Source organism: Canis lupus, chromosome X (genome assembly GCF_048164855.1).
Source record: "Canis lupus baileyi chromosome X, mCanLup2.hap1, whole genome shotgun sequence".
NCBI classification, from domain to species: Eukaryota; Metazoa; Chordata; class Mammalia; order Carnivora; family Canidae; genus Canis; species Canis lupus.
The window spans coordinates 67,004,509-67,073,879 of NC_132876.1; the positions used below are offsets into that span (position 1 = coordinate 67,004,509).

The 69,371-nt window shown below is 38.1% G+C and overlaps 1 long non-coding RNA gene and 1 pseudogene across 1 annotated transcript; one reads left to right on the top strand and one right to left on the bottom strand.

Annotated features, from left to right (window-relative positions):
- The first annotated feature begins 1,083 nt into the window (after positions 1-1,083).
- On the top strand, positions 1,084-24,824 carry LOC140627957 (uncharacterized). The gene is made up of 7 exons (XR_012026435.1): positions 1,084-2,758; positions 4,197-4,292; positions 15,212-15,426; positions 15,689-15,949; positions 16,316-16,445; positions 17,721-19,498; positions 24,460-24,824. It is a non-coding gene; the product is annotated as an uncharacterized lncRNA (long non-coding RNA).
- A 13,444-nt stretch (positions 24,825-38,268) lies between these two features.
- On the bottom strand, positions 38,269-40,888 carry LOC140628489 (centromere protein N-like; annotated as a pseudogene).
- Positions 40,889-69,371: the final 28,483 nt, after the last annotated feature.

The window sequence follows — 69,371 nt, forward strand, 5'->3', positions numbered from 1 at the left end:
CATAATTGAAATTATCTGTTGTCCTACAGCCTCACCTACCCTTTGCAGTACAGCAGAGTGTGTTGATCAACTAAGGTCCTCTTTTGACGTTAATATGTGCCATTGGATTTTTTCCTGTTTTGTGCACTCAATAAGGACCCTACCTACTTCTTAGCGTGTTCAGCAGGTAGTGTCCACTACTTAAGACTCTTTCACTTGAAAAGTTCATGTGTAAATGTAGTTTGCTAAGAATGCCTTATGCTAGAACCCCTGTACCGTCTGAGTTGGAGTAAGGAGATGCTATTTACCTAATGCCCTTTCTTTTGGACTTTAATGTGTATAATTGCAATTGTCCATCTTTTCTAATGGACTAGGATTGCATCCACTCAAACAACTTTTGCACCAGGGGCATGTTAACCATAAATGAGCTCTTCTCAAGATTATTTATATACATACTTGTATTTGTTTGTGGATCTGTGCAGTGTGAAAGGATGTTCTATGCCCCTACCACTGCCTTTGGATTGTTGCTGAGGAGTGCTGTCATGACCTCAGCTCTTGGACAGTTGATATGCACCACTAGCAATGATGGGACCTATGTACCCCCTTTGTATATTTTAAGGGTACTAGGGCCCCTCTCTTTTGGGCTGTCAGTGGGCGATTATCTATGTTCCCTTCTGTTAGATTTAGGATAATGTTCCCTTAAACTCCCTTTGCATTACTACAGGGGTTGCTGACCACACAAAACTTCCCCTGGGATTGTTAATGGGCACAATGCCATTAGCAATGGGTTTTTCCTTCCTGGCCTTATTAGGCAAACACTCCCATCTGCATGGCATAATAGAGTATAAACATTGTAATATGCCGAAAACTTGTCTGTCAAATAGTAACTCATATTACCTCTCCTTTTGTATTGCTCCTATGTATAAAATTCCAAATAAGTCCTGGTCTTCCCTTTATCTTCCCTTTTCCCCACGCTCACGCTTGGACACTTCTTATGGACTATTCTCACAGTTTCAAGTGTTCATGTATTCAGCCATGAAATAAGATTGTCCCCCCCGCCTCCAAACCCCTGCCCCTTTTGCATTATTGCTGGGGAATGTTTACTGGGTAAGGCCCTTCTCTTGGACTTAAAACATTAACAATCCCTGCTGTCATTGCCTTACCCACTTTATATTGCTGTAATGCCTCAGTTGCACCTTCCTTGGTCCCAGCCATCAGACATGGACCCCTCCATTTTTTTGCATTACTTCTGAGTAGTGCTGACTACCCAAAGTCCCTTCTGTGTTATTAACACAGTGCTGATTATCACATTTTTCATCTCATCAGCCCAAGATTTTCCTACCACTTTGATGTTATGTGCAGCATTGACTACCAAAAGCAGACCTGAATTAGGTGGATGGGCCTTCACTCCTTTTTCTGCATTTGTTAATGATCCTGATTCCAGTTGTCACATTCTGGGACAGGAACTGTCCCTGCCCACCTCTGTTACTACTTTACTGAGCAAAATGCTCAAGGCAAAGTCAGGCCTAGAAAGGTGGATTGCCACTCTTTATTTTGGATTTCCAATATAAGTATCAGTTGAAAATTGTCTACCCAGGAAGAAAGGTTAGCACCTTCTGTGCATTCTTCCTTCCAGAGCAGATTGCCTGGCCAAGAATCTCTCTTCTCTTGTATATTGCTATTTTACAGTGCCTGTTGCTAGGTACAATAAAATGCTGTTTGCAAGATGGAATTTTTATTTATTTATTTATTTATTTATTTATTTATTTATTTATTTATTTATTTTTGCAAGATGGAATTGTAAACCTGGTCATTTAATTTTCGAAGTCCAAAAACCCATTTATACCGTGTACCTGATGACCAGTGTCTCTCATTTTACTGAGGGTGGTGGGTCTGTGGATACACATTGTGAATATTCCCAAGAGTTCTAGAATAGAACTCTTAAGACATATATCTTTAGGCTCTACCACCATTTAAAAATCATTATTTGGGCTTTACCACCATTCACTTTTAGAAAAACTACCTAAACTTTCTAATCCTTAAATTTCTTCATCTGGAGCATCAACCTCCCCACCCTACTTATTTAAAGAAGATTGCCGTAAAAGAATGAAATGAGAGAACATATGCTGAGGCACTTTTGAAAACCATAGTTCACCTTGATTAATGTATTACATAAATAAAATGTATCCTGTTTAATTCTGCTAATTTAAAGTAGCTGTAGCGGGATCCCTGGGTGGCGCAGCGGTTTGGCGCCTGCCTTTGGCCCAGGGCGCGATCCTGGAGATCCGGGATCAGATCCTGCGTCAGGCTCCCGGTGCATGGAGCCTGCTTCTCCCTCTGCCTGTGTCTCTGCCTCTCTCTCTCTCACTGTGTGCCTATCATGAATAAATAAAAATTTAAAAAAAAATTAAAGTAGCCGTAGCACTACACTGAAGCAAGGACTTAGAAATGATGGGACCAATTTCCCTGTTATGTATTAAAGGAAAAATAAGCCAAGATCTAATCATTCTTCTGGACATACATTTCAACAGTGAGATAGCTTCCTGGTAAAATGAATAATATCCTAGCCTCTAGTGTGCAGGGTGTGGCAGAGAAGTGTCTAATATGGAACTGCTGAAGCAAATAACTAGTTATCACAACAGCAGTTCTTTGTAATCACTGAAAAAGAATACTATTCCTCTGACAAGGATGTCAAAAGATCCGCCCAGCTCAGGGTTGCAGTATGCACTACTAGCTCCTTGGACAGCTGTGAGAAGAGTCTCTGGCTCTTTAGAATACTGTAAGTACTACTTTGTAGCTATTAAGTAATCTTTCCCCTGTTCTATTTTCTTTCTCTTAAATGCTAGTGTAGAAAAGTCAGAGGGTCCTCCTGTAAGTTTCCTTCCTTGTTCCTACCTCATCTGCAATTATATATATTTATATGTATATAAAATATATCCCCATATGAGTTAACAGATATTGTATACCCTGCCCTATGCTAGGTCACACTGAAGTGAGGGGTAGAAACGATGTGGTCCTATATAACCTCATTCTTGCGCTGGTGTATTGCTGAGGAGCTAATATAAGCACACTTGAAATACCTTTAGGAAATGATAATCAAGTGCTACAGTGTGTGAATTGTAAGTTATAGAGTTTTAAAAAGGGAGCTCACTAAGGTTTGAAGTTAGTTGGATAAACTTAAAGAGTGAGGTGGGTTTACTTTATTGCAGCAATATATGTAGTCCAGTTGGTTTATTTTAATGTAATTTGTAATTATAATTATTGTATTCTCTTTTGGAAGTATGAAAAGTGAAGAGATAAAGCCTGTCTGTCATATTTGGCTATATGACAAGGCTGGGAAATTGTTCATTGTTAAATCTCATTACAAGCTTGAATTTTTCAAGGTTCAGGGATTGGGGGTATAATTTTGATATGTTGGCTTTTTGTATCTTTTTATTCTATCTCTGCTACAAAACAGTAGTAATGCCTGTTTAGTTTGAGATATTTATGGAACCTGTTTGGCAAGAAGGCAATAGAGAAGTGTAAGTTTTATAAGAAACCCATGACATTGCCTACTTATGGAGTTAATTATACCCTTTCCTCTTCACCTTTGTCAATGGATACCTTGGTAAGCTTAAAAGTTTAGCCTCCCTGATGTAAAATAGAGTCCAGCTGAAAAAAATATTAACATGAAACTTGAGACACTTTTTTTGGTGTACATCCATGCATCCTGGCAAGAATAAGAACCATATTAAGTGGGGCATGTCTTACTGCTCATTTTAATTCATATCCATATTTCCTCATGGCTCCTTTTCCACCAGTATCTAAAGACATCTCCTTGGTCTTACTGATTGGGGGCAGTATACAAATGGCCATGAGCCTTGGAAATGTGGTCTATGCCATTGTTTCTCAAACTGAAGTAATTTGTCAGGATAAAATGCCTCTTAAAGGAACATTTTTTGAGATACTAGAGAATATATGTTTTGAGGAACACTGACTTAAAGTTATTTGAAATGTAAACATGTTTTCCAGTTTTAAGGTATCATTATTAAAGATATACAATATTTTATATAATTTATATAGGATTTAGGAATCCATGAGGATATATCCACAAACCCCAGGGTTCTTATCGCCCCAAATTGAGAAACACTGGTTTATGCCTATGAGATCTTTTATTGTTACTAATCAAATTATTCTGTATTAATATACAACTATATTTTTTGGAATTTATTTTAAAGGGATGAATTCTGAGCTGGTTCTGTACCCCCATTCAAGAGGAAGGATGGATCAATTTTAAGTGGATTGAAGCCTGCAACAGACAGCATCATCCAAAGGTGAATCTTGGAGTTGTATTTCAATTCATTGCTTGAGATAAAGTCTAGCATTTGTAAATGGGATGCTCTGGAAATGTGGACATCTTCAAAATTGAAATAATCCTTGTGTTAACTCAACAAACTTTATTGGGTCACAAACTGGAATAAATAACGAAACCAAAGACATGATTCCTGTTAAGGAGGATGCCAAAATGAACAGATCATTATGGTGTTGGGCAATTTGATGTATACTATAAAAATGTTGGGAAATTCTATGGGGCACAGAGGAAGAGTGGAGGAAACACAGTTACTGAATAAAGTGATGGCTAGGGGATTCCCTTGGTCAGTTTGCTGATAGAGTACATAAGCTGAGGGCTTACAAACACTAAGCCAGTAGTATTTCTTGCTTTTTGCAAATGCATTTTAATGAAGCACATATTTTCTTAAATAGTGATCACTTTTTAAGATTTATTTATTTATTTATTCCAGAGAAAGCAAGAACATGGGGGCGGGGGCAGAAGGCAAAAAAAGAAGAGATAAACGCAAGCATATTCCACTATGAGCACAGAGCCTGACCTGGGTTTTTTCTTTTTTTTTTTTTTAATAATAAATTTATTTTTTATTGGTGTTCAATTTGCCAACATACAGAATAACACCCAGTGCTCATCCCGTCAAGTGCCCCCCTCAGTGCCTGTCACCCATTCACCCCCTCCCCCCGCCCTCCTCCCCTTCCACCACCCCTAGTTCGTTTCCCAGAGTTAGGAGTCTTTATGTTCTGTCTCCCTTTCTGATATTTCCTACCCATTTCTTCTCCCTTCCCTTCTATTCCCTCTCACTATTATGTATATTCCCCAAATGAATGAGAACATATAATGTTTGGCCTTCTCCGATTAACTTATTTCACTCAGCATAATACCCTCCACTTCCATCCACGTTGAAGCAAATGGTGGGTATTTGTCATTTCTAATGGCTGAGTAATATTCCATTGTATACATAAACCACATCTTTATCCATTCACCTTTCGATGGACACCGAGGCTCCTTCCACAGTTTGGCTATTGTGGACATTGCTGCTATAAACATCGGGATGCAGGTGTCCCGGCATTGCATTGCTTCTGCATCTTTGGGTAAATCCCAAGTAGTGCAATTGCTGGGTCGTAGGGCAGGTCTATTTTTAACTCTTTGAGGAACCTCCACACCATTCCATTGCACCATTTCACATTCCCACCAACAGTGTAAGAGGGTTCCCTTTTCTCTGCATCCTCTCCAACATTTGTGGTTTCCTGCCTTGTTAATTTGCCCCATTCTCACTGGTGTGAGGTGGTATCTCATTGTGGTTTTGATTTGTATTTCCCTGATGGCAAGTGATGCGGAGCATTTTCTCATGTGCATGTTGGCCATGTCTATGTCTTCCTCTGTGAGATTTCTCTTCATGTCTTTTGCCCATTTCATGATTGGATTGTTTGTTTCTTTGCTGTTGAGTTTCATAAGTTCTTTATAGATCTTGGAAACTAGTCCTTTATCTGATAGGTCATTTGCAAATATCTTCTCCCATTCTGTAGGTTGTCTTTTAGTTTTGTTGACTATATCCTTTGCTGTGCAAAAGCTTCTTATCTTGATGAAGTCCCAATAGTTCATTTTTGCTTTTGTTTCTTTTGCCTTCATGGATGTATCTTGCAAGAAGTTACTGTGGCCGAGTTCAAAAAGGGTGTTGCCTGTGTTCTCCTCTAGGATTTTGATGGAATCTTGTCTCACATTTAGATCTTTCATCCATTTTGAGTTTATCTTTGTGAATGGTGAAAGAGAGTGGTCTAGTTTCATTCTTCTGCAGGTGGATGTCCAGTTTTCCCAGCACCATTTATTGAAGAGGCTGTCTTTCTTCCAGTGGATAGTCTTTCCTCCTTTATCGAATATTAGTTGACCGTAAAGTTGAGGGTCCACTTCTGGATTCTCTATTCTGTTCCATTGATCTATGTGTCTGTTTTTGTGCCAGTACCACTGTCTTGATGACCACAGCTTTGTAGTACAACCTGAAATCTGGCATTGTGATGCCCCCAGCTATGGTTTTCTTTTAAAATTCCCCTGGCTATTTGGGGTCTTTTCTGATTCCACACAAATCTTAAAATAATTTGTTCTAACTCTCTGAAGAAAGTCCATGGTATTTTGATAGGGATTGCATTAAACGTGTACATTGCCCTGGGTAACATTGACATTTTCACAATATTAATTCTGCCAATCCATGAGCATGGAATGTTTTTCCATCTCTTTATGTCTTCCTCAATTTCTTTCAGAAGTGTTCTATAGTTTTTAGGGTAATCTATATCCTTTACCTCTTTGGTTAGGTTTATTCCTAGGTATCTTATGCTTTTGGGTGCAATTGTAAATGGGATTGACTCCTTAATTTCTCTTTCTTCAGTCTCATTGTTAGTGTATAGAAATGCCATTTCTGGTCATTGATTTTGTATCCTGCCACGCTGCCAAATTGCTGTATGAGTTCTAGCAATCTTGGGGTGGAGGCTTTTTGGTTTTCTATGTAGAGTATCATGTCATCGGCGAAGAGGGAGAGTTTGACTTCTTTGTCAATTTGAATGCCTTTAATGTCTTTTTGTTCTGACCTGGGTTTGATCCCACCACCATGAAATCACGACCTGAGATGAAACGAAGAGTTGGATGTTTAAGTGACTGTGCCACCCAGGTGCCCCTAGAGTGAGTCACTATTTTTTTTTTTTTCATGGATTTGGGGTCAGAAGGAATGAGATACTGGCAAACTTCCAAGTAAGTTCTGAACTGAGAATAAGAACACCTAGTATTTGATTCTGACTTCATCCTTGATCAATTCACCATACATTGAAACTTCAGTGTCTAGGGATGGCTAATGAATTAAGACAGAGACTTGATTATCTCGATCCCTGAAAATGATATTTTGTCATTTGGAAAATTGAAGGCATTTAAGGTTTTTTTTTTTTTTTTTGGCATTTCTCTAAGTGGTTTTTATGTTTTCATTTCTGACTTTCTTCATTATAGAACCTTAATATACAGGATTGGAGGAAGTTTTCTGACCCTGGTTTTGTGCATTTTTTCCCATATCCCCCTTTAGTTTTTCTATGTATCTTTCTGTAACTTATCTACACATTTCTCTAGCCACCTCCCTAAATTGTAGAAGATAATAAAACCTAGGGTTGCTATGGCTGAACATTCATAATTTCTTTTCAGGATATCTGGGCCCTGGTTAGCAAGTGTATACCTGCACAGGAGTTTTTGACTTAAGTAAAGAATTTTATTTTATTTTTTTAAAAATATTTTATTTATTAATTCATGAGAGACCCACAGAGAGAGAGGCAGAGACATAGGCAGAGGGAGAAGCAGGCTCCATGCAGGCAGCCTGACATGGGACTGGATCCCGGGTCTCCAGGATCACACCCAGGGCTGAAGGCAGCGCTAAACCGCTGAGCCACCTGGGCTGCCCTAAGTAAAGAATTTTAAAAGTTGATCTGCTAAAATATTCTTATTTGTGAAAGTGTCCTGGGAGAATTGTTTTGCCAGCTTAAAGAGAAGAAAACTTATACCTCAACTGAGTGTGCTGTTCCCCAATTCTTATATGTTTGGATTGCAAAGACTTGATGTGTATGGTTGAACAGAGCTAATGCCTTCTGCCCCAAGTCTTACAAATTGGCTTGGATGAAAACTTGATTTATTCAATACCATAGTTTTGAGACATACTCTAGACAAATAGCACTTAACACTGGTGTCCCTAGAAATCAAACTCAAGTTGGATCTCAAGTATATGTTTGAGACTTAGCTGATCCACTGAATTTAACAAGTCAAACTTCAATGGCCATGCATCGTTATATATCATTGTATTTATGGCTTTGACTTGGCTGCTTTTATTGGTGATTTAGGCTTTACTTCATTGCTCTCTTCCTTGACCTTTCCAAATTAGAACACTGAGATGTGGAATGTTAGGCTCCTTGTATACTCTGTACAAATGAGTTTGATAAAGAACTTTCTTTTACTATTGATTCTTATATTGGAAATCAACTTTTGATTTCTTCATGTTAGGGTGAGAGATTGAAGCAAAATTTAAATTTTACCAGTGCTAGATTTCTTAGATGATGGGTAGACTTAAAAATTATTTTTTTGACCAACTTGAATGCTATTCTAGTTTCCCCAGAAATAATAGAAGCTATGCAGCAGACCCAAGTGATACCTTTTTATTGCATAAAATATATAATTGAATGCTTGTAACTTTCAAAATAGGGATATGGCTGGGAGATCAGTGTATATTACTGGGTTTTATTATAAAGTGTCTATATTACCTAATCCATAACTCTGAAAACTTTTAGCATACTATATTTTTACATTACTGGATCTCATAAAATATCTAGATTACTTTAATCCATAGCTGTGATAACTTCTGCATACTGTATTTTGTTAGTATGCTTGCCATTTTATAGTGTAATTGGTATGCTGTTACTCATAATCTATATATCATTAGAGTTTTCCAGCCCTACATGTCTCCTTTGACTGAAAACTGGCTATAAATCACTGCCTCCGTTTTATAATGGATTGAGTAGGTCCTTCCATATGGTCGGTGGATGAACAGGAATAAGAGTTTAAGTTGCTAATTTGAATAACTTTTTGATATTATGAATTCTTAATATTTGGGCCTCATGTTTCAACTTTAAAACGGACTACAATTAAATCTCTAAACAGAAAAGAAAAATCAAGTCTTTAGGTCAGATTTGCCAACAATGATGATACCTACTGTAGCAGAATCTGGAAAACAGAATTACCAGTTCTCAGATTCTATTTTGCTTGCTTTAAAAAAAAGCACCTCAATATGTAAGTCTTCAGAATCTATTGGCAGATTTAAAAGAAAAAACTTTCTTATTTTAGAGGCTTACAGAATGGTTTTGAAGATAGTACAGAGAGTTCCTGTATACCCCGCACCCATTTTACCTTATTGTTAACATTTTATAGTACTATGATACATTTGTCACAATTAGTGAACAAATATTGATACATTGTTGTTAACTAAAGTCCATACTCAACATTTTCTCAGTTTTTCTCTAATGCTCTTTTTATGTTCCAGGATCACATCCAAAATACCACCTTGCATCTAATAGTCATATTTTCCTTAGGCTCCTCTTAGTTATGACAGTTTCTCAGACTTTCCTTATTCTTAATGGCATTGACCATTTTGAGGACTAATGGTCAAATATTCTGTAGAATGTCCCTATATTGGAATTTGTCTGATGTTCTTCTCATGATTAGACTGGGCTTGAGTTTTTGGGAACAAGACCATAGCAGTACACTGCCATTCTTCTTTTCTCAAGTACATACTATCAATGTGACATATCACTGTTGATGTTGACTATTATCATTTGGCTAAGGTACTGTTTGCCAAGTTTCTCCACTAAACATATAAAATTATTTTTTCCTTTCCCATACTGTATTTGAAGGGAAGCCACTATGTACTTAAAGAATGGGAAGTTGTGTTCCACCTCTTTGATGGTTAGGGTCTACATAAGTTATTTGGAATTCTTCTGCACAGGAAATGTGCCTTTTCTTCCTTAATTTATGTACTTATTTGATAATTCATTTATAGCAATATGGACTCATGAATATTTATTTTATATTTTAGATAATAATTCATTATTACTTATTTTTGTTCAGAGTGTTCTAGCTTTGGCCTTTGGGAGTTCTTTCAGTTGACTCATTGAACACAACCCCATCCTTATTGAGCATTTTCTTACTTTCTGACATTACCAAGATGGTCTAGGCTCATTTGTATGTCTCTTATCCCAGTTTCTTCAAGGAGTCCTGATTCTTTTTATTGGAGAACAGTATTAGAAATCAAGATGTGAGTGTTATGTGTGCTCATTGCTCCTGGGTGTCATGGCTTCAAAACCTTCTGAGTTGATGAGACTGAGGAAATATACACATGGATATTAACTCATATGCATGTATTTATTAATATTTATATATGTAATCTTCATTTTAAGATAACCATGGGTTTATACAGTTGTTTCCAACTCTAACCCATTGCCCCATGAATTGTTATAGTCTCCTCTCTTTGCTTATCTGTTACTTCCCACTCCCAGCAGCCTGGCTTTGTTGGGAGATTTTTTTATGTTCATGTAGGGTAGATGAGAACATTGACAGTTGCCTCTATGGGTTGATTTAGGGAGATTTTAGCTATAGATTGATTAAAAGCTCCTGAAACTAAAAATGACTGTTTTATGCTAACTGGTTGTCCTAGTTTTGAAACATAGAATAGGTTCCAGAAACAAACCTTTCTTAAAAACTAGGATCTATCCCAAAATCACATTTTGCCCCTCATTTTCAGAATAAATTGCTTTGATACACTTAGGTAATCTGTTCCTTGGTTATGCATTTATTTTCTCAGTTTTTTCTGATAGTTAGAGTACCTTGAGAACACTGAGGTGGGAGGGAGGAGAAAGATGTGTTCTTATGTGAGGTAGGGAAAAATCCATTTAGTGAGCTCCAGCTACTTTTCCAAAGTACTAATATAAGATTCAAGGAGTAGATTTATTTCTTGGCAACATGTAATTCAAATGCAATTTTCAACAGTTTAATTTTATTTGATTTTATTCAAGCTAATGGGTATGCTGATTTTAAAGTGTTCTGATTAATGTCACAGGTATTGCATATAGAGTAGTAGCAAAATAATATAAATCTGTATTGGGCATAATTTTAATATTTATGTCAAATATTTGAGACACTGTTTCTGAAATCTGTATAACAAGTTTGACAGTAGGGAGCTGCTGCCTCACATTTTTTCTTTCTTCCTTCCAAAATTTATTATGAACATCTTCAGAAAAGTTGAAAAATTTGTTTAGTGAACACCAACATGTTCACCCCTTAGATCCTACGATTACTATTTTGCTGTAATTTGATTAAACTTTTAAATAAAAGATTTTATTTATTCATGAGAGATACACAGAGAGAGATAGAGTCAGAGACAGAAGCAGGTTCCACATAGGAAGCCTGATGTGGGACTTGATTCCTGGACTCCGGGATCATGCCCTGAGCCAAAGGCAGACACTCAACCACTGAGCCACCCAGGCATCCCATCTCTCTTGTGCTTTTTTAACGCCCTTAACCAAATTACCTTTTTAAGCTGCTGTAAGCTCTTGTGTACTGCATACCAATGCTATATTTTTTCATATGGCACAAAACCCATTTATATATTGTTTTCCTCTGTTCTTTTCTTTAAGCTCCAGGCAACAAAAGTAGTACTGCTGGCCACCAATCTGGCACTGAAATTCTTCTTTTTAATGTAGTCATCTAGATGATCTACACTGTTTTATGGTGAAATATAAATATGGTAAAAAATTTTATAGAAACCTCCTATACCCCTGACTAGCCTTGCCCATATCTCAGGGGCAAAAGACCTGAACTGAGAGACAATCTGGGTTTAGGTACTGGCCACCTACTTACTTGTTGTATAAATAACATTGATGGAATCTCATCTTCAGAGCTCCCCAGTTTCTTTATGTAGAGAATGAAATGTCTGATTACATGATCATAATACCCTTTTTAGCTGTGATGGTTCTGTGGCTTGGCAGTTTTGGAGTACTTGAATCAGCGGGCCAGCTATGCCACTTGGTTTTTAAGTCTAATGTATGTTGACATTTTGTTCAGCTATGAGATGAGTGATCAGCAGTCCCAAAATTCTTGTCAATGAATAAGGAACTCTAATACATGGTTCTGTATCCGTTCCAAATGTAACCATTTTTATCTGGCCTTAGATTCCCTCTTAGGGAAAAGGAATCTTCTTGAATATTTCATCACTATAATAACAAAACTAGAAGGCTTTGATCTAAAGCAACCATACTCTGTAAATATGGTTCAGAGTGGCTCAGAAGATCTGAGGAGACTGTGGAATAGTCATTTCCTTTTAGGTATCTTAATTAGGGTGTGTATAAATGAATTTGTACTTCAATCCATTAATTTAAAAATTCTTTCGGTACATTTACTTGTACATAGAACGTCCATTTACCATCATTAATGGGGTTTCAGGAAAGAGCAGACTAAATACATATAAATATGTATGAACTGCCATGTTTAACTGGAAGCCCGAATTTGGGAATAAAGTATCTAATTTTAAACTCGATAAGGATGGGAAGCATGTTGCCAAGAGATTTTGAAGCCCATTGAGCTCATATTGAGAACATCATAGAACACTGGTTTGGCGTCACTGTACATCTTCTCTAGAGAGTAGAGTTGAATAAGTGATCTTTCACATACTGTTGTTAGAACTTCTTTGATATTTATATAAAGGTCTTTATAATGGGAATTCCTGATCAGGAATCTGGAAGCCATACCTGGTACTTTACACACCATAACAAAGTGCCTTCAGGATTGTGTACTTGGTTTAGACCTGGCTCAGTGAGCTCCTATCCTATGGTAAAGGCGACTAGCCAATTAATAAAAATGGTCAAGGCGATTGTACTGTGAGGTAATAGTGGCAATTGGTCTGCTACCTTGCATCTTGGTTTCCACAAGAGGATGAACTTTAGGTTGTAAATTTGGTCAGCCCTTAAGATGGATATTGCTTTGACCCATATTTGCATTTCATTTTTCTGCACATGCCTAATCCTTCTGTGATACTGCTAGTACTTGATCTTATAAGACCTTAGGGAGACCAAACAGGCTAAAGAGGAGAGATAGGTTATGCCAATATGTAATGCTTTAGGTTAATGCTTCCAATTTCTTTTGTTGAAGATTTCTCAGCAGTTCTAGTGTCCTCCTGAGCTTTATCTTCTCAAGGAAATTCCGAGCATGTGAAACCTGAGGATTCCAAGTAGCTGTAGCAGTTTCACATTCAGCAGATCTTTCTTTTTGAGAATTTGGATAAGCTTCCAAATAATTTTTAAGATGATGGCTTTCAGACCACCTGGAAAAAAAAGATAGTTTGGGAAGCTCATCATTGTGGGAATTCCGTCTTTAGCTTTATGGACTTAAACTTCCTGTTTAAATCTACCATTTAAAACAGCATGGACCAGTTTTTATCAAGTCCTACAGTGGTTTCATTTTTTTGCATATCCATATATATTTTAACTTTATAGATGAGTTTGGCCTATTATTTCATTTATTCTTCAGAGCTAGGCTCCAGTGAAGTCTGTAAGGGCAAGCACACTTGATCCCCATTTCATAAACAAAGAACGAGAGATGCAAAACAATATATTACTTCCTTTCACATCTCATAGCTACTTAGAAAAGACTGAACAAATCTATGCCTTCTGATTAGCAGGCATTGAAATTATTTCCACTTTTCTCTGGCAGACTGGTAGTTAAGTGTTGAAGATTTGTTGATGCATAGTACCAACTCAATATATGTCATAGCCCTGTTTTGGCAGGCCCAATTCTATTGTCTTTGTCTTTGTCTTTGTCATTTCCTTGTTTTAAAAAGTTGAGGATTAGGGCGCCTGGGTGGCTTAGTCGGTTACGCCTCTGACTCTTAATTTTGGCTCAGATCATGATCTCAGGGTGATGAGAATGATCAAGTCCTACATTGGGCTCTGCACTGGGCATGGAGTCCGCTTAAAATTATCTCTCCCCTCTCACACTACTCCTCCCTGCTCTCCTACCTCTCCCCATTCATTCTTTCTCTCAAGAAATAAAAAAGTTAAGGGTTTTTAATTTGAAGAACCATAAAATTGTTGAGAGGTAGAATAACAGAGACCCAAGAGTCTGTGTAAGCTATTTACTGGTTTCCTAGCTTTCTGTATATTGTTTTTCCTTTTGCATATATTTGCTTAGCTGTTTTACTTTTTTATTTTTAAAGATTTATTTATTTATTCATGAAAGACACAGAGAGAGAGGCAGAGACACAGGCAGAGGGAGAAGCAGGCTCCATGCAGGGAGCCCAACATGGGACTGGATCCCGGGTCTCCAGGATCACACCCTGGGCTGAAGGCGGTGCTAAACCGCTGAGCCACCCAGGCTGCCCTTTACTGGTGTTTTTTTTTTTTTTTTTTTTTTTTAAGATTTTATTTATTTATTCATAGAGACACAGAGAGAGAGAGAGGGAGGCAGAGACACAGGCAGAGGGAGAAGCAGGCTCCATGCAGAGAGCCGGACGTGGGACTCGATCCAGGGTCTCCAGGATCACGCCCTGGGCTGCAGGCGGCACTAAACCGCTGCGCTAACGGGGCTGCCCCCCCCCCCTTTTTTTTTTTTTAAGATACTGGTGTTTTATATGTCTTTAACCATTCTTGATTTCTCTGAAATCCTGGGACTGTGGTGCCCCATTTATATAAGCTGTTCAAGAAATGTACTATGTAGATTGAGTAGAAAACAGTTTTGTTTACCTTGGCAATATTCTAGCATCTTCTTGCTTGCCATACAAGTTACAAGGGAGAAATGCTATAAAACTAGATGGAGAGGCACTCTCATTGAGGTAGATTGCTCAGTTCTTAAAATAGTGCTTATAAAAGAAACCTGAGGCAATGTGAAGAAGAATTCTTAACTCATGGGGTCAGATCACATGGGAGCTTTTGACTTGATGGCTCACTTGGTTGAGAAACTTCTATTTTCAACTCCTAGATTTCTTAAACCTCACTATATTTTATGATAAGAATACCAGGGTATTAATAATGCACCTTCGACAAATGCTCATCAGTGGAGACTGGAGAATAAAGCACAGTATGGGAATTCTGCTGATTTATTCAGCTCTAAATTGCTCTTTGAGATGAGGGGAAGTTCAAGGAACGGAGCTGGAATGAATAGAAGAATTTGCATGTTGCTAGGCTCATAGCTAGGATAATAGAGCACAATGCAGTTCTAAATCTTCACCCCTCAATCCATCTGAAGAAAAAGTCAAACACAGTTTAACTACTAGTTGCTAATTGGGAGAGACTTTCCTGGTGTTCTGCATTTCAGTAACTTATTTTTCTTTGATCTCTTCTCCAGATGTTCCTCAGAAGAATAGGCTTGTTGCTCTACAGTGTTAGTGACCCGTTCCCTTTGACGATCCCTAGGTGGAGATGGGGCATGAGGATCCTCCAGGGGAAAAGCTCACTACCACTAGGCAACAACCCTAGGCCAGGAGGTTCTACTACCAAGTTTTTTCCTTGGGCCCAGGGAGGAAGATGAAGTCTCAAAACAACCACCACACATTAGAGGTGGTAAGTTGTCTCTAAAGGCATGGTGAATAGCTATTAATTTTGATCTTGTATTACATTGCACTTAGCTTTCCACTGAGTTTGCTTCTGTCATTATCAACTGTGTCTGCTATGGTAAAAATAGCTTCCTTACTAACCTGGGAAGTGACTGGGTGTGAAATGGGTGAAAATAATATTAAGAGAGTAGCAGGCTGTATGAGTTAGGATGTTTACCGTGGGACTAGTGTGTGGTAGAGACTTACAGCTAAATTGTTCTTTCTTTTAGGAGAGCATGGGCAGTAACTGCCATGTCTGTGACATTGATCATGGTCAGATCGTCATTTTGGATCCTTGACCCCAAAGTCTTTCTTGAGGCCCCGTTGGAGAATTTTGACAATCGTTTACATACTTCAAGATACCTTAGGATGTCTTTGGGATAAAACATGAAACAAGCTGTTAGAGAAGATAAATAGGAGTTATATCATTTCTGCTGTACTTGATGATTGATGGAGCCTGACCAGAAATGGCATAAAGTTTCTATTGTCAGGTAAGACTTTGCATACTCTAGGGTAGTGATAAGAGAAGCTGATTAGGGGAATGTAGGCTGGAAGATGGAAATGACCATTCAGTAAGTAGTAAAACCTTGATTAAATAGATTTTGTACATACTATTCAACTAAGAGAATAAGACTATGATTTGATGGTGTTTCTAGTGTTATTAGGCAACACATTTTTCTGTCTTTGCCATAGTTTTCTATTCTGTTGAATAAAAGCTTCAACTTTATATGTTTCTAAGCATTGTACAGGCATTTTCTATAGCTCATTAATTTGAATCTTCTCATAACTCTTGCATAGTAATACTCAGTTAATAGTTGTATATGGCACTTATATGGTTTCCTTCTCATTTTTTATAGCTCCTGATTGTTCCCTTTTTATCTACCAAATCATTGTCTCCCAAAAGCAGTGCAGAGGGCAAGAAAGTGGAACATATCAAAGGAAGATCAACATGCCTGGCATGCTAGCATTTTAGAACATCAGAATGAAGTAAGTTGTTGGTGTTGTAATCCTGTGAGTATTATTAGAGCTCATAGCTGTTTGTTCTAGGTTTGTATGGGATGAGAGATGATAGTCTAACAGGGAGTTGGTATCCAATATGAGATCTAAGGATAACCATTAAACCTATATTACCAAATGGGTTCACTGAAGCAGCTCAAAGGTACTGCAGTCTGCATACCAGTTGCGTTCAAGTAATTGAGTCTCACCATGTCTCTTCTTTCTCTTCACTGCATAAATACTTTGCCATTCTTAGAAGCCTAAACCATAGAAACCTAAAACAAAAAAGTGTTTTTTGTTTTTGTTTTTGTTTTTGTTTTTTTGCTGAAAGTGTGGCTCTTTCTCACCTTCTCTTGTGAAAGAATCTATCTGCAGTTAAGATTTACTGTTAAAGGAAGCCCAGTCTTTGAAGCTGCCATCATACTTGTGAAGCATGTGAAAATGAAGTTAGTTTTTTAGGGGATGGGGAAAAGTGAAGATATAAAGGGAGAGGATTGACTGGGTGCTCTAAGGGTCCTTTTATAATTAGATATCTGTGGCATCTTGTTTGGTTCTTTTGGAAATCCTTGTAAAGAGTTGAAGCAGAATATTAAAAGGTACACTTTCTTTCTTGATTTTATTTATTTATTCATGAGAGAGACAGGCAAAGACACAGGCAGAAGGAGAAGCAGGCTCTATGCAGGGAGCCTGATGTGGGACTCAATCCCGGTACTCCGGGATCACGCCCTGAGCCCAAGGCAGACCCTCAACCACTGAGCCACCCAGGTGTCCCAACACATTCTGTATTTAAATCTTCTGCCATTCATTAGGTGTATGGCCTTTGTCAATCTAGAGTTTTTGGTTAGACTTATATGTGAATGTTAAATGAAATCATGTATGTATATACAGTGTTTAGTAGTCTCTGGCCCATGGTAAGTAAAAGATAATCCAAGAAATTTCATAAATTAATTTGACACAATACAGGTGACCACTTAAATCATCTAGTGGCAGACAGAGTTGCATGTTTTGGTTCTATTTAAGAAATTTGTAAGGTAAAGGTTTATATGTAGAAAACATCTATGCTGTTGTTGGTTATTATAATGATTATTACTGTTAGTAATATAAGTAGTATTAGTACTAATAATAGCTTATTTTAATTATTAATGCACTTTTTGTTGTCTTCTTTTTGTGATGCTTCTCATATGCCTCTGTGTCCCTTACTGTATTTTGTCTTTACTTCTTTCTTTCTCTGAATGTCTGCCTTGGCTTACCTCTTTCACTCAAAAGTGTGTATTTCTTTGCTTGTCTATTTCTTTTTTAAATCTCTTTGGTTGTCCTTCTATCTAAAGTGTGTCTTAGCCATTCCTTGATTATTTTGTTAGTTTCGTCTATGTGTATCTTTGTCTCCTTTTGTTTTTTGTTCCTAAGAGTGGTCTGTGCCTTGTCTTAGATGTCTCTCTCTAGTTTTTTCATTTTGTTTCTGATTCTCTTTGCTCTCCTAGATCTGGCTCTTCTTTCACTATTCTTCCCTTCGTGTCTCTGTGTCACATGCTGTGTCCTTTTTGTTTATTTCTTGTTCTGCCTATACCTCTCTTCTCTTACTGTTGTGAACTCTGATTGTCTTCCCTTCCTCTTCATGTTGGTTTGACATTTCACCTTTTCCTCATTCTGGGCTTCCCTTTCTGCTTTTTCTACTCATTATCCCACATTTCTCTTTTATATGTATTTTTTTCTGCCTCTCTTGGGGGCAGTTTTCTCTCTTTTCTCCTGATCAGTGTTTCTTTGTTCTTTGTGACTTTCCATTTCAGCATTCATCTCTGTTCTCTTCTTTCTTCTCTGCTTTCCCCCTTCTGCTTACCTTTGAGTATTTCAGCCTTTTTATGTGTCTGTGTTTACCCCCTTTGGCTTTATGGAGTCCTCTTGAGTCCTTGCATATTTTGTGCATTTCTATGGTCACGTGTGTGTGTTTGTGACAGAGGGGTTTCCTAACCCCTTCCCAATAGGAACTGAGTGCCAGCTATCAAAATAAGCATTGCAGAGCTGTTCATTATGCCAGGACACCCTATGAGATGATCTAAGAACTATGATGGACAGAAAGTGGAAGGCCCATAATGGATAGAAGGCCCAACGTAAAATAAAGATGGTCTGAGACTTGTGGCCTGAAGACAAGCATGGAAAACCTGTGTTTCAAGATAGATGGAATCCTCAGGCTTGAGACCATCATGGCTCTGGCTATGATTGAAAATGGTGGCCCTTGTTGGATAGAAGACCTGTCTGAGTTGGATGGAAAGTTCAAATCTTGAGTTAAATAGGAGTTCAAAGACCCAGAGTGGGAGACTGAAGGCTTAAGCATGGGGACTAATGAAATGTCTGAGACCTAAGACACAAGGTCTAAGTGAGATAAAAACCTAAGATCCAAGGATGGAAGGCCCCAGAGGACTCCTGCCTTTCTAGATGGACAGAAGGCTGAAGAGAAAGATATATCAAGACTAATCAGGTGGGCAGCTAGAAGCCCATGACACAGAATCCGGGAAGGAAAGAAGCCCCAAGACCAGAGGAAATCCTAAGATGAGAACACAAAACACCAGCTTTTTTCTGTTCCTGTCCTCCCTACTGATGGACATTTTCAGTTCTCCCTTTCCAGTTCTTACATTTTCACATAAACCCACTTGTTGTGAGAAGCCCTTTTTGATGTTGCTATTGCCTTCAGGAGCCATATCTTGAGATTGGCAATATTATGCTTGGGCCAGTCTTAAGCCAATTTTTATCACAGTTTTGAGCCATTTATTAAGTGTTTATTTTTTAAATTTCCATTTCTCTTCATCTCTACTTCTGGAGAGAGACATATAGGTAACATTGTATTTCAGTTCTCCCTTTTCCTTAGAAGCTCTAGGCTGATAAGCAAAGGCAAGCGTCAGGCTGTTGGGGGAAAAAAAGTGCCAGGCTATCTAGAGAAAATGTGAAGAGATGTTCCAGGCCAATGAGAAGAATTAGACAAGGAGTACCCAGATATGCCAGCCTGTTGAGAAGCACCAGCCTGCAACACCTTTCTTCTTTGCTCTTGGGTGAGCGGGATTCTTGGGGTTTGGGATTCCTAGTGATGGTTATAAAATTGGGCCTGGGACAGAGTAAGGCCCCAAGGAGACAGTTTGAACTCCCTGCTTATAGTAGTGGCCTAATAATTTGGGAGATTGTGCCAACACTGCTTCTGGGTTTAATACCCACCTCTAGGCTTAAAGGTGAGAGAATTTGGGAAGATTGAGCATGTTTAATCCTTTACTTGATTTTTTTTTCCTACCTTACCATGAGAAGATAATTATAAGTAATTGAGAATATATGTGAAAGCATTGTAACACACAGAAAACACAAGGCATTCTTAGTAATACTATATTGGCAGCCATGCACAGCTAACATTTAAAGTGCACTGTCAGTTGTGAAGCATTATATAAATCAGGAGTCATCATACCCTTTCCATAAAGGGTCAAATGGTAAATATTTTAAGTTTGTGGTCCAAATGGTCTCAGACATCTTTTTTTTTGTTTTACAACCCTTTAAAAAGGAAGAACTATTCTTAGCTTGTGAACCAAGTAGATTTGGTCTGGCAGCCATGGTTTTATCACCTGTGATGTAAATACCAGGGACAATGTGCTGAATAATATTTTTTCTGGGTGTCTGTCCCTATGCTAGGCACTAAGGATACAATAATTATTGATGATCACACCTTGGTGACCTGAAGAAAAATATGTGAACGTGCTTTGTAAATTATAAAGCACTTAAAGGTTTATGAGTTTGATTTGATCAACAAATACTGATTACATAGTAACTCTATTCTACTGTACTAGACACTATAGATTCAAAGATTAAAAGAAGACTGAATAAAGTACTTTGTCAAGTCTGTAATACTATGCAGAATTGTTTGATTAGGAATTGTTTGATAAACGAATAACTCCTGTATTTGTGGCCATTGTGTTTCTGCTGCTCTGGTAATTTTAAGTAAAAATACAGTATTCCAGGTAGCAGAGAAACAAACACATGGAAACTGCTTTGAAACCATAAGATACACTACAAACACAAGGGATTAAGCTATTGTGAGCACTTAAAATGTGCCAGATACATGCTAGGTGCTACAGATTGTCAAAGGGAGAAAGTGTTATTATGGAATTAAAAATTTCAGATCATGAAGGGCATATTAAAGTGTTTTAAACTAAAGCACTATATAAATACCAGTGGGTTATATGTTTATTAATCGATGAATATTATCTTTTACGGGCCAGGTACTGTTTGAGTACTGTGAAATCCAAGATAATGCTCCCATGTAATAAGAGGTAGGTTTATGTCCTAGACTAGTTAGATGTAAAGAATTAGATATTGTTTATTTTAATCAATCAAGGCTTTACTGGGCATATCTAAATTATCACCAGTGTATTTTCCTAGGTGACAAGAAATTAGAATGATTGAGAATGCCCTTGCACTTTCTTTCTTTTTTTTTTTAAGATTTTATTTATTTATTCATGAGAGACCCAGAAAGAGAGAAACAGAGACACAGGCAGAGGGAGAAGCAGGCTCCATGCAGGGAGCCTTATGTGGGACTCAATCCCAGGATTCCAGGATCACGCCCTGGGCTGAAGGCCGACACTAAACCGCTGAGCCACCCAGGTGTCCCCACCCTTGCACTTTCTGGAGTGCTATATAAGTGTAAGATATTAGCTGTTTTCTGTGTGAATAAAACCTTTCTGTGAGATAGGCATTTTCTCTACAAAATTCTCATTTTGTGCTTGACATCCACTATGATGAAGGTAGTATGAATAGTTATACAAACTGAGGGTTTAGGTACTTGTTGAATTAATGAATATCCTCAGTTGCTTAATAGGTGAACTCATTATTACAGGCACTATAGAGATACACAGACTTAATATTTCATTGTGCTTACAGTTGAAAATAAAACAATATATGTTAGTATTTTGGGAAGTCTACAGCACCGTGTAAGTTTAACTATTTTCTAATTCGGTGCTGAGTAGTAGTATAAATTATATCACAGTCATCATTATACTATGAAAAAAGTTGAAAATTTTTTAAGGAAGAATTGTTAACTATTGAACACTCTGAATATAATATATAAAGGATTAAATATCTGATAAATGTAAAACTGGATAATAATTGTCTATTATGTGCCAATCTCCTTGCTAGGCATTGGGAATGTGAAGATAAACCATCTTTATTGTTTCCTGGGTAGCAGCAGATAATGTATAAAATAAATTTAAAAGTTCTTAAACTGCCATACATATAAGAAATACCTGATGAATTATTTATTATTTATTGATTATTTACCTTCTTTTATCCCCAGAGATAGCGGCTAGGGATGTAAAAACTCATTATCAGAGATCTGTGTAAATTTATAAAGCCTCGTGTTCTATAAGGAAATAACTTGGCTTAATGAGTGATTACTGGTTACTTTCTTTAAAAGAGCTTATTTAATAAAAACATGGGAAAAATGCCATTGTGCCAGGCAGAATGCTAAATGCTGAGCTCTGTGGAAAGATAAAATCTCAGAAATGTACTTGCTCCCAGGCCTGGCTGAAGAGATGGGAAATATTTTTAAGAAGCAGGGTGTTACAATCCTCTATCAGTCTTTAAAATGTTCAATGCTGAAGGTGGAGGTGAATTATTTCCACCTTGGCCTGGCTTGAGTCATTAAAGGAGTAAAAATAAATCACTAAGGTTTGCTTTTAGATTCATTTGATATATACATCATTTTTTATGTGGAATACATCATTCTAGATCCTAAGAGAATTGAAATGGGCCAAGTTAAGAGCGCATTAGAATAAAGATTATAGATGAAGATAAGAAAATATCATTGAGTTTTGAGTAAATATTTTAATGCTTATGTTCTGGAAGGTATTATGCTAGATAAATTCGTTGAATGGGTCTGGTCCAGAAAACCCATGGACTTGTCTTGGAGATTAAAAAAATAGAAAAATAAGGCACATGGTTCTTTTAAAATTAAATGAAGACATTACTCCTAGTTCTAGAGAGTCCCAATGTCACATGCTCATTGACCTAGTTTGAAGCCAGCAGACTGATAAAAGGGCACCTAGGGCTTACCCTTGAATTAATTAATTTACTATTCTGTTTTTATTATAAATGAATGACTTAAGATGAGAATTGAGATAAAACAACTAGTTTTAAAACATTTGCATATTGGCCTGGCTTAGAGTCAGAAAGCACCTTGAGCAATAGATTTTTTTCTAGATTTTCCATATTTTGTAAAAATTTATTGACTGAATAAAGTACTGTTCTGAAATGGTGCAATTGAAGAAATGTAAAGGTCCTTGACCAAAATGTAATTTAATCTCATTAGCTTTTGGTGGAAACATAAGAATAAATTTAATAAGAGAATGCAGTTCTTTCATTAGTTGAAAAAACTTTTTTTTTTTAAAAAACTTTATTGAGCAGCTGTGACATTAAGACACTAAGAATAAATGATCACCTTCTCTTTGGCATGTTTTGTAGAGTAGGAATAAGAGAGGACTTTCTATTCATACAAACATCAAAGAAGGTGATGTTAAATTGGAATGGATCTGGTATGAAAGGCACTTAATTTATTTTGGAGATTCAGTAAAACAAAACAAAACAAAACAAAAAAAATGGAATGAAATTCTTCCTTAAATGGAAGTGTCTCTTTCAAGGCATTCTCTTAATTGCTAGACAGAAAACAAAAAAGATCATGACTGAAAGAAAGTTGATTTTTTTTTATTAGCTTAGAGACTAGAATATGAGAGGTTACTGTTCATTTCTTCATTTCTTCATTCTACAGGGTTGAGTGCCTGTTATGTATAAGGTGTTTTGCTATATTCCCAGTTTGCCCCAGAGACAAGAAAAAAATGAATGCTTTCCTAGAGAACATTTAAACTTTCCTTTTGGTTTGTTTTGTGGTAGGGACATGGCTCAGTGCTTAGTACCTTAATAATGTTGTGGTTTTTAATTCCTTTTCCATGTTTCTTTTAGTACTCTGGCCACTACAATAAGCAGGGTTTTCAATTGAGCTAGCTTTTTAAGTATCAGGAACTTTCCTTATAGTAGACACTTTATTTTTACCGACCCATCCCTCAGGAAAAATGGCTGTTTTTGTATTAAATGTTGCCATTAAAATGGCTTTTTTTGTATTAAATATTAAAGCCACTGCTGGGCAGGAGGAGGGATGACAACTAATTCCCAATCCCCAGTCTCACTGGTAACAGCCTTGAGAAAGCACTCATACTCAGGCCACAATTGGTTTTGAAATGCATTTACCAGTTTTATCTGCTTTTAATTCTTTACATTTTACATACTGACAAATAAACACTGCCTAAATAGATCTCTTTGAAGAACGATCCTCAGATGGTACATAACATAATGGGAGAGACATGATTTCTCTTTTGCAACAGCTTTGCAACTTAACCTTTAGAAATCTCACCATCAAAACATGTTTCAGGAAAGGATTTCTTAGAGTGGAATTATGTCAGTGAATAAAAATAGCTTAACAATTTTACCATGTTTAATTTTTAAGAATAGAAATTGGAAATAATTGGCAAAAATTTGAGGTAAACAACAACAAAAAATTCTCAATCTAGGCCTAACTGGGTTTTGACCTTTTCTATTTTTAAATCACTCATAGAGGGTGGGATTAGGAGGAAGAGTGAAAGAAAAGGTCAAACCAGTCTCTAAGGGCAGCCTGCTTGTGCTTTGGATTGGTTTTAAGAGCATTACTACTTCCAAATCTAACTAGGGGATTGCCTTTTTTCAGTTTAATGCAATTCCAATAACTAGTCATTGTTGAGATGAAGACACAGTACTTTCTCCCCACTCATTTCTATAAGTTTTTGAGAAACATTTTTGGGCTAAATGGTTATCAACTAAATACTAATGTTTGGCTTTTAATATGTGGTATTAGCTGGATTCTGTAACACTTGTATTTTCAGGTTGGGGTTGGGGAATGCATTATTGGAAATTGGAAAGGAGAAAGTAACTAAAAGCCTTCCTTTCACAGTTTCTGGCATCCTAAGACTACCCCTACTGATAAGGATAAGAACATGCTGTCATCTGATTTTTATGGCATAAATGAAATTGAACAAAACAGTTTTTTAAAGGAAATTGCTTCGTCTTTACCTTTGTACCTAAAAGGGAATCTATGCCAATACTTCGATAAGTGGGAAGACTTATGACTGGACTTATGACTTGGACTTATGAACTGATGTGAAATGCAGAACCTTTGAGCTTTAAGTGTTTTGAAGATTGAAAAATCTTGCTCAGCATCAGTGACCACAAAAACAATCTAAAGCCATCTACATGTCACAACTGAAACAAATTGGGGAATGTGTTTTCTAATGTCAAATAAAATGTAATGTTTTGAAATTTTTGTATTTTGATGTGACAAGTTCTACCTCCGTGTTCCTAGATACACTAGTAATCTCATTTTTTTCCTACCTTAATCACCCAGCTTGGATAAATGGTTTGAGGTCTCATTTGTTTATTACTTCAGTTGCTTTGGCCAGGGATACTGAGATGTACAACCTAATAGAAAGATGTGAGAAGCAAAAAACTATTTAGGTACCAGGGTGATACAGGAGTAAGGCATAACAAGACTTTTTCTAAGGATGTGGAAAGTAGGATGTATTCAGGAAGGAAATCACTATAATTAATGAATCCTGACTTAGTCAATGGATTTTTGGTGTTCGTAGAACTCTGAATGATTAAATACTGTATTGTTAGATTGGTGACTTCACAGGCATATGACTCCTTGCAGTGCTTACAGGCAGGAGTTTCTATTCCTTTTTTGACAAATACGGTCTTTGAAGAAAGTCTTAAGTCCTTATGGGCCAAGTGAGTTCAGCACATGTGCGTGGAGAACTCATTATAACCTTGTAATACATGAGTAGGGTGTCAGGTGATAAAATTGACACATGTCATGGTGTGTTGCTTCTGAAAGAGAATGGACCTCGGTAATCCTTGCTGATTTATTTTCATTTCCCTACAGGGCTATTTCTGTTGGACAGGGATAAGTTGGTGGGGGAAAAGTGGAGAGGTTAGGAAAGAGTTCCTCAAAAAAAAAAAAAAAAAAAAAAAGAGTTCCTCCTGAGGTTATTCTTGGGTGTCTAATGAGGCTTTGACTTCGTTGGCAGCTGATTCCCTCATGGGCTGACTTAACCAGTCTTCTTGTCATTTGCTCTGCTTACTCCTGGATTTGTGGTACCATCAGTGTTCAAAATTCTAAATTTCCTCTCCTCATATGGAGAGGAAATGAAAAGCACCATATATTCTGCTTAATGAGAAGTTGGATACGGCAATTTTAAAGGGTCAGCAGAAATACTTAGAAAATGTTAAGGCATATGGTAGTATTTTCCAGCTTTTGTATTTTCTGTGGGAAAAGGGTGAAGTGATTTATGTGTGTGCCTGGTCGTGTTTTGTTCCAGGCCAAAGCCACACCCATAGATTAATTTGTCCCTCTTGTCAGATTGCTATTTTACTCTTGGTTGGAGAAGTTTTCCTCAGTTATTTCTTTGGAAAAGGTAATGTTACTGGGACTAGTAGACATAGGCAACCTTCTACCATTTCGGTTTAAAAGTTGTATAATTAACGTTGGGTCTAAAATTGAGCCAGCCATTCTGTTCACAATGAGTAGGCATAAAAACTGCTAGTTGTAGGAGCAACTTTTATTTATTTTTTAAAAATTCAATTAGCCAACATCATTAGTTTCAGATGTAATTTTTTTAAGGATTGTATTCATTTATTCATGAGAGACACAGAGAGGCAGAAACCTAGGCAGAGGGGAAAGCAGGATCCCTACAGGGAGCCCAATGTGAGACTTGATCCCAGGACTCCAGGATCATGACCTGAGCCAAAGGCAGGTGCTCAACCACTGAGCCACCCAAGTGTCCCAGTTTCAGAAATAGTTTTCAATAATTCATCAGTTGCATGTAACATTCAGTGCTCATCACATCATGTGCCCTCCTTAATGCCCATCACTTATTTACCCCAACCCCCCACCTCCCCTCCAGCAACCCTCAGTTTGTTTCCTATAAAGAGACTTATGATATGCTTCCCTGTTTTTATTTTATTTTCCTTTCCCTTCTCCTATGTTCATCTGTTTTGTTTCTTAAGTTCCAAATATGAGTGAAACACAGTATTTTTCCCTGACTCATTTCACTTAGTATTATACCCTTTAATTCCATCCACATCCTAGCAAATGACAAGATTTCTTTTTTTTTTTTTTTGATAACTGTTGGCTATTGTGGACATTGCTGCTATAAGTATTAAATACCTAGTGCAAATGCTGGGTCATTGGTTAGTTCTATTTTTAACTTTGAGGAAATTCATTCTGTGTTTCAGAGTGGTTGCACCAGTTTGCATTCCCACCGATAGTGTAAGAGTGATAAATCCCCTTTCTTGGAGTCCTCACCAATAGCTGTTGTTTCCTGAGTTGGTTTTCTTTTTTTAAGATTATATTTTTTCATGAAAGACCCAAAGGCAGAGACAAATCAGAGGGAGAAGCAGGCTCCCTCCAGAGAGAGCCTGATGCAGGACTTGATCCTGGGATCCCGCCCTGAATCAGAGGCAGATGCTCAACCACTGAGCCACCCAGGCGTTCTTGTTTCTTGAGTTTTTAAATTTAGCCTTGCTGACCAGTGTGAGGTGGTATCTTGTGATTTTTTATTTGTATCTCCCCGATGAGGAGTGATGTTGAACATTTTTTTATGTGTCTGTTGGCCAATTCTATGTCTTTGGAGACATGAAATTCTGCCCATTTCTTGACTGGATTTTTTTTTGGGGGGGGTGTTGAATTCTTTATAGATTTTGGATACTAGCCCTTTATCTGATAAGACATTTCCAAATATCTTCTCCCATTCTGTAGATTGCCTTTAGTGATAAAGGTAATTTTTAAGGTTTTTTTTATTGCCATCATTTCCTGGGTTTGCCACAGTCTTTCTCCTGGTATCAGCATTCATAATGGTTATGTGCCATTTAGCCACTCTGATTTCTTTTTTTTTTTTTTTTTCTGATTTCTTTTCCATGTGTTCTCTGGATCAAAATCATAACTTCTCTAGAGTGCTAGAGTGATGGAAGTTTTCATCACTTGAACGCATAAGGAAAGATCAAAGGAATAGGAGAATATAGAGTAGGGTAGCAAGTTGGATTTGAACAGACTTGGAAATAGCTAACTACTTAATTAGAACCTATCATTTCTATGGGGGAACTTAGTGGTGAGGATGCAGAATTCGCAGGTAGAATGAGAAAACTTCCTCTGGAAGAAAAATAGATGGAAGAGGAAGTTAAAGGTAGGATGGATTTTGAGGATTTTGAGACTTTTACAATCTATGAGAAGCAATTAGATCTGTCTTCCCAAACCTAGAATACATCTGTTTCTTTTTCCGAATTTTAAAATTTTATTAATTTTTAAAAAAGATTTTATTTATTTATTAATGAGAGACACACACAGAGAGGCAGAGACAGACATAGAGAGAAGCAGGCTCCATGCAGGGAGCCCGACGTGGGACCTGATCCCGGAACTCCAGGATCATGCCCTGGGCCGAAGGCAGACGCTCAACCACTGAGCCATCCAGGCGTCCCCCCACTTTTCAGAATTTTTTAAAACAGTCAATGATTCTGAAAATATCTCTGGAATGCCATCTACGTTTTGAGAAAAGAGGAAGAGTTGTGGATTCCATCTATGATGAACTGTTGTGCCTTCCCATTCACATGGTACACTGGGCAGTTAAGAAACTGCTTTTATGACTCTGCAGATAGTTTCATCTGTGTAATGTGGTGGTTTTATTCCTTCACTCCAATTGAATTCCATTGTATTTTGTGCAGGATGGTGTTAGCCATGTAATTCTCAGAGTAACTGGAATTGTGTATATAAATGCACATAATAAAGATGAGGCACCTGAAGTATAGAGAACATGATTTGCTTAATGTCACGATACAAACATAGCTGAGGTGAACTCAGGTCTAAGATCACTTGATATCTAGATTAAGGATTTTCTCACTACATATTCCATATAGCCTCTTTTATGAGAAGGGAAACATTTTTATAAGAAGAGTTTGGGTTATGAATAGCTTATAGTTGGGACTAGCTCTCCCTAATTATTAATGAACTAACCCTTACAGAGTACTTCATGTCATTATGTTTATGGAGACTTACAGACTACCCAAAGTCAGGATTATAGTAATTGTACAGCATTCTTGGAATCATTGCCTGAATTTATATTTTGCTGTTGCACATTTATCTGATTAGGCTGATTAACCAGATACCAGTGCCATTTAGTTGCCTTTATAACCCTTGCCTGTATTCTGATCCTTTCTCACCTTAGTGTTTACAGTTTTACCTTGCCAAATTCTACCTGTCCATTTCCTAATATCCCTGGAATACCACAATCTCACTTTTATAGAGCTAGCCTTGCAAATAGGTAGAGCTATATAGTGCCTATGTGGTGTGACTTCCAAGGTACAAGAAGGCCTTATTCTCATTTTTTTTTATTTTATTTTATTTTATTTTATTTTTTTTTATTGGTGTTCAATTTACTAACATACAGAATAATACCCAGTGCCCGTCACCCATTCACTCCCACCCCCCGCCCTCCTCCCCTTCTACCACCCCTAGTTCGTTTCCCAGAGTTAGCAGTCTTTACGTTCTGTCTCCCTTTCTGATATTTCCCACACATTTCTTCTCCCTTCCCTTATTTTCCCTTTCACTATTATTTATATTCCCCAAATGAATGAGAACATATAATGTTTGTCCTTCTCCGACTGACTTACTTCACTCAGCATAATACCCTCCAGTTCCATCCACGTTGAAGCAAATGGTGGGTATTTGTCATTTCTAATAGCTGAGTAATATTCCATTGTATACATAAACCACATCTTCTTTATCCATTCATCTTTCGTTGGACACCGAGGCTCCTTCCACAGTTTGGCTATAGTGGCCATTGCTGCTAGAAACATCGGGGTGCAGGTGTCCCGGCGTTTCATTGCATTTGTATCTTTGGGGTAAATCCCCAACAGTGCAATTGCTGGGTCGTAGGGCAGGTATATTTTTAACTGTTTGAGGAACCTCCACACAGTTTTCCAGAGTGGCTGCACCAGTTCACATTCCCACCAACAGTGGAAGAGGGTTCCCTTTTCTCCGCATCCTCTCCAACATTTGTGGTTTCCTGCCTTGTTAATTTTCCCCATTCTCACTGGTGTGAGGTGGTATCTCATTGTAGTTTTGATTTGTATTTCCCTGATGGCAAGTGATGCAGAGCATTTTCTCATATGCATGTTGGCCATGTCTATGTCTTCCTCTGTGAGATTTCTGTTCATGTCTTTTGCCCATTTCATGATTGGATTGTTTGTTTCTTTGGTGTTGAGTTTAATAAGTTCTTTATAGATCTTGGAAACTAGCCCTTTATCTGATATGTCATTTGCAAATATCTTCTCCCATTCTGTAGGTTGTCTTTGAGTTTTGTTGACTGTATCCTTTGCTGTGCAAAAGCTTCTTATCTTGATGAAGTCCCAATAGTTCATTTTTGCTTTTGTTTCTTTTGCCTTCGTGGATGTATCTTGCAAGAAGTTACTATGGCCGAGTTCAAAAAGGGTGTTGCCTGTGTTCTTCTCTAGGATTTTGATGGAATCTTGTCTCACATTTAGATCTTTCATCCATTTTGAGTTTATCTTTGTGTATGGTGAAAGAGAGTGGTCTAGTTTCATTCTTCTGCATGTGGATGTCCAATTTTCCCAGCACCATTTATTGAAGAGACTGTCTTTCTTCCAATGGATAGTCTTTCCTCCTTTATCGAATATTAGTTGCCCATAAAGTTCAGGGTCCACTTCTGGATTCTCTATTCTGTTCCACTGATCTATGTGTCTGTTTTTGTGCCAGTACCACACTGTCTTGATGACCACAGCTTTGTAGTACAACCTGAAATCTGGCATTGTGATGCCCCCAGATATGGTTTTCTTTTTTAAAATTCCCCTGGCTATTCGGGGTCTTTTCTGATTCCACACAAATCTTAAAATAATTTGTTCTAACTCTCTGAAGAAAGTCCATGGTATTTTGATAGGGATTGCATTAAACGTGTATATTGCCCTGGGTAACATTGACATTTTCACAATATTAATTCTGCCAATCCATGAGCATGGAATATTTTTCCATCTCTTTGTGTCTTCCTCAATTTCTTTCAGAAGTGTTCTATAGTTTTGAGGGTATAGATCCTTTACATCTTTGGTGAGGTTTATTCCTAGGTATCTTATGCTTTTGGGTGCAATTGTGAATGGGATTGACTCCTTAATTTCTCTTTCTTCAGTCTCATTGTTAGTGTATAGAAATGCCACTGACTTCTGGGCATTGATTTTGTATCCTGCCACGCTACCGAATTGCTGTATGAGTTCTAGCAATCTTGGGGTGGAGACTTTTGGGTTTTCTATGTAGAGTATCATGTCATCGGCGAAGAGAGAGAGTTTGACTTCTTCTTTGCCAATTTGAATGCCTTTAATGTCTTTTTGTTGTCTGATTGCTGAGGCTAGGACTTCCAGTACTATGTTGAATAGCAGTGGTGAGAGTGGACATCCCTGTCTTGTTCCTGATCTTAGGGGAAAGGCTCCCAGTGCTTCCCCATTGAGAATGATATTTGCTGTGGGCTTTTCATAGATGGCTTTTAAGATGTCGAGGAATGTTCCCTCTATCCCTACACTCTGAAGAGTTTTAATCAGGAATGGATGCTGTATTTTGTCAAATGCTTTCTCTGCATCCAATGAGAGGATCATATGGTTCTTGGTTTTTCTCTTGCTGATATGATGAATCACATTGATTGTTTTACGGGTGTTGAACCAGCCTTGTGTCCCAGGGATAAATCCTACTTGGTCATGGTGAATAATTTTCTTAATGTACTGTTGGATCCTATTGGCCAGTATCTTGTTGAGAATTTTTGCATCCATGTTCATCAGGGATATTGGTCTGTAATTCTCCTTTTTGGCGGGGTCTTTGTCTGGCTTTGGAATTAAGGTGATGCTGGCTTCATAGAACGAATTTGGAAGTACTCCATCTCTTTCTATCTTTCCAAACAGCTTTAGGAGAATAGGTATGATTTCTTCTTTAAACGTTTGATAAAATTCTCCTGGGAAGCCATCTGGCCCTGGACTCTTGTGTCTTGGGAGGTTTTTGATGACTGCTTCAATTTCCTCCCTGGTTATTGGCCTGTTTAGGTTTTCTATTTCTTCCTGTTCCAGTTTTGGTAGTTTGTGGCTTTCCAGGAATGCATCCATTTCTTCTAGATTGCCTAATTTATTGGCGTATAGCTGTTCATAATATGTTTTTAAAATCGTTTGTATTTCCTTGGTGTTGGTAGTGATCTCTCCTTTCTCATTCATGATTTTATTAATTTGAGTCTTCTCTCTCTTCTTTTTAATAAGGCTGGCTAATGGTTTATCTATCTTATTAATTCTTTCAAAGAACCAACTCCTGGTTCTGTTGATCTGTTCCACAGTTCTTCTGGTCTCGATTTCGTTGAGTTCTGCTCGAATCTTTATTAACTCCCTTCTTCTCTTGGGTGTAGGATCTATTTGCTGTTTTTTCTCTAGCTCCTTTATGTGTAAGGTTAGCTTTTGTATTTGAGTTCTTTCCAGTTTTTGAATGGATGCTTGTATTGCGATGTATTTCCCCCTTAGGACTGCTTTTGCTGCATCCCAAAGATTTTGAACGGTTGTATCTTCATTCTCATTAGTTTCCATGAATCTTTTTAATTCTTCCTTAATTTCCTGGTTGACCCTTTTATCTTTTAGCAGGATGGTCCTTAACCTCCACGTGTTTGAGGTCCTTCCAAACTTCTTGTTGTGATTTAGTTCTAATTTCAAGGCATTATGGTCCGAGAATATGCAGGGGACAATCCCAATCTTTTGGTATCGGTTCAGACCCGATTTGTGACCCAATATGTGGTCTATTCTGGAGAAAGTTCCATGTGCGCTTGAGAAGAATGTGTATTCAGTTGAGTTTGGATGTAAAGTTCTGTAGATATCTGTGAAATCCATCTGGTCCAGTGTATCATTTAAAGCTCTCGTTTCTTTGGAGATGTTTTGCTTAGAAGACCTATCGAGTATAGAAAGAGCTAGATTGAAGTCACCAAGTATAAGTGTATTATTATCTAAGTATTTCTTCACTTTGGTTAATAATTGATTTATATATTTGGCAGCTCCCACATTCGGAGCATATATATTGAGGATTGTTAAGTCCTCTTGTTGAATAGATCCTTTAAGTATGATATAGTGTCCCTCTTCATCTCTCACTACAGTCTTCAGGGTAAATTTTAGTTTATCTGATATAAGGATGGCTACCCCTGCTTTCTTTTGAGGACCATTCGAATGGTAAATGGTTCTCCAACCTTTTATTTTCAGGCTGTAGGTGTCCTTCTGTCTAAAATGAGTCTCTTGTAGACAGCAAATAGATGGGTCCTGCTTTTTTATCCAGTCTGAAACCCTGCGCCTTTTGATGGGGTCATTAAGCCCGTTCACATTCAGAGTTACTATTGAGAGATACGAGTTTAGTGTCATCATGATATCTATTCAGTCTTTGTTTTTGTGGACTGTTCCACTGAACTTCTTCTTAAAGGGGAATTTTAAGAGGCCCCCTTAAAATTTCTTGCAGAGCTGGTTTGGAGGTCACATATTCTTTTAGTTGCTGCCTGTCTCGGAAGCTCTTTATCTCTCCTTCCATTTTGAATGAGAGCCTTGCTGGATAAAGTATTCTTGGTTGCATGTTCTTCTCATTTAGGACCCTGAATATATCCTGCCAGCCCTTTCTGGCGTGCCAGGTCTCTGTGGAGAGGTCTGCTGTTACCCTAATATTCCTCCCCATAAAAGTCAGGGATTTCTTGTCTCTTGCTGCTTTAAGGATCTTCTCCTTATCTTTGGAATTTGCAAGCTTCACAATTAAATGTCGAGGTGTTGAACGGTTTTTATTGATTTTAGGGGGGGATCTCTCTATTTCCTGGATCTGAATGCCTGTTTCCCTTCCCAGATTAGGAAAGTTTTCAGCTAGAATTTGTTCAAATACATATTCTGGCCCTCTGTCCCTTTCGGCGCCCTCGGGAACCCCAATTAAACGTAGGTTTTTCTTCCTCAGGCTGTCGTTTATTTCCCTTAATCTATCTTCATGGTCTTTTAATTGTTTGTCTCTTTTTTCCTCAGTTTCCCTCTTTGCTATCAACTTGTCTTCTAGGTCACTCACTCGTTCTTCCACCTCGTTAACCCTCGTCGTTAGGACTTCTAGTTTGGATTGCATCTCATTCAATTGATTTTTAATTTCTGCCTGATTAGCTCTAAATTCTGCAGTCATGAAGTCTCTTGAGTCCTTTATACTTTTTTCTAGAGCCACCAGTAGCTGTATAATAGTGCTTCTGAATTGGCTTTCTGACATTGAATTGTAATCCAGATTTTGTAACTCTGTGGGAGAGGGGACTGTTTCTGATTCTTTCTTTTGAGGTGAGGTTTTCCTTCTAGTCATTTTGCTCAGTGCAGAGTGGCCAAAAGCAAGTTGTATTGGGAAAAAGAGAAAAAGAGAGGAGAGAAAGAAGGAAAGAAAAGAGAAAGAGAGAAAAAAAAAGGGAAGAAAAAGAAAAAAAAACGAAAAAAAAAAAAAGAAGAAAAAGAGAAAGAAAAAGAAAGGAGAAAAAAAGGGGGTGGGGGAAGGAAACAAATCAAAAAGCAAAACAAAACAAAAACAAAAACAAAAACAAACAAACAAAAAAAGAACCACCGGGGAGTATCTTCTGATTCTGTGTACTTTAAGTCCCTTGGCTTCTCCTGGAAGTTGTCCGTCTAGCTGGTGTTCTGGGGGAGGGGCCTGTTGTGCTGATTTTCAGGTGTTAGCACTTGGGGGAGCTGCTGTGCCCCTGCCTGGTGCAGGGCTCGGTGGGGGTTGTTTACCCCGTGAGGCCGCAGGAGGAACAGCCCCAGTGGCGGGGCCAGCTCTGGAAATCTGGATTCAGCTCCGGCAGGAACTCCGTCTGCAGGGCCTGGAGGCTCCGGGGCGGGGCCGCTGATGTGCTCAGCTGGGGCAGGAGCGTCCTTGCTGTCCTGGGCCCTCCCGGCCTCTGCCTGTCCCGGGGGAGGCGGGATCCTGGGCTGTGTCCCGGCGCCCTGTGCTCCGGAGCCTGCGCTGTTGGATTCGCGCTCTCGGGCCGCAGCCCCCTCCGCGGAGCCGCCGCCCGAGCCCCTCCGAGCTGCTCCTGGAACTGCGCAGGCCCCTCCGCACGGAGCCTCTTCCTCTGCCCGAGCCCCTCCGAGCTGCTCCCGGGGCCGCGCAGCCCCCTCCGCGGAGCCGCCGCCCGAGCCCCTTCAGCTGCTCCGGGTCCCGCCGGGTTCCGCCGTGCGCGCTGCAGCCCTTAGGGAGCTCGGCGCACTCTCCTGGGTGCGCAGTTGCTGTTACTGTCCCCGGGAGCCCGAGGGCATCCCCGCCCTCCTGGGTCCTGCTCCACCTCCCCGCGAGCCCCTTTCCGCCCGGGAAGGTCGGTGCAGCTCCTGCTCCTCCGGGACGGGGCTCTCCTGTCCTGGGGACACTCGCCCCGGCCTCAGCCCGGCTCCTCGCGGGGCCCCTCCCCCTTGGAGGCCTTTGTTTCTTTACTTCTTTTTCCCCGTCTTCCTACCTTGATAGAAGCGCGAACTCTTCTCACTGTAGCATTCCAGCTGGTCTTTCTTTAAATCTCAGGCCGAATTCATAGATTTTCAGGATAATTTGAAGGTTTTCTAGGTAGTTTGGTGGAGACAGGTGATTTGGAGACCCTACTCTTCCGCCATCTTGCTCCTCCCCCGCGAAGGCCTTATTCTCAAGTCTATATTTCTTCTTCTTGGTAGCTGATGTCTGAAATCCTGTTATTTAGAGTTGAGTCTTTGATTCTTTAATATGTAACAAAACATAGACTATGTTCATTTCACTTTTGTACCTGCACAGAATCTAACAACCATGCCTGGCCCATAGGTAATGCTCAATGAATATTTGTTGAATTTGACCTTAACTTCAGAACATTCTTGGAGAGAAAGCATGACTTTCATTTCACACATAAGGCAAAATCATCAAATACAGTTTCTTTCTCCCAACCCATGGCAGATAGTATTAAACAATTTTGGCACTTCTTCTTGCTAAGCTTAGTCCCTAGAGACTGGTGGTTGCCCCCCCCCCCCCGCCCCCACATACAGTCTTCCCTTCTTGCTTGACATTTGGCTGCCCAGCTAGACTACAATTCCCAACCTCCTTTGCACTTACATGATCTACAGATTATTGTTATAACCACTGAAGTGAGTGGAAGTGATGTGTGCCATATTTGGGCCTGGCTCTTAAGATTTAGTGTATTATTGCCTCTCCATTCTCTCATCTCTTCCCACTCCCTGCAACTTAGACATAATAGATATCTACCTTCAACCATACAAATGGCAGTCATTCCCTATGAGTTGGAAGTACAATTACTTGTAAGAAAGCAAGTCCCTGAATGACTAAGAAATAGAGTTATCCCTCTGACCTGAATTTTCTACATTGGGAGTGTCATGTAAGAAAGAGAATGTGTTTAAGCCATTGAATTATTGATATTCATCCTTACTTTAGTGCATTCTTCCCATAACTCAAAACAACTAGATGCAACCCCACAATCCTTTACAAAGCATTTCAGGTAACTACTATCAATAATTTAGAGTTGGCATACAAGATAAAATCTATTTAACATCCTAGCACTAAGGATAAATTTTTAAGAGCAAATCATATTTGTAAAGAGAATGGTGAAGAAGCTGGAGAAGGCATTTAGTCTCTGAGGACAGGAAAAGGTATTAAGAGAAATAGGGACAATACAGACAAATCTTACTTCTTTAATCTTCTTTTAGGCTTTTCTGTGGTTCATAATATAAGTCAGAAAGATGAGAAATGAGGCCTTTAGTTGGAGACGAGTGGCCAGAAGGAAAAGAGAATGTCTTACCTTAAATAGATCCCTTTGATGGCAATGCTAAGGAGAAAACAGCAAATGAAAAAAAAAAAAAAACAAAAAACAAACAAACCTCAAACTAAAAAAGTATCATATAGCCCAACTCAGAAAGAAAGAATAGATATGTCTTACAAGAAAGTCCAAGTGAGTTCTAATATTTTGCCTTATTAGTTTTTAGACAGGTTTAGAAAATGATAATTGGCATTAGTTCATCCAGTCCAGTATTAGATCTACATAACCTGTGGAAACAAGATAATGGGCTTAAAATGAGTGGATTATACTGTTTATTTTTAGTTCCTTTGTGTTTGATTTTCACAAAGAGACTAGATATTATCCAGGGTGATGATATTATCCAGGGTGACAACAATTTGGGGATCACCTTGTTCTGCGGTAGAGTTTAGCTAGAAAATAGTTGAAGCCACATCATTGTTTGTGTACCCTGTATCTATGAAAATGGAAAGTAGGAAGTAGTAAACATTCTCAGCGCCAGGGGATCCATTGTGAAATGTGGATAAAAATGAATGTAAGTTTTCTACTTTATGTCCACAGATCATTTCACTATTGGCAGTGATATTTAATACTAAAAGCAGGGATCCCTGGGTGGCGCAGTGGTTTAGCGCCTGCCTTTGGCTCGGGGCGTGATCCTGGAGACCCGGGATCGAGTCCCACGTCAGGCTCCCGGTGCATGGAGCCAGCTTCTCCCTCTGCCTGTGTCCCTGCCTCTCTCTCTCTCTCTCTCTCTCTCTCTCTGTGACTATCATAAAAAAATAAAAATAAAAAAAATGATTTAAAATACTAAAGGCAGTAATCACAGGCAGATAATCTTGGGAAATAAAAGTCAACATAGGGATGTGTTATAATTTAAACAGTTTTAACACCTACTATTTTGAATTGCTGGCAGTCAGTCCTTAATGTAGATATAAGCCACTGATTTAAAGCAGTGGTTGGTTATCACAACCAGATTCATAATTTATGTGATGTCTTCATACATCAAATGGGTGGTAGTGTCACCATATCTAAGGTTGGCTATTTCTTCTGTGACTCCATTTACTTTTTCCTTTTTTCTTTCAAAAATTTTTTTACCAGTTTCTAAGGATCTTTTTTTTTTACGATTCTATTTATTTATTCATGAGAGAGAGAGAGAGAGAGAGAGGCAGAGACACAGACAGAGGGAGAAGCAGGATACATGCAGGAAGCCCAATGTAGGACTCGATCCCAGGACCTCAGGATCTCGCTCGGGGCCAAAGGCAGGTGCTAAACCGCCGAGCCACCCAGGGATCCCCTCTAAGGATCTTTATTCACAAGTCAGTATAGTATTGATGAGTTTGAATGTCATATGTATGGTAATACAGATTATGAAAAGTATCATTCACAATAAAACTATTATTTTATATAACTGAATCATCTGATATGCTACCTCCAGCAGTAACTTAGTGGACACAACTGTACCCTCTGATTGAACCAGTTTTATGATTTTTTTCCTAGAAAGTTTTGAGTTGAATATAGTTTCTTGCTGCTTCTTTCCATGATTCAAGGCTTAAGATAAAATCCTTAGAAACAAACAATTATAATGTGATGTCTTTCAGGATCAAGGAGAGATAGGAGTGAGAAAAAGGTCATCTTGTCATTTTTTAAAGGTCCACAATTGCTATGCTTTGTGGGGTATGGGGGAGAGGACTTCACAGTAGAGGAGGAAAGAATCAGTTCCAACAATCATGAACATTTCTAAACTGTCAATATCAAGAGTTAATTTCTAAAACACAAATTTATAAATAGAAGCCATCTAGTTAGCTGTTAACTGAAATGCATATGCAGTATAGTTAGGGAAATACTGTGCTTGCAAAACCACATACCTTTTATTAGAGATATCTAATTTTAAAATAATACATTTCCTTATTGGATATGCAAGTGAGCAACAGAGGAAGTGGTGCATTTGCAATACCAGCTGGTGCTAAGGATTTCAACTTCCAGAAGATGCAAGCTAGAGAACATTTTTAGGCCCCAGGGGGGTTCTTTTCTCTCAAACAAGATGTCTCCATTTAAGTCACTTGAATTTTGTTTCAATCTTCTATTATGAAAAGTCTAGTATTGGTTGAGGATAGTCTCCAAATGTTTCTTGAGTCACTCTCTGGACTCTGTTTTTCTATTCTGTTTTCATGAATGATCATTGAATCCATGTATATATCCAGCTCAAGGGTTCGTTCTTGTAGAAGTCTAGTAGAGCTGTGAATTTCAATGGTCTGATTATACTTTTTAAAAAAAACAATAGACTTAAGAGAGTCCAGATGCTGGCTATTTAAGTCGATATTCACAATCTTATGGTGATTGTTAGCAACTATCAGTGCCTGACCCAGAAGGGATATATTGCTCTCAGCTCGCAGGAAGTGATGGCATAGGGAATCTGGGAATAATACACCATAGAAGCAGGTTTGTGCTGGTTTGGCTTTCTATACTGTACCCCAGGTAATTTGAACCTTTACTGCATTCTCCTCAGTGTCTCTGAAGCTATCACATTTTTTGATGCTCTCTGAAGAATTTTCTTTTTTAAAAAAGATTTTATTTATTTGACAAAAAGAGCACAAGCAGAGGGAGTGGCAGACAGAGGGAGAGGGAGCCACAGGCCTCCTGCTGAGCAGAGAGCCAGACTTGGGGCTCGATCCCAAGACCCTGGGATCATGACTTGAGCTGAAGGCAGATGCTTAACACCCAGGTTCCCATCTCTGAAGAATTTTCTTAAATGAATGTGAATTGTTCCATATCAAAAAGGTCAGTGTCTTCATCTGGTCATTTATTCATCTGAAAAATATCCCAAACTTTCTGGTGCCAATGAAATTAAGTATAAATGATGTCTAAAAGGTCTGCATCATTGAGACTTGCACACTTCTCCCAAAGCAGAACCAAGTCCTGAATGAGAGATTCCTTTCTCTGCTGGAAGTTTATGGCTTGCAGTTGATTTTCAGAGAAAAAAAAATCTCAGGCTTTGAGGATTGTCATTTCAGTAATTGGGATTTTCTTATTTCTTATTTATTTATTTATTTATTTGATTTCAAGTTGTTTAATTCTAGTTAGTTAACATATATGGTAAAATTGGTTTCAGGTGTAGAGTTTAGTGATTCATCACTTAAATATGACATCCAGTGCTCATCACAAGTGCCCTCCTTAACACCTAGCGCCCATTTAGTCTACCTCTGGCTGCCTCCCTACATCAACCCTTAGTTTGGTCTCTATGGTTAAGACTTTCTTATGGTTTGTTTTTCTCTCTTTTTCCCTCCTTCCCCTATGTTCGTCTGTTTTGATTCTTAATTTCCACATATGAGTGAAATCATGTGGTCTTCTGGGAAGGAGCTGCTGCTCTGATTGTGGGCCAACTTGCCCTAGTAAAGATGCACCTGCAAGGTGCAGCGGGGCAGGCCTTGGTGGCTCCAGCTTCCACTGAGGGCAACTGTGTTGCTTACTGAAGTCTGTCAGTGTGTTAGGCATGGGGAAAATGGTGAAACCATTTTCAGGAAACCCTCACAGAAGAGTGAACAACCTCCCCTTCTTGTGTCCCTGCATCTCTGCCTCTCTCTCTATTCTAGCTTGACTGCCTGCCGGGGTGGCACAGTACTCCTGTGTTTTATCTCAGGCATGCAGCAGTTTCAAAACGTCAAGTTTTAGGGATCCTATGTGGCATGGACCTGTTCTGATCCCCTGGGGGGAGGTCTCCTCATGGTGTGACGGTGCTGCTTAGTTCCAGAAAAGCAGTCACACTACCATGCAGAGGCTTGGAGTTTATGATAAAGCACAGTAAAAAGCTGGGACCAAGGTTTGCTGCCCTCAGCAGATATCTCTGTTCCTATGCTAATGACCAGAGCAATAGGTTAGTGCCTGCCAGCTCTTTTGTCCCCTGAGAGGCCCTGCCACCTCTCTCAAGTGCACTCCAAGTAGGAGAACTTTCTCTCTCAGTGCAACCCAGGGGATCCTCAAGCCATCCACTCCCAGGCCTCTGCATATCTTCCCCATAGGAGCACTGCTATGCCAGTCAGTCTCCTCTTGGCAGTGGCATGGACTTCTACAACCTCAGACTTTGAGCTCTGCTGCTTGTAAAAACGTGATAATCAACTGCTCTAGTTTTTCCAGTTAATGGTTTTGGGGATGTGCTTCTCTTGTTCAATTCCCTGTGGGCTGCTTTCTCTCTGTTTCTCTCTAAGATCAAGGATCCTTCCCCTCTGCAGCATCTATGATTCCTTTCTCCACAGAATCACATCTCAGCACCTCCTGCCTTCCATAGTGTGGCTTCTTTTTTCTCGTTCTGCAATTTGTTCTCTCAGCATTTAGATCGATCTCTTGGGTGTTAAGAATGACTTGATATTTATCTAGCTGTGTTCAAGGGTTGAGACAAGCATAGAGTTCTACTGCTCTGCCATCTTAACTTCTTCCCCCAGTCATTGGGATTTTTAAGATGATTCTCTTGATAGACTTGGCAACAGTTTCATACATCTCTTTGGCAAGTCCGACTTTGCCAGCAATGTCTTTTCTCAGCAGCTGTTCTCTTTTCTTCCTTTTTTTTTTTTAAATGGAAATATAATCAACATACAGTATTATTAATTTTGGGTGTACGATATAATGATTCAATAACTCATCAAGGTAAGTGTACTCTTAGTCTCTTTGATATATTTCACCCATCCCCTCACTCACCTCCCCTCTGGCAACCATCAGTTTGTTCTCTGTAGTTTAGAGTATGTTGTGGGTTTTTTTTTTTCAGTCTGTCTTTATTTGTTTTTTAAGTTCCACTTAACGGATGAAATCATATGGTATTTTCCTTGCTTTCACTGTCTTATTTCACATTATGTTTATACATGAAGCTAGTATAACATGTTAATTATTATTGAATTAAAATATATATATTAAACTTTAAAAATCACTTTTAGTTTCTTTTTTGAACTTTCATCTTTACTGGCTAATTCATTTTCTCATTATACATTTTTGTTAAACGTCATATGGGTTTATCAGTAGGAAACAAAGAGGCAATATAAACAAATGCTTTGTTCCCTGCACATAAGCTGAGTATATGCTCAGTGACCAATCACCAAAAGACTGAAAAAAATGATGTAATTAGTCATTAACCATAATTTACATCTGTTAATTGCATAGTAATGATTTATGTACTCAAGAGCTAAAAGTGTGTACTTTATTCAATTACTGACGTTAGTGTACCATGGTAAATGAAACTTCAATTGTGTTGTTGGGCAACTGGTATTATTTAACTAAAGCATGGTAAGTGAAATCTATGCATTCCAGAACTGTGCAAAGTAAGGAATACCTGCATTTTTGCTATTTCCTTTGAATATTGATCATTTTAGTATATATGTGGACATATATGTGAAACTGTGTCTTTTTTAAACAGTCAATTATAAGCTGATATGCTTGTTTTTAAAAATAGACCTTTTGTAAGTATAATTACATCTAGATTTCAATAATGGCCCTATTTATATTATGGTAACTAACATAAACTAGAGATCTGTAGAGTGAAGTAAAAAAGGCTATCTTATCCTACTGTTTTAGGCATGCCACACCCAGTGTATACAAGGGAGAAGTCTGAGCTTTGTAGAACTAGAATCTCAGTTACACCAAAACAGTCACTGGTTTATAGCTCAGAGACCTACTATCAAGTTGTCCACACTGTTGAATGGGGGAGAGGATAGACTAGGTTCGTCAAGCCTTAGACTTGGCATTGCTTAGTACAATAAGCCTTTCAGGTGTATTCAGTAAACCTACAATTAAAACAGTTGGATCAACCCCTTCAAATTAGCAATCAAAGCCCAAGGGGCAGAAAGAGCCTGAATAGTGCATTTTGCAAATATTTATTGAACACTTACTAAATAATAGTAGGTGTTAAGCACTGGTGAATAAAATCTCAACAGACATTATCCCTGACTAAACTTAAAATCTATTGGAAGAGGCAGAAAATACCAAGAAAATATAAACATATAATTATACATTGTGATAAGAATATTAAAGGGAAAGGGAAATTGGATGCAGTATAAAACAAGGGAAAGGGACATATTTACTTTAGAAAGGGTGGCTAGAGAAGGAATCTGTGAAAAGATCACATTTAAAGCCAAACCTAAGGAGAAAGAAATCTGCCACAAAGGGAATGGGTTGTGCTTCCTATGCAATGTAGGCAAACTATTGTGGCTAGATAGAGATCAACAAACTATGGCTCATTGGCTGAATCTGACTTGCTGCATCTTTTTTTGTTTGGCTGGCATCCATAGAAGGTTTATATATTTTTTTGTTCATTAGAAGGAAAAAAATCCTAAAGAAAAAAAAATTCATGTTATATGTAAGTTTTATGAAATTCAAGTATCCAAACAAATTTTGGAATACAGCCAAGCTATTTTATTTATTCTCAATACTGCTTGATGTTGTAACAGCATAGGTGAATAGTTGTAACAAAAATCATATGACCAAAAAGTTTAAAATAATTGCTATCTGGTGTTTTGCAAGAAATGATTGCCAATTGTTGGACTAGAAATTAAGAGTAATGTCATGTGAAAAAGTTGAAAGGGTACGACAGAATAAGATCATGAAAGACACTAGAGAAAGAGAGCCAAAGAGAATTAGTTTGTATTTTATTATTTAAAATTTTTTGATGTACAGTGGGAAACCACTGAATCTTAGGAAGCAAAGGAATGTCCTGATCCAATTTATATTTTAGGAAGATCATTCTGACATTTGATTTTAAATCATAATGTAGAAGTAGTAAAAGACCATTATTCCCACTATAACTAGAAAAAAAAAACCCTAAACAAATAAAATACAAACATCAGAATTTCTAGCTCCGCATAGGTATAGAAAGTTAGAGAAGGTCAAGATCATCAAATAGCCACCATCTTCAAGAGAAGAAGATGGTGGTGGTGGAGGAGGAGAACTCTAAGCTTGCCTCATCCCATGAATGCAACTAAATAACTATCAAATCATTTGAGATATCCCAGAAATCAATCTGAAGAGTACTAGGACAAATTCTACAACTAAATGTAAAGAAGAGGTGACATCAAAGAAAGTACAAATTGTGGAGACTATAGCTTGGGAGAGAAATGGATTGTTGCCTCTGTGATAGAGAGATTAGCCATGGTTGCAGAGAAAGGCCAGAGACAGACTAGCACATAGGGGAGCACAAAAGGAAAATGAATCTCCATAGCAGTGCGCTTGGAAAGTGGGAGAGACTAAATTTTATGAGTTCTGGCAACCAGCAGGGCTTAAGCTTGGCATTTTAAAAGTCAGCATGCTTGGCTCTGAGAGAGCTGGAAAGACAGGGGGCTGCTCTTAGAGAAAAGGCAGGGCAAACAGCATGTGACATACAACATGGAAACAGCTATCTAAAGAGCACCTTGGGCACACAATGGGGAGGTTAGTTGCTCATTTTACAGCATTTCCCAGAGAGGCAACATTCAGAGACCCCTCAAGGAACAAAGGAAGTGGTAGGTTCCATTTTCCTCCTACCCCTCTGCATAAACACAGAGCCACTACAGGAACCAGTGCAGTGCCAACACTTGCTACTTAGCTTGCTTACACCAAGGAGAACCATCCTTCCCAGGCATACTTGCCTCAGTTCTAGTGTGGTGGGCATCCTCTCCCAGAAGACCAACCGAAACCACTGCCAACACCAAGTCTCCTGACCCAGGTCTCATTTCACAAGCAGACCGGAGCATACCTAGATAAAACTCACCACATTCAAGCCAGGGACCAAAAGCTGCCCACAACAGGCAAAGAGAGCCTCTACAGAAGACTGGCCTGAGGGACAAAATGGCCAGGACGCAATAGCAGAGCACACACAGCATACAATGGAGAAACTCTCAGCAATGCCAGGTCCTGGGGAAAAGGGGACACTACACTGCAGAGCACTGAAGGACCCCTTCTTCATAAAGCCTGAAGGACAGAAGTAGCTGACTTTCCTTACACACAGAAATAGGCTCAGAGACAGGCAAAATCAGGAGAAATTTGTCCCAAATGAAAGAACAGCACAAGGCCACAGCCAGAGATCTAAGTGAAACCATTGTAAGTAACATAACTGATGAAGAATTGAAAGTAATGATTATAAGAATACTCATTGGGCTTGAGAAAATAGTGGAGCCCTTAACATGAGGTGGGCACTTGACAGGATGAGCACTGGGTGTTATTCTGTATGTTGACAAATTGAACACCAATAAAAAATAAATTTATTAAAAAAAAGAAATAAGGAATAACAGCACAGATAAGGAACTCAATAAAAAAAAATGAGAAGCACACTTGATGGAGTGACCAGCAGGCTGGAAGAAGCAGAGCAACAAATTAATGACGTAGAAGACAGAGTAATGGAAAGTCATCAAGCTAAACAAAAGAGAGAGAAAAAAAATTATTCAGGAACTCAATGAAACCATCATATGTAATAATATTTGTATTATAGGAGTCCCAGAAGAAAAGAGACAAAAAGGTACAGAGAATTTATTTGAGGAAATAAGAGCTGAAAACTTCCCTAATTTGGGGAAGGAAACCAATATCCAGATCCAGGAGGCACAGACAACTCCCAACAAAATCAACAAAAGCAGATCCACACCAAGACATACTGTAATTAAAATGATTAAGTGGGTTGATGAATCACTGAATTCTACCTCTGAAACTTAAAAATACACTATATGTTAATTAGTTGAATTTAAATAAAAAATAAATTAAAAATTAAATGGTAAAATGTAGTGATAAAGAAAAAATATTAAAAGCAGCAAGACCAAAGAAGACAGTTACATACAAAGAAACCACATAGGGCTATTGGTGGATTTTTCAGCAGAAACATTCCACACCAGAAAGAAGTGTCATGATATATTCAAAGTGCTGAATGGGAAACACCTGCAGCCAAGAATGCTGTATGCAGCAAGGTATCATTTAGAATAGAAGGAAAGATAAAGTTTTAGAGACAAAAACTAAAGAAGTTTGTGACCACTAAACCAGCCCTGCAGGAAATAAAGGGGACTTGTTGAGTAGGAAGGAAAGACCAAACACAGTATCAAGGTAGGAAACACAGAAGCAGTAAAAAATATTGAATATTTCTGTAAAAAATCAGTGAAGGGACTCACAAAATAAGAGAATGTAAAATATGACACCATATATCTAAAACATGGGGAGAACAGTAAATAATGTGTTGAAATGTAAAGGATTATAAACTTAATACAGACTGCCATATGTAGATGATGTTATATACAAACCTAATGATAACCACAAATCAAAAACCACTAATAAATATGCAAAGTATAAAGTGAAAAAATCCAAATATATCACTAAAGAAATGCAGAAAACCCAGAAAGAGGGAAAGATAATAAATGAAAAAGTAATTAACTGGCAACAAATATATATCTATCAATAGTTACTTTGGATGTAAATGAACTAAATGTAATAATCAAAAGATATATGGTGACAGAATGCATAAAAAACAAGACCAATCTATATGCTACCTACAAGAGACTCATTTCAGACCTAAAGACATCTACAGATTGAAAGTGAGGGGGTGGAATAATATTTATCATACAAATGGATGTCAAAAGAAAACCATAGTAGCAATACTTACGTCAGACAAGCTAGACTTAAAAAAAAGGCTCACAAGAGATAAGGAAGGGCATTATATAATCATAAAGGGGACAATCAAACAAAAGTTATAATAACTGTAAATATTTATGCACCCAGCATGGAGCACTCAAATACATAAAACAGTTAATAACAAACATAAAGGAACTAATCAATAATAATACAATAATAGTTGGAGACGTTAATACCCCACATATATCAATGGATCAATGGACAGATTATCTAAACAAAATCAATTATGAAGCAGTGGCTCATTTCAACAGATGCAGAAAAAGTATTGACAAAGTACAATATCCACTCATGATTAAAAAAAAAACCTTCAACAAAACAGGTTTAGAGGAAACATTCATCATAATAAGGCCATATATGAGAAATCCACACTGAACATTATATTGAATGGGGAAAAACTGAGAGCTTTTCCCCTAAGGTCAGGAACTAGACAAGATGTCCACTGTCACCAGTTTTATCCAACATAGTACTGTAAAAACTAGCCACAGCAATCAGGTAACAAAAATAAATAAAATGCATGCATATTGATAAGGAAGAAATAAAATTTTCACTATTTGCAGAGGACATGACATTTTATTTTTTTAATTTTTATTTATTTATGATAGTCACACACACACAGAGAGAGAGAGAGAGAGAGAGAGGCAGAGACACAGGCAGAGGGAGAAGCAGGCTCTATGCACCGGGAGCCCGACGTGGGATTTGATCCCGGGTCTCCAGGATCGCGCCCTGGGCCAAAGGCAGGCGCTAAACCACTGCGCCACCCAGGGATCCCGAAATGACATTTTATATAGAAAACCTGACTCTCCCCTAAAATTGCTAGAACTCAAAAATGAATTCAATATAGTTGCAGAATAAAAAAAAGTGTATAGAAATCTGCTGCATTTCTATACACCAGTAATGAATCAGCAGAAAAAGAGATTAAGGAAACAATCCCATTTCAACTGCACCAAAAATAATAAGATACCTAGGAATACACCTAACCAAAGGGGTGAAAAAATTGTACTCTGGAAAGTATAAAACCGAGATGGAAGAAATTGAAGATGCCACCAACAAATGGAAAGACATTCAATGCTCATGGATTGGAAGAACAAATATTGTTAAAATGTCTATACTACCCAAACAATCTACATATTTAATGCAATCCCTACCAAAATTCCATCAGCATTTTTCATAGCACTAAAACACACAATCCTAAAGTTTCTATGGAACCACAAAAGACCCCAAATCGCCAAAGGAACCTTGAGGAAGAAGAACAAAACTGGAGGTATCACAATTCAAGACTTCAAGTTGTATTACAATGCTGTAATCATCAAGACAGTATGGTACTGGTACAAAAACAGACACATAGATTAAGAGAACAGAATAGAAAATCCAGTATGAACCCACAACTATATGGTCAGTTTATTTTTGACAAAGCAGGAAAGAATATACAACGTGAAAAAGAAAGTCTCCTCAACAAACGTTACTGGGAAAACTGGAGAGCAACATGCAAAAGAATGAAACTGGACCACTTTCTTATACCATACACAAAAATAAATTTAACATGGATGAAAGACCTAAATGTGAGACCTGAAAACATAAAAGTCCTAGAAGAGAGCATAGGTAGGATCCTGTCTGACATCAGCCATAGGAACATTTTTCTAGATATGTATCCCGAGGCAATGGAAACAAAAGGAAAAACAAACTATTGGGACTTCATCAAAATAAAAAGCTGCTGCACAGTGAAAGAAACTATCAATAAAGCTAAAAGGCAACCTATGGAATGGGAGATGGTATTTGCAAATGACATGTTCAGTAAAAAATTAATATCCAAATATATAAAGAACTGATACATCTCACCACCTAATACCAAAATAATCTAATTAAAGTTGAGAAGACATGAACAGACATTTCTCCAATGAAGACATACAGATGGGCAACAGACACATGAAAAGATGCCCATCATTACTCATCATCATGGAAGTGGAAATCAAACCTACAATGAGATATTACCTCACATCAGTCAGAATGGCTAAAATCAACAACAGGAGAAACAACAGTTGTTGGCAATGATGTGAAGAAAAAGGAACCCTCTTGCCACTTGGTGGTGGTAATGCAAGCTGGTGCTGCCACTCTGGAAAAGACTATGGAGTTTCCTCAAAATGTTAAAAAATGGAACCACCTTCTGATCTAGCAGTCACACTACTGGGTATTTATGAAGGAATTGTAAAACATGAATCATTTATAATAGTCAAGATATAGAAGCAGCCCTAGTTTCCATCAACTAATGAATGGATAAAGAAGATGTGGCATATATATACAATGGAATATTATTTGGCCATGAAAAGAATGAAGTTTTGCCATTTGTAATGACATGGATGGAGATAAAGAATATAATGCTAAGCAAAATAAGTCAGTCAGAGAATGACAAATATCATATGACTTTACTCATGTGGAATTTAAGAAACAAAATAATAAATGCGGAAAAAAAAGAGAGGCAAACCAAGAAACAGATTCTTTTTTTTTTGTAAATTTATTTTTATTGGTGTTCAATTTGCCAACATATAGAATAACACCCAGTGCTCATCCCATCAAGTGCCCCCCTCAGTGCCCATCACCCAGCCACCCCCACCCCATGCCCACCTCCCCTTCCCCCACCCCGAGTTCGTTTCCCAGAGTTAGGAGTCTCTCATGTTCTGTCTCCCTTTCTGTTATTTCCCACTCATTTTTCTCCTTTCCCCTTTATTCCCTGTCACTATTTTTTATATTCCCCAAATGAATGAGAACATATAATGTTTGTCCTTCTCCGATTGATTTACTTCACTCAGCATAATACCCACCAGTTCCATCCACGTTGAAGCAAATGGTGGGTATTTGTCATTTCTAATAGCTGAGTAATATTCCTCTGTGAAATAAGTCAATCTTATTTAAGGAAAGAAAAATAATTATAACTGATAAATTCCCAAAATTAATGATAGGTACCAATCCACAGATCAAGGAATCTTAGCTGACAATAGCACAAAACTTCTACACCTTAGGATATCATATTCAAAGTGGAAAAATTAAAGAGGAAGAAAAGTATTGAAAAATTTAGAGGAACAAACTCCTTAGTTATGGAACAGCAAGGAAATAAATTACATTGCAGTTCTCTTCAGAAACCATGCAAACAAGAGGAAAGTTCAGTATGATATTTTAAGGCATTGAAATAAAAAAATCTAGAATTATATATCCAACAAAAGCAACTTTCATAGGTAAAGGAGAAAGAATAACTTTCTCAGACAAATGAAAATGGGAGAATGTTGTTGCCAGTAGACCTGTGTTTTAAGAAATGGTAAAAATTCTTAATTAAAAGGAAATTTTCATAAGTCAGAAACAGACCCAGATAGAGAAAGAAACAGCATTACAGAAGGAATAAATGAAAGTAAAATAAATACTTTAGCTAGAGAAAGTAGAAAAAATGTGAATGATAAAAAATCAAAACGAAATAACAAAGACAATGAACACAAAACAGTAACAGATATGATATATTTCAATATATGAATAACAATTTTAAACAGCAATGGTATAAATAATTAGTTAACAGAAAGTGTCATAATGGGGAAAAAAATCCTGAAGAACCAAATATATGTTGTTGACAAGAAAACAACTTAAATAAAGACACAGGTTAAATGCAAAAAGGATAAAGGAAAATATGCTATGCTAACACTAATGAAAACGTAACTGGAGTAGCTATGTTAATTTGAGGTAAAGCAGTCTTCAGAGCAAGAATAATTATCAAAGATTATGAGGGGCATTATGATAAAAGGGATCAATTCTTCAAGAAACCGTAACAGTTCTTAATGTGTACGCATCTAAGAACAGAGCACCAAAATATTTGAGGAAAATCTGATGAAACTGCATGTTGAAGGAGACAAATCCACTATTACAGTTGGATATATCAGCACTCCACATTTATTAATGAACTGAACTAGCAGGCAGAAAAATTAATAAAAATACAGTTGAACTGAGCAACTTCACCAATCAACTAAATCTAATTTCCATGTATAGACTGTCATCCAACAACAGCAGAATACACATTCTTCTCAAATTAACACAAAATATTCTGCAAGATATGCCACACTTTGGGCACTAAAATCCACCATAACAAATTTGAAAGAATAGATATAATAAAACATATACTCTAGGATGGTTCAATATTCACAAATCAATCAATGATATTACATCAATAAGAGAAAGGCTAAAAATCATATGGTCATTTCAATAGATGTAGAAAAAGCATTTGCTAAGTACCACATCCATTCATGATAAAAGCCCTCAACAAAGTAGCCTTATCTTTTTAATTTTTAAAAAATATTTTATTTATTTATTCATGAGACACACACACACAGACAGAGAGAGAGAGAGGGAGAGGCAGAGACATAGGCAGAGAGAGGATCAGGTTCCATGCAGGGAGCCTGATGTGGGACTGGATCCTGGGACTCCAGAATCATGCCCTGGGCCAAAGGCAAGTGCTCAACCACTAAGCCACCCAGGCTTCCCAACAAAGTAGCTTTAAAAGGAACATACTTCAACACTATAAAAGCCATCTATGAAAAACCCACAGTGAACATCACATTAAATGGGGAAAAAACGGAGAGTTTTCCCCTACTTATAGGAAAAAGACAAGGATGTCACCAATTTCATTTAAAATAGCATCGAAACTCCAGGAAAGATGGCAGAAGAGTAGGGTCCCTAAGTCACTTGGCCCACCAACTTACCTAGATAACTTGCAAATCATCCTGAAAACCTATGAATGTGACCTGAGATTTAAAGAGAGAACAGCTGGAATGCTACAGTGAGAAGAGTTTGTGCTTCTATCAAGGTAGGAAGACAGAAAAAAATTAATTAAAAAACATCCAAGGGGGAGGGGCCTGCACAAGGAGCTGGGCTAAGGCCTGCGGTGAGTACCCCCAGGACAGGAGAGCCCAGTACCAGAGAAGCAGAAACTTTACCAACCTTCCCGGACAGAAAGGCGTTGGATGGAAAGGCGCTTGCAGGGAGCTCAGGGAGGATCCGTGGAGGGGCAGGGATGCACTCAGGCTCCTAGGGGCACTAACAGAGGAACAGCACCCCAGGGTAGAGTGCATCACACACCCTGGGCAGAGCTCCCTAAAGGGCTGGAGCCTGCCCAGTGGGACAAGGAAGCAGATCAGCCAGCAGCTCCGGCAGCGACTCTGCACAGAGGGGGCTGTGCGGCCTGTAAGCATGATTCCTGCAGTGCAGGCCCCGGAGCACAGGGTGCCGGGGGACACAGCATGGATCCGGCACTTCGCCGGGACAGGTAGAGGCCAGGAGGACACAGGGCAGCAAGAACACTCCTGCCACGGGGCAGCCCTGAGCACTGCAGATCAGTGCCACCGGCCCCTGGAGCATCCAGGCCCCTGCAGACTGAGAGCTGTGCTGGATACTGCGGGAGCTAACTCCAGGGCTGGAGAGCTGGCTGCTGCCACTGTAATAGTTCCTCCTGGTTTCCCCTGGTACCTGGGATTGAGCAGGGGCCTCAGAGGATAAACAGTTCCCACTGAGCCGTGCACCTGGCAGGGGACTGGGCAGCTCCCCCAGGTGCACACACCTGAGAATCACCACAGCAGGCCCCTTCCCTAGAAGACCAGCTGGAAGGACAGGGAAGGAGCAAGTTGTTGACAAAGCAGCTCGGGCAAGTTCCAGGGGAAGTCGAGGGATTCACAGTATATAGAATCAGAGGATACTCCCCCCCTTTTTTTTCCTGTTTGTCCCCCACCCCTTTTTTCTCTCTTTTTATCCTTTTTCCAGTACAACTTGTTTTTGGCCACTCTGCACTGAGCAAAATGACTAGAAGGAAAAACTCACCTCAAAAGAAAGAATCAAACACAGTCCTCTCTCCCAGAGTTACAAAATTTGGATTACAATTTAATGTCAGAAAGCCAATTCAGAAGCACTATTATAAAGCTACTGGTGGCTCTACAAAAAAGCATAAAGGATTCAAGAGACTTCATGACTGCAGATTTCAGATCTAATCAGGCCAAATTAAAAATCAATTAAATGAGATGCAGTCCAAACTGGAGGTACTAATGACGAGAGTTAAAGAGGTAGAAGAACGAGTGAGTGACATAGAAGACAAGTTGATGGCAGGGAAGGAAGCTGAGGAAAAAAGAGAAAAGCAATTAAAAGATCATGAGGATAGGTTAAGGGAAATAAATGACAGCCTCAGAAGGAAAAAATCTACATTTAATTGGGTTTGCAGAGGGCGCTGAAAGAGACAGACGACCAGAAAGTGTATTTGAACAGATAATATCAGAGAACTTCCCTAACTTGGGAAGGGAAACAGGCATTCAGATCCAAGAGATAGAGAGATCCCCCCTAAAATCAATAAAAACTGTTCAACACCTCGACATTTAATAGTGAAGCTTGCAAATTCCAAAGATAAAGAGAAGATCCTTAAAGCAGCAAGAAACAAGAGATTCCTAATCTTTATGGGGACAAGTATTAGGTTAACAGCTGACCTCTCCACAGAGACCTGGCAGGCCAGAAAGGGCTGGCAGGATATATTCAGGGTCCTAAATGAGAAGAACCTTCAGCCAAGAATATTTTATCCAGCAAGGCTCTCATTCAGAATAGAAGGAGAGATAAAGAGCTTCCAAGATAGGCAGAAACTGAAAGAATATGTGACCAGCAGGCCGGCTCTGCAAGAAATACTAAGGGGTATTCTGTAAAAGAAAGAGGAAGTCCAAGGAATCAATCCACAAAAACAGGGACTGAAGAGGTATCATGATGACACTAAATTCATATCTCTCAATAGTAACTCTGAATGTGAATGGGCTTAATGACCCCATCAAAAGGCACAGGGTTTTAGACTGAATGAAAGAGGAAGACCCACCTATTTGCTGTCTACAAGAGACTCATTATAGACATAAGGACACCTAGAGCCCGAAAATAAAAGGTTGGAGAACCATGTACCATTCAAATGGTCCTCAAAAGAAAGCAGGGGTAGCCATCTTTTCATCAGATAAATTAAACTTTATCCCAAAGACTGTAGTAAGAGATGAAGAGGGACACTATAACATACTTAAAGGATCTATCCAACAAGAGGACCTAACAATCATGAATATTTATGCCCTGAATGTGGCAGCTGCCAAGTATATCAATTAATAACCAAAGTTAAGACATATTTATATAATAATACACTTATTCGTGGTGACTTGAATGTAGCGCTTTCTACAATTGACAGATAGTCTAAGCACAACATCTCCAAAGAAACAAGAGCTTTAAATGATACACTTTACCAGGGAGATTTCACAGATATTTACAGAACTTTACATCCAAACGCAGATGAATACACATTCTTCTGAAGTGCACATGGAAGTTTCTCCAGAATAGACCACATACTGGGACACAAATCAGGCCTTAACCAATACCAAAAGATTGTGATCGTCCCCTGCATATTTTCAGACAATAATGCTTTGAAACTAGAACTCAATCACAAGAGGAATTTTGGAAGGATTTCAAACATGTGGAGGTTAAGGACCATCTTGCTAAAAGATGAAAGGGTCAACCAGGAAATTAGAGAAGAATTAAAAAGATTCATGGAAACTAATGAGAATGAAGATACAACCATTCAAAATCTTTGGGATACAGCAAAAGCAGTCCTGAGGGGGAAATACATCGCAATACAAGCATCCATCCAAAAACTGGAAAGAACTCAAATACAAAAGTCTACTTTGCACCTAAAGGAGTTGGAGAAAAAACAGCAAATAGATCCTACACCCAGCAAAAGAAGAGAATAAAGATTCGAGCAGAACTCAATGAAATAGAGACCAGAAGAACTGTAGATCAACAAAACCAGGAGTTGGTTCTTGGAAAGAATTAATAAGATAGATAAACCATTAGCCATCCTTATTAAAAGAAGAGAGAAAAGACTCAAGTTAATAAAATAATGATTGAGAAAGGAGAGATCACCACCAACACCAAGGAAATACAAACGATTTTAAAAACTTATTATGAGAGCTATACGCCAATAAATTAGGCAATCTAGAAGAAATGGACGCATTTCTGGAAAACCACAAACCACCAAACCTGGAACAGGAAGAAATAGAAAACCTGAATAGGCCAATAACCAGCAAGGAAATTGAAGCAGTCATCAAAAACCTCCCAAGACACAAAAGTCCAGGGCCAGATGGCTTCCCAGGGGAATTCTATCAAATATTTAAAGAAGAAACCATACCTATTCTACTAAAACTGTTCAGAAAGATTGAAAGAGATGGAATACTTCCAAACTCATTCTATGAGGCGAGCATCACCTTAATTCCAAAACCAAAGACCCCACCAAAATGGAGAATTATTGACCAATATCCCTGATGGAACATGGATGCAAAAATTCTCAACAAGATACAAGCCAATGGGATCCACCAATACATTAAGAATCTTACTCACCATGACGAAGTGGGATTTATCCCCGGGATGCAAGGCTGGTTAAAAACTCATAAAGCAGTCAATATGATTGACCATATCAGCAAGAGAAAAAACAAGAACGATATGATTCTCTCAATAGATGCAGAGGAATCATTTGACGAAATACAGCATCCATTCCTGATCAAAACTCTTCATAGTATAGTGATAGAGGGAACATTCCTCAGCATCTTAAAAGCCATCTATGAAAAGCCCACAGCAATTATCATTCTCAATGGGGAAATACTGGAGCCTTTTCCCTAAGATCAGGAACAAGATAGGGATATCCACTCTCACCACTGCTATTCAACATAGGACTAGAAGTCCTAGCCTCAGCAATAAGACAAGAAAAAGAAATAAAAGGCATTCAAATTGGCAAAGAAGAAGTCAAGCTCTCCCTCTTTGCAGATGACATGATACTGTACGTAGAAAACCCAAAAGACTCCACCCCAAGATTGCTAGAACTCATCCAGCAATTAGGCAGTGTGGCAGGATACAAAATCAATACCCAGAAATCATTGGTATTTCTCTACACTAAAAATGAGAATCAAAAAAATTAAGGAGTCAATCCCATTTACAATTGCACTCAAAAGCATAAGATACCTAGGAATAAACTAACCAAAGAGGTAAAGGATCTATACCCTCAAAACTATAGAACACTTCTGAAAGAAATGGAGGAAGACACAAAGAGATGGAAAAATATTCCATGCTCATGGATTGGCAGAATTAATATTTTGAAAATGTCAATGTTACCCAGGGCAATTTACACGTTTAATGCAATCCCTATCAAAATACCATGGACTTTCTTCAGAGAGTTAGAACAAATTATTTTAAGATTTGTGTGGAATCAGAAAAGACCCCAAATAGCCAGGGGAATTTTAAAAAAGAAAACCATATCTGGGGGCATCACAATGCCAGATTTCAGGTTGTACTACAAAGCTGTGGTCATCAAGACAGTGTGGTACTGGCACAAAAAGAGACACATAGATCAATGGAACAGAATAGTGAATCCAGAAGTGCACCCTGAACTTTATGGTCAACTAATATTCGACAAAGCAGGAAAGACTATCCACTGGAAGAAAGATAGTCTCTTCAATAAATGGTGTTGGGAAAATTGGACATCCACATGCAGAAGAATGAAACTAGACCACTCTCTTTCAACATACACAAAGATAAATTCAAAATAGATAAAAGATCTAAATGTGGGACAAGATTCCATCAAAATCCTAGAGGAGAACACAGGCAGCACCCTTTTTGAACTTGGCCACTGTAACTTCTTGCAAGATACATCCACGAAGGCAAAAGAAACAAAAGCAAAAATGAACTATTGGGACTTCATCAAGATAAGAAGCTTTTGCACAGCAAAGGATATAGTCAACAAAACTAAAAGACAACCTACAGAATGGGAGAAGATATTTGCAAATGATGTGTCAGATAAAGGGATAGTTTCCAAGATCTATAAAGAAATTATAAAACTCAACAGCAAAGAAACAAACAATCCAATCATGAAATGGGCAAAAGACATGAAGAGAAATCTCACAGAGGAAGACATAGACATGGGCAACACGCACATGAGAAAGTGTTCTGCATCACTTGCCATCAGGGAAATACAAATCAAAACCACAATGAGATACCACCTCACACCAGTGAGAATGGGGAAAATTAACAAGGCAGGAAACCACAAATGTTGGGGAGGATGTGCAGAAAGGGGAACACTTTTGCACTGTTGGTGGGAATGTGAACTGGTACAGCCACTCTGGAAAACTGTGTGGAGGTTCCTCAAACAGTTAAAAATATACCTGCCCTACGACCCAGCAATTGCACTGTTGGGGATTTACCCCAAAGATACAAATGCAATGAAACGCCGGGACACCTGCACCCCGATGTTTCTAGCAGCAATGGCCACGATAGCCAAACTGTGGAAGGAGCCTCGGTGTCCAACGAAAGATGAATGGATAAAGAAGATGTGGTTTATGTATACAATGGAATATTACTCAGCTATTAGAAATGACAAATACCCACCATTTGCTTCAACGTGGATGGAACTGGAGGGTATTATGCTGAGTGAAGTAAGTCAGTCGGAGAAGGACAAACATTATATGTTCTCATTCATTTGGGGAATATAAATAATAGTGAAAGGGAAAAGAAGGGAAGGGGGAAGAAATGTGTGGGAAATATCAGAAAGGGAGACAGAACGTAAAGACTGCTAACTCTGGGAAACGAACTAGGGGTGGTAGAAGGGGAGGAGGGCGGGGGGTGGGAGTGAATGGGTGACGGGCACTGGGTGTTATTCTGTATGTTAGTAAATTGAACACCAATAAAAAAATAAAAAATAAAAAAATAAAAAATAAAAAAAAAATAAAATAAAATAGACACGTAAAAAAAAAAAAAGAGTTAAAAATAGAACTGCCCTACGACTCAGCAGTTGCACTGCTGGGGATTTACTCCAAAGATACAGATGCAGTGAAACGCCGGGACACCTGCAATGTCTAGCAGCAATGTCCACAATAGGCAAACTGTGGAAGGAGCCTCGGTGTCCATAGAAAGATGAATGGATCAAGAAGATGTGGTATATGTATGCAATGGAATATTGCTCAGCCATTAGAAACGACAAATACCCACCATTTGCTTTGATGTGGATGGAACTGAGTGAAATAAGTAATCGGAAAAGGTCAAACATCATATGTTCTCATTCATTTGGGGAATATAAAAATTAATGTAAGTGATCAAAGAGAAAGTAGATAAAATGAGTGAAAATATCAGTAAGGGTGACAAAACATGAGAGACCCCTAAGTCTGGGAAATGAACAAGGGGTAATGGAAGGGGGGGTGGGCGGGAGGTTGGGGTTACTGGGTGATGGGCCCTGAGGTGGGCATTTGGCAGGATGAACAGTGGGTGTTATTGTATATGGTGTCAAATTGAACTCCAATAAAAAATAAAATAATAAACATCTCATTCCAGAAAAAGTAAAGTAAAATAAAATAAAATAAAATAAAATAAAATAAAATAATATAAAACAGCATTGAAAGTCCTAGTCAGAGAAAGCAGAAAACCAAAAGAAATAAAAGGCATGCAAATTGGTCAGGATGAAGTAAAAGTTTCCCTATTTGTAGGTGACATAATAATATATATAGAAAATCAAAAGACCACTGAAGTTCTAGAACTGATAAAGGAATTCAATATAGTTGCAGAATACAAAATCAGTGTTCAGAAATCTGTTGAATTTCTATGTACTAATAATGAAACAACAGAAAGAGAATTTAAGGAAACAATTCCTTTTTCAGTTGCATTCAAAATAATAAGATACCTAGGAATAAACCTATCCAATGAGGTGAAAGAACTGTAATCTGAAAACTAAAAAACCTTGATGAAAGAAATTGAAGATGGCAAAAACTGGAAGGACATTCCATTCTCACAGATTAGAAGAAGAAATATTGTTAAAATGTCTATATTACTCAAAACAATCTACACACCTAATGTCATCTCTAGCAAAACACTAGTAACCTTTTTCACAGAGCTAAAATAAAGAATCCTAAAGTTTGTATGGAACCAGAAAAATCCCATTAGCCAAAGCAATCTTGAAGAAGAGAAACAAAGTTGGAGGTATCACAATTCTAGACTTCAAGTTGCATTACAAAGCTGTAGTGATCAAGAGAGAATGGTACTGGCACAAAAACAGACACATGGATCAACAAAACATTATAGAAAATCCAGAAAGATACACACAATTTTATGGTCAGTTAATCTTCAACAAAGAAAGAAAGAATATCCAATAGAAAAAAGACCGTCTCTTTAACAAATGGTGTTGGAAAAACTCGACAGTCACATGCAAAAGAATAAAACTGGACCACTGTTTTACACTATACAAAAAAGTAAATTCAAAATGGATGAAAGGCCTAAATGTGAGACCTGTAATCATAAAAATCATAGAGGAGAACAGAGGCAGTAATGTCTGTGATATCAGCCATATCAACATTTTTCTGGATATGTCTCCTGAGGCAGGAGAAATAAAAGTAAGATTGAACCACTGGGATCTCATCAAAATTAAAAGCTCTTCACAGTGAAGGAAGCAATCAACAGAAGTAAAAGACAACCTACGGAATGGGAGATGATATTTACAAATGACATATCTGGTAAAGGATCACTATCCAAAGTATATAAAGAACTTGTAGAACTCAAACCCAAAACCCAAACAATCCAATTAAAAAATAGGAAGGAGACATGAACAGACATTTCTCCAAAGAAGTCATACAGATGGCCAACAGACACATGAAAAGATGCTCAACATCACTCGTCATCAGGGAACTACAAATCAAAATTACAATGAGCTGTCACCTCACACGAGTCAGAATGGCGAAAATCAAGAATACAAGAAACAACAGGTGTTTATGATGATGCGGAGAAAAGGGAACGCTCTTGCACTTTTGGTGGGAATGCAAATTGGTACCACTCTGGAAAATAATATGGAGTCTCCTCAAAATGTTAAAAATGGAACTACACTACCATCCAGTAATCACACTACTGGGTATTTACCCAAAAATACAAAATACTAATTTTAAGGAATAGGTGTACACCTATGTTTGTAGCAGCATTATTTACAATAGCCAAGATATTATAGCTGCACAAATGTCTGGCCATCAAATGATGAATGATAAAGAAGATGTGGCATATACATATTACTCAGCCAAAGAATGAAATCTTTCTATTTGCAATGATATGGATGGAGCTAAAGAGTATAATGTTAAATGAAATAAGTCAGGGAAGACAAAGACCATGTGATTTCATTCATATATGGAACTCAAGAAACAAAACAAAGGGGTGGAGGTAAGGAAGAGAATAGCCAAAAAACAGACTCAACTATGGAAAACAAACAGATGGTTACCAGCGGGGAGGTTGAGTAGGTTGGGATGGGTGAGATAGGAAATGGGTATTAAGGAGTGCCCTTGTGATGAGCACTGGGTGATGTGTGGAATTGTTGAATCACTAAATTGTACAATTGAAGTTAATATAACACTATGTTAACTGTACTAGAATTAAATAAAGAATAAGAGGAGGGGCAATAAAAATAATAAGGGGCACCTGGGTGGCTCAGTGGTTGAGTGACTGTCTTTGACTCAGGTTGCGATCCCAGGGTTCTGGGATTGAGTTCCACATCGGGCTTCACACAGCCTCCTTCTCCCTCTGCCCATGTCTCTGCTTCTCTCTCTCTGTCTCTCATGAATAAATACATAAATAAATCTTTTAAAAATAATAAAATGAATAATTCTTGGTTATGAAAAATACAGCATAGGGAATATAGTAAATAATATTTTAATAATTTTGTATGATGACAAATGGTAACTACAGTTATTGTGGTGAGCACTGCATATCATGTATGCGTTTAGTCACTATATTGTGCATCTGAAACTAACATAATATTGTATGTCCACTATACTTAAAAAATAACAATTACAAATAATTAAAAAATAAAAAAGTAGGCTCTGAAACCACAATGGAATTAATTTAAATATCACTAAGTGAAAGACACCTGGAATATGCTAAATACTCAGAAACTAGATTACATATCTCTAAATAACAAGTTGATCAAATGTTTCAAGAGAAATTTTAAAATTTTGAAATAAAATCAGAAATTGCTGGAAGAGTAAACATTACAACTGAAGCCAAACTAATATAGAGTGTTAAAAGTGACTACAGTGAACAATTACACAGCAACAAATTGGTAATCTAGACAAAATGGATAAATTCCTAGAAATATACAACCTATCAAGATTATGAAAAATACAAAATCTGAATAGACATATAATTAAGGAGGAAATTGAAATAGTAATCACTCCTGCCCCCAATTAAAAGCCTAGGATTCAACTGGTAATCAAATCTTCCCAGCAAATAAAGGTCTTTACCAGAGAACTGTACCAAACATTTATTTTTATTTTTATTTTTTATTGAAGTTTGATTGGCCAACATATAGTATAAGACCCAGTGCTTATCCCATCAAGTGCCCTCCTCAATACCTATTACCCAGTTAACTCATCCTCCCACCTGCCTCTCCTTCCACTACCCTTTGTTTGTTTTCCAGAGTTAGGAGTCTCTCATGTTTTAAACTCTCTCTAATTTTTCCCACTTTCACTATTTTTTATATTCCCTGTATGACTGAAAAAAACCATATGATGATTGTCCTCTGGTTGACTTACTTCACTCAGCATAATACCCTCCAGTTCCATTCACGTCGAAGCAAATAGGTATTTGTCGTTTCTAATGCTGAGTAATATTCCATTGTATACATATACCACATCTTCTTGATCCATTCATCTTTCGATGGACACTGAGGCTCTTTCCACAGTTTGGCTATTGTGGACATTGCTGCTATAAACATTGGGGTGCAGGTGTCTCGGCTTTTCACTGCATCTGTATCTTTGGGGTAAATCCCCAGTAGTGCAATAGCTGGGTCATAGGTTAGATCTATTTTTAACTTTTTGAGGAACCTCCACACAGTTTTCCAGAGTGGCTGTACCAGTTCACATTCCCACCAACAGTGCAAGAGGGTTCCCCTTTTTCCACATCCTCTCCAACATTTGTTGTTTCCTGCCTTGTTAATTTTCACCATTCTCACTGGTGTGAGGTGGTATCTCATTGTGGTTTTGATTTGTATTTCCCTGATGGCAAGTGATGTAGAGCATTTCCTCATGTGCTTGTTGGCCATGTCTATGTCTTCTTTGGTGAAGTTTTAGTTCATGTGTTTTTGCCCATTTTAAGATTGGATTGTTCCTTTCTTGGCTGTTGAGTTTGATAAGTTCTTTGTAAACCTTGGATACTAGCTCTTCATCTGATATGTCAATTGCAAATATCTTCTCCCATTCTGTAGGTTGTCTTTTAGCTGTTTTGACTGTTTCTTTTGCTGTGCAGAAGCTTTTTATCTTGAGTCCCCCATAATTCATTTTTTGCTTTTGTTTTCTTTGCCTTCATAGATGTACCTTGCAAGAATTTTCTGTGGCCAAGTTCAAAAAGGCTGTTGCCTGTGTTCTTCTCTAGGATTTTGATGGATTCTTGTCTCACATTTAGATCTTTCACCCGTTTTATCTTTGTGTGTGGTGTAAGAGTATAATCCACTTTCATTCTTCTGCATGTGGCTGTCCAATTTTCCCAGCACCATTAATTGAAGAGACTGTCCCTTTTCCAGTGGATAGTCTTTCCTGCTCTGTCGAATATTAGTTTACCATAGAGTTGAGGGTCCACTTCTGGATTCTCTATTCTGTTCCATTGATCTATGTGTCTGTTTTTGTGCCAGTGCCATACTGTCTTGATGATCACTGCCTTGCAATATAGCTTAAAGTCAGATATTGTGACCCCAACTTTGGTTTTGTTTTTCAATATTCCTCTGGTTTTGGGTTCTTTTCTGGTTCCATAGAAATCTTAAGATTATTTGTTCCAAGCGTGTGAAGAAAGTCCATGGTATTTTGATAGGGATTGCATTGAATATGTAAATTGCCTTGGGTAGCATAGACATTTTCACAATATTTATTCTTCCAATCCATGAGCATGGAATATTTTTCCATCTCTTGTGTCTTTCTTGATTTCTTTCAGAAGTGTTCTGTAGTTTTTAGAGTATAGATTCTTTACTTTGGTTACGTTTATTCCTAGATATTCTTCTGCTTTTGGGTGCGATTGTAAATGGGATTGACTCCTTAATTTCTCTTTCTTCAGTTCATTGTTAGTGTATAGCAATGGCACTGATTTCTGTGCATTGATTTTGTATCCTGCCACATTGCTGAATTGCTGTATGAGTTCTAGCTATCTTGGGGTTTAGTCTTTGGGTTTTTTTACATATGATATCATGTCATCTGCAAAGAGGGAGAGTTTGACTTCTTCCTTGCCAATTTGAATGCCTTTTATTTCTTTTTCTTGTCTGATTGCTGAGACTAGGACTTCTAGTATTATGTTGAACAACAGTGTTGAGAGTGTGCATCCCTGTCATGTTCCTGACCTTAGGGGAAAAGCTGTCAATTTTTCCCCATTGAGAAAGATATTCACTGTGGACTCTTCATAGATGGCTTTTGTAATATTGAGATATATTCCCTCTATCTCTACCCTTTGAAAGAGTTTTAATCAGGAATGGATGTTGTATTTTGTCAAATGTTTTCTCTGCATCTACTGGAAGGATCATATGGTTCTTGTATTTTTTTATTGATGTAATCTGTCACATTGATTGTTTTATGAATGTTGAACCACCCTTACATCCCATGGATAAGTCCCATTTATTTGTGGTGAATAATCCTCTTAATGTACTATTGGATCCTATTGGCTAGTATCTTGGTGAGAATTTTTGCATCCATGTTCATCAGGAATATTGGTCTAAAATTCTCCTTTCTGGTAGGGTCTTTGTCTGGTTTTGGAATCAAGGTAATGCTGGCCTCATAGAATAAGTTTGGAAATATTCCTTCCATTTCTATCCTTTGAAACAACTTTAGTAGAATTGGTATTTCTTTTCAAAGTTTGGTAGAATTCCCCTGGGAAGTCATATGGCCCTGGACTTTTGTTTCTTGTGAGGTTTTTGATTACTGTTTCAATATCCTCACTGGTTGTTGGCCTGCTTAGGTTTTCTATTTCTTCCTGTTTCAGTTTTGGTAAATTGTAGGTTTCCAGGAATACATCCACTTCTTCCAGATTGCCTAATTTGTTGGTCTATCATTGCTCATAATATATTCTTAAAATTTTTTGTCTTTCTACTGTGTTTATCTCTCTCCACTTTCATTCCTGATTTTATTAATTTGACTCTTTTTTTCTTTTTAATAAGTCTGGCTATGGGTTTATGTATCAATTCTTTCAAAGAACCAGCTCCTTGTTTTGTAAATCTGTTCTACAGTTCTTCAGGTCTCTATTTCATTGAGTTCTGCTCTCATCTTTATTATTTCCTTTCAGTTTGGTTTAGGTTTTACTTGCTGTTCTTTCTCCAGTTCCAGGTAGGTATAAGGTTATCTTGTGTATTTGAGATTTTTTCACTTTTTTGAGAGAGGCTTGTATTGTGATGTATTTCCCTCTTAGGACCACCTTTGCTGTATCCCAAAGATCTTGAACAGTTTTGCTTTCATTGTTTTAGTTTCCACGAATCTTTTTAATTCTTCTCTAATTTCCTGGTTGACTCATTCATCTTTTAGTAGGATGCTCTTGAACCTCTATGTGTGTCAGTTCCTTCCAAATTTCTTCTTGTGATTGAGTTTTAGTTTCAAAAGCATTGTGGTGTGCAGGAAGTAATCCCAATATTTTGGTATCAGTTGAGACCGGATTTGTGACCCAGTATGTGGTCTATTCTGGGGAAAGTTCCATATGCAGTTTAGGAGAATGTGTATTCTGTTGTTATTTATATATATGTGAAATCCATTTGGTCCTGTGTGTCATTCAAGGCCTTTGTTTCTTTGGTGATCTTATGTTTAGAATATCTGTCTTTTGCTTAGAGTGTCATGTTGATGTCTCCTACTATTAATGTATCATTATCTAAGTATCTCCTTCCTTTGGTTATTTATTGATTGATATAATTGGCTGTTACCACATTAGGGGCATAAATATTTGTAATTGTTAGGTCTTCTTGTTGGATCGACCCTTTAAGTATGATATAGTGTCCCTCTTCATCTGTTATTACAATCTTTCATTTAAAATCTAACTTATCTGACATGAGGATTGCTACCTCAGCTTTCTTTTGAGGACCTTTTGAATGGTAAATGGTTCTCTGCCCCCTCATTTTCAGTCTGGAGGTGTCCTTAGGTCTAAAATGAGTCTTTTGTAGACAGCATATAGATGGATCTTGCTTTTTAAAATCTATTCTTATGCCTTTTGTCTTTTGACTGGATCATTTAAGCCTATTCACATTCAGAGTAACTACTGAAAGATATGAATTTAGTGTCATAGTATTACCTATACAGTCCCTGTTTCTGCAGATTGTTTCTTTGGGCTCCCTCTTTTTTTTTTTTTTGGGCTCCCTCTTTAATTACAGGGTCCCCCTTAGTCTTTTTTGCAGGGCTGGTTTGGTGGTCACATATTCTTTCAGTTTCTCTCTACCTGGAAGCTTTTTACATCTCCTTATATTCTGAATGACAACCTAGCTGGAAAAAGTATTTTTGGCTTCATGTTTTTCTACTTTTGTACCCTGAATATAGCATGCCAGCCCTTACTGGCCTGCTAAGTCTCTGTGCATAGGTCTGCTGTTAATCTGAATTTTCTCCCCATATAAGTTAGGAATCTCTTATTTCAAGCTGCATTTAGGATTTTCTCTTTATCTCTGAAATTGCAAGCTTCACTATTATATGTTGGGATGTTATCGTTTTGTTTTTTTTTCCTTCCAGGGGTCCTCTCTATCTCTTGAATACGAATTCCCGTTTCTTTCTCCAGATCAGGGAAGTTCTCAGCTATGATTTGTTCAAACATACTTTCTAGTCCTCTCTCTCTCCATATCCTCTGGAATCCCAATAAGAGGAATATTATTCCTTCCCAAACTATTACTTAATTCTCATCATCTTTCCTTGTGGGCTCTTGTTTTTCTCTTCTTTCCTCAGCTTCCTTCCTTTCCATCAACTTGTCTTCTATGTCACTCATTCTCTCTTCTGCTTCATTAACCCTAGCTGTTAGAGCATCCAGTTTGGACTGTATCTCACTAAGGTATTTTTAATTTTGGCCTGATTAGACCTGAATTCTACAGTAAGAGAATTTCTATACAGTCTTTTATACTTTTCCCAAGATCCACTAGTAATTTTATAATTGTACTCCTGAATTGTATCTGTGACATGTTAATTAAATCCATATCCATTAGATCTGTGGCTGAGAGTATTAATTCTGGTTCTTTCTCTTGTGGTGAACTCTTCCATCTATTCATTTTGTCCAGTGTAGAATGGCTTGTAAGAAGTGATCACTTTTCTCTCTTTAGCATTCCAGCTGTTCATTTTTTACATCTTAGGTTGGATTCATAGGTGTTTAGGATGGTTTGAAATTTATCTAGCTAAATTTGGGGGACCAGATGAAATGAGGGACCTACTCTTCTGCCACATTGCCTCCTCTGGGGCCATTGCAATTGCTGCATTCCCCCGGTTCCAGGCTCTGCGTCCCAACACTCCAGGGTCTGAGAAGAGGAAAGGAGCTCCTCCACCTCGTTCTCCTCCTCTTCCGGAGTGGCCCACAATTTTTATATATTTTTTTGTTGCTTGTCACTTTTGTGGTCATATAGTGCCTTTTTTGTCTCTTTTAATTTTTTGTTTTAAAATCTTATTTGTCTGATATAAGTATTCATATTCTGCTTTTCTTTTGACATTCATTTGTATGAGAAATATTACTCCATCCCCTCACTTTGTCTGTAGTTGTTTTTAGGTTTAATATCAATCTCTTGTAAGCAGTATACAGATGGGTCTTTTTTTTTAAATCCATTCTGACACCCTATGTCTTTTGACTGGAGTATTTAGTCCATTTATATTCAATGTAATTATTGATAGATACGTATGTAGTGCCATTGTATTACTTGTTTTTTTGTTGTTTCTGGAGATTTTTACTCTTTTTTTCTTGTCTTTGTCACTTTTGGCGTCTCCTTCACACTCAGAGAGTTTCCTTTAATATTTCTTGCAGGGCTATTTAGTGGTCATGAACTCCTTTAGTTTTTATTTGTCTGCAAAACGATCTCTCTTTCTATTCTGAATGATAGGTTTGCTGGAGAGAATATTCTTGTCTGTAGATTTTTCCCATATAGCACATTGAATATATCATGCCATTCCCTTCTGAATCACCAAATTTTTGTTAAGAAATCCCCAGCTAGCCCTGTAGGTCTTGTCTTAAATTAAGGACTTCTTTTGTCTTATTGACTTTAAGTTTTTTTTCTTATCACTATATTTTGCAAATTTAATTACAATGTGTCTGAGCATTGGCTTGATTTTGTTGATTTTTATTATCATTATTATTATTACTATTATTTTTAAAGAGAGAGAGAGAGAGGCAGAGAGAATTCTAAGTAGGCTCCATACTCAGTGTGTGAGCCTGATTTGGGGCTCCATCTCACAACCCTAAGATCATGATCTGAGCCAAAATCAAGAGACGCTTAACCAACAGAATCCTGGGCATCCTGGGTGGCTCATCGGTTTAGTGCCGCCTTAGCCCAAGGCCTGATCCTGGGGACCCAGGATCGAGTCCCACATCGGGCTCCCTGCATGTAGCCTGCTTCTCCCTCTGCCACTCTCTCTCTCTCTTTATGTCTCTCATGAATAAATAAATTAAAAATCTTTAAAAATTAAAAAAAAAACAGAATCACCTAGGCACCCCTGATTTTGTTGATTTTGATGTGAGTTCTCAGTGTTTCCTGGATTTGGATATCTGTCTCCTTCCCCAGATTAGGGAAATTTTCAGTTATGATTTCCTCAAATAAATTCTCTGCCTCCTATTCTATCTCTTCTTCTGGGACTTCTATGATAAAAATACTATTACATTTGATGGAGTCACAGAGTCCCCTAAGTCTGTTCTTTTGTTGTATAATTCTTTCTCCTTTTTGTTTAGCTTTATTTTTTCCATTATTTTGTCTTCTATGTCACTAAATCATTCTTCTGTTTCTTCCATTCTACTGTTATTTGCTTCAAGCCTGTTTCTAACCTTGTGTATTCTTCATTCTTCATCTCTGATGAATTATTTTTAGCTCCTTTATCTCTGTAGTAAGTGTCTCATTGATGTCTTCCATGCTTTTCTCAAGTCCAGTGAATATCCTTATGATTGTTGCTTTAAATACTCCATTGGGCATGCTTGTTATATCTTTTCCCCTTATATCTCTGGCTGTAGCTTTATCTTGTTCTTTCACTTGGGATAAATTCCTCCATATTGGCTTTTTTTTCCAGTCTCTGCTTTTTTGGGGGGTGTCAGAAAAGCCATTTATGTCTCCTCCTCCTGAAAGCAATGGGCTTTTGAAGAAGAGGTCATGTTGTGACCAAGGCCTGGCACTTCATGGAATGTCTCTATTGTGTATTGCATGCCCTCTGATGTTGTCTTTTGGCTGCCCTATCTTTCAGGACAGTTTTCTTTTTCTTATTTATTTATTTATTTATTTATTTATTTATTTATTTATTGGAGTTCATTTTGCCAACATATAGCATAACACCCAGTGCTCATCCTATCAAGTGCTCCCCTCAGTGCCCATCACTCAGTCACTCCCACCCCACACCCACCTCCCTTTCTACCACCCCTTGTTCGTTTCCCAGAGTTAGGAGTCTCTCATGTTCTATCTGCCTCTCTGATATTTCCCACTCATTCTCTCTCCTTTCCCCTTTATTTCCTGTCACTATTTTTTATATTCCCCATATGAATGAGACCATATAATGATTGTCAGGACAGTTTTCTGCCGTGGCTCTCCTTGCCTACACTGGGCAATGTTTGGTCCGTGGCCTGAATATGGCAAGTTTTAACTGGGTGAGCTCTAGTCTGCTTGGGAAATGAGACCTGACACTACTTCGTTGCAGAACTCTCTGGTTGGAAGATACTGTGTGGGCAGGGGTTGTGTTGGTCTTCTGAAGGATGCGCCTGACATGCTCGGACAGAGGCAAACTTGACTAAGAAGGGTAGTCCCACCAGAGGGCATGGGGTTGGGGCTTGGTGTAAGTAAGGTAGACAGCCAATGTCAGTGGCTCTATTCCTGCCAAGCCCACTGATCTTTATTTTATTTTTTTAAAAAATTTTTATTATTTTTAAGATTTTTATTTATTCATGAGAGACAGAGAGAGGCAGAGACATAGGCAGAGGGCGAAGCAGACTCCCCACAGGGAACCCGATGTGGGACTCGACCCCTGGACCCAGGATCACATCCTGAACTGAAGGCAGATGGTCAACCTCTGAGCCATCCAGGTGTCCTGCCTGCTGACCTTTAAAACTCCAGTTTTTAAGTCCTGTTGGTTGCAAGAACTCACAAAATTCAGCCCCTCTCATTTTCCAACCCAAGGCTTTGGGGAAACCTTCTCATTTTGCATTCCCCTGTGTTCCTCTCTTTTTCACCCTTCTCTGCAACCAGAGCATCCCCCCTCCATAGCATCTGTGATATGTTTCTTCCCTATACCACATCTCTGCCCTTCCTATCTTCTTTGATGTTGCCTCTTTTATCCCTTTCTTTGTTGAGTTTGTTATGTCAGTTTCAGGTAATTTCTGGGCTATTTAGGATGATCTTCTAGTTACCTAGTTGTGTTTGTGAGATGAGATGAGACCAGGGCCCTCCTACTCAGTTGCGATCCTCCATGTCCTGATTTTCTTAACTTTAAGGTGGAAATAATGTCTGATTTACTTACTTAGCAGATTTTTTTTGGTGAGAATTGAGAGAATAGAAATTAATTAAAAGAAGTAATTTGAGAGAAGTGAAAATTCTGTAAAAGTGTTAAAAGTCCTTTAGATATTAAAGTGATGGTTAGATATATAGTACTAGTTAGATCAGTTTAGTGAAAGGAAGGAGTGAAAGCAAATGGGATTACAGGGCATCTTGCAGTATTTGTGTATCCACTGTTTAAAACCTATATACACGTCATCTGTAGAATAGCATTCTTGGATTCAAGGACATTTTAGCATATCCCACATCTTGGAGTCTGTTTATTTCCAGGAAATGTATACATTTGATTGGCCCATACTGACCCAACTGTTGATCAACCTTCCTTATCTAATGTCTACTGTATGTCCAATTTTGTACTAGGCACCCTTGAGGGAGATAGAAGAATTTCAAGCTCTCAAATGTTCCTTCTTCCCTTGATGACATCATGTTTAACTGTGTAATACTATTCCTATTTTCCATATCAAAATTTTTGATTTGTGGTGTATGTTCCTCTAGAGACATTGGAACAACTTTTTAAAATCTTTTTTTTTAATTTTTAAAAAATTTTTATTTATTTATGATAGTCACAGAGAGAGAGAGAGAGGCAGAGACACA